The sequence below is a fragment of the Carcharhinus amblyrhynchos genome, unplaced genomic scaffold, assembly GCF_965287045.1.
Source record: "Carcharhinus amblyrhynchos unplaced genomic scaffold, sCarAmb.v2.hapA scaffold_39, whole genome shotgun sequence".
In the NCBI taxonomy this organism is placed as follows: domain Eukaryota; kingdom Metazoa; phylum Chordata; class Chondrichthyes; order Carcharhiniformes; family Carcharhinidae; genus Carcharhinus; species Carcharhinus amblyrhynchos.
The window spans coordinates 2,247,804-2,299,687 of NW_027649780.1; the positions used below are offsets into that span (position 1 = coordinate 2,247,804).

At 42.5% G+C, this 51,884-nt stretch overlaps 1 pseudogene across 1 annotated transcript; it reads right to left on the minus strand.

Annotated features, from left to right (window-relative positions):
• Nucleotides 1-30,522: 30,522 nt before the first annotated feature.
• On the minus strand, nt 30,523-51,352 carry LOC145363470 (Ig heavy chain C region-like; annotated as a pseudogene). Its single transcript, XR_013890016.1, has 8 exons — nt 51,310-51,352; nt 50,889-51,168; nt 49,063-49,145; nt 42,514-42,825; nt 40,681-40,980; nt 40,275-40,592; nt 31,359-31,679; nt 30,523-30,926 (listed from the first exon to the last, which is right to left on the minus strand). The product of XR_013890016.1 is annotated as an Ig heavy chain C region-like (transcript).
• Between the last annotated feature and the right edge of the window lie 532 nt (nt 51,353-51,884).

The window sequence follows — 51,884 nt, forward strand, 5'->3', positions numbered from 1 at the left end:
AAATGTTGAAAACCTTCACTGTCAGATAATTAATGAAAGTTTTCCAAGAAAGATCGAGAGAGAGGGACAAACAACATTGTATGTCTCAGTAGTGCAACAAACATCGAATTCAGGACTTCGTGAAGAAATTTCCCCCACAACTTTACCCTATACTCCAGCAGTATTGCCACACTAATGTCGCAGCCAGCTCTCTTGCTGTGATCCTGATTCGATCAGAAAACTACCATATAAATTTCTTCCAGCGAGTACTCCTGTTCCAACTAATAATGAAACTCAATTTCCTGGCCTGGAGCTCTCGCCGTTTTTCATGTAAAGAGAACAGCTAACGTGAATTCAAAATAAATTCTTCATTTCATGCAGTTTGGATCAAAGTGGTGATGGCCAACTTGAGATTCATTCCTCATGCACAGAAACCATATGCCTTGCAAAGGAGAAAGGCTGAAATACCACAAATGTTGGTTCTTAATGACCGCGGAAATCAGCAAAATATTGAGCAAACCTCATATTCACTTATGAGAAAGATCAAATGTTAATTTAAAAAAAACTCAACAAATGATTTCAAGTAATGGAAAGACTCACACCAAGGATGTAAAATGACACTTCAGTGAAAAATTGGAGCTGGTTCTTGCAACCATGATATGGAAAATGAAAACGATACTCATGCTCAGTGATATTCGCAGGAACTCGCTGCCGGCAATATATTCCCAAGCGAATGAAGAAATAACGGGGGTCACAAATTCACAATCAAGGCAAAATAAATCTGAAAACATTTGAATTGTGTTACACTCCCTATTATATTAATGATGGTATTAGATTATCAACAATATTGATTTTTTTGGTTTGTGGTTTATTTTCTAAGGACAGAGAACAGCACCAGAATGACCTGTGACGGCATCGATGTCTCCATGGTTAACTGTTGTATACAAAAGAATAAAACTCAGGAAACGGATACTCGCACAAGCAGCATCAGCACTCCGACACTGCATCTGAGCCATTGCTGTGACTTCGCACCGTGAGCTTTTTCTTGTGGACGTGGGGAAGGAAAGTGCTGAGATTGAAAATCAGACGAATAGTCCCGAAGGTGATTTTTTTAAATATTTTATTGCTCTTTCAATTCTCTTGGATTTAGGGTCATTGTTTCCTGGTCATGAAGTAACGTTCATAAATTTGCCTTGATGGACAGTTCCCTGGCGCCCGCAGGGGAATAGGAGAATCATCCAGTGACATTATCTGTCATCAACGTCAGGCATTTAACTCAAAAGGATTATAGTGAGGGACGTGAGCTGGAACTGATAGTAGCAACATGTGATGACAAATTTTACCTTACGGATATTTAAAGTACACAGTGAGTAATCACTTCCATATTCACGGTCAAGGATGAAAAGAAAAAAAGATGCAAACAAAAGCAATGAAGTTGAAAGACGGTGGCAGAGAGAGATTTGATGTGATGACCGAAATCCACCAAGTACAGAAAGAAGTGGACAAACCAGAGGTGAGATGTCTTGTTTTATTTGAGACAGAAGGGTGCACAGGTGGCCGAGGCAAGGGGACGCCGCGGGCTTGCTGCAAATCTCTGGCGCGCCATCCTTTCGGCAGCCGCGTAGATAGAAAATATATTGCAGCCCCCTGACTGAATGGACAACGTCCTGTGTGAGGGAGGACGCTCAGCTAATTATTATGGTTCGCACTGGAGATTGAGAAGTAGTGGAGAAGGATTGAGAAATTGGGCAGACTGTGACAATTACAGACCAAGGTGGGAAATGCTAATAACATTCATTATCGAATGGAGAAAGATATATTCGAACAGGTTCTGAAAGCCAGCATACAAGAGATAATCTAGACGTAGATAATCTTAAACAGAAATTAACGAATTGTGGGGAAGTGGTGGTCATGGGGTAGGTTATACAAACAAAAACGATTAGAAAGCTAAATAAAACGTTTCCGTTCCACTGAAGGCTGCTGCTATATTCAGGAAGTAAGGTTTCACTGTACAGAGTGTTGCACAGCAGGAATTGGAGTGCATTCATTTCTCATCAGCCTAAGTCTCTGCCTCGCAGGTTTGCCATTAAAACTTAACGAAACAAAATCAACAGAGCTTTACGTGTTGAATTATTGTTTCACTATATTTGAAGGGTGGGCAGTGATCAAATTGTAAATGTTAAATCTTATATATTCGCTACAATCAGAAGAAGGCCATGGGAGCCATAGAATATGCACCAAATCTAACAGAATTAATTTCCCAGGCCCAACACGCCAAACTATCCACGTAACCCCACAGATTTTCCATGGCGAATACATGTATTCTTCCCCTCCTTGGGGAACTAAGGGACGAGTTAAAGGTCAATCCAGCGGACATATCCATCTTTGGAGTGTGAGAGGAAAGCGGAGCACCCAGAGGAAACCCATGATGATACGGGGAGAACGTGCAAACTCCACCCAGCCACCCGTGCTCGGAATTGATTCCGCGTCCCGGGCAATGTACGAGAGCAGCGCGAGCTCGTGCAAAAAATCGAATACAGAGGATATGTTGAGCCTATTTTCTCGGCCTAGATAAAATCTCACAAGGTAACACAATTATACATTTGTACTATTCAGGCGTGCACGTAGAAAGAACTACTTCACAACTATATTCATGGACGACTAGATCACACAGTCACTCTCTCTCTCTCACCCACTTTCTCTTCCTTCATCTCTCTCCGACTGCATAAGACAGATTCCAGGATGGAATTCGGCTTGATAGATCCTGAATTTGATTGCTTGTTTGGATACGTGGCAGAAGGCTACTGAACAGTCACGGGATTGATTTTGCCAAAATAATAAAACCTTTGTTAAACTCTGAAAGATGCACCAGAACATATCACCGCTTCATCCCAGTGATACTTTCAGAATTATATACAGATCTGGAAGGCAAGCACAATTTACAGATTCATTCTTATACATGAATTTTCGTCATAATTTCACAGTCCGTGTAAATCAATAGTCAAAGCCGTGCATCCTGTGAAACCAAATGGTAGATGCCACTCAATTCTACCTCTGATTTGTCCATCAATTCTCCCAAACGCCTATAACACTGCAGAACGAGCTGACCTTGCTGAAGCTACGTCCTTCACACCAGAGTTTCCGGTCTTCACTCTGGAAGAAAACACTTCGGAACATTCTCCCAAATGAAATTTTCCCTCCGATGTGGTCACTAACGTTGCTCCCGCAGGGTTGTATCATTTACGACTGAGGTTCCTTTCCTGCGGATGGCCACGTTCATTCAAGTTCCACAATCTGTCATATACCCAGACAGACCAAAGGAACTCCAATAGCCTGGAAGACAAAAATAATGTTTCTCCCACCTTTTCCGTGGACTTGGTATTCCGTGTTTCCTCAAAGGAAAGTTCTTGTACTCCTGTTTCCTGCAGCTCAGAATTTTTGGAGTATTCTATTGCTCCTCACACTGAACCACATGCAACAGGACCTGCTTCCTGTTCCTGTTGATCTTGATCCTTTGAAAGGTCTTCTTGGAACCTTATATTGCGCACCCCCCGACCCCACTGGTTTTGGGAACTTTCTGTTAATCAGTTTGTGTCCTTTCTCTGCAGTCTCCCTACTTATCTATTCCACAGACTATGTGAATACATGCTTGATTATAGGCCACTTTCTTTCAACTAAGGTAAATTACTTTCTGTTTCCTTTCGGAATCAATGTTATTATACATAAGCTAGATTTAAACTTTTTGTTTTTTGTATAAAGTTGGAAAAGCTCAATAACAATGCAGGCATTTTTTTTAAAAAACCTAAAATTTAGTTTCCTAAAGAATTAACTGCAGTAATATCAATTACGCTTAAACTGAAAGACACAACTAATGCAAACAAAAACACAAATCCTAACCTAATAAGGTCGGCAAAGTGCTACCGTGATTAGCACTGCTGCCTCACACCGCCAAGGACCTGGGTTCGAATCCCGGCTTGCCTCACGATCTGTGTGGAGACTGCAAATCCCCTCTCCCCCAACAATACCATCACACCCACCCCCCACCCCGCCAATACTCCTCTCTGCGTGGGTTTCCTCTGGTTGCTCCGGTGTCTTCGCACAGTCCAAAAATGTGCAGACTAGGTGGATTGGCTGGGCAAAATTCTCGCTAAGTGTACCGGACCCAGAATAAGGAGAATAAAAGATTTTCACAGTAAACTTAATTGCAGTGTTGATGTAAGCCTAACACTGAAGAGAGCTTTAATTTAATCAAAATATCTTTGCTCACAAGTTAAAAATAAAATCTCACTGTGATGTCTGGATAATAATTTCCTTAGCTTACCAAGGCATTCAAATCTGAGTTGTGTAAGTACAGACGAAATATAAAACAGACATGATCTGTATTGAATAGCATAACCCTGTATTCCTTTATCGGTGACCTAGCAGTATTTGGTCTCTAGGTGGCCCCAAATGCTGTAATATGTAAGTAAACATCTTGCTTTAAGCACATCAAGAACAAGTGGGCGCAAACAACACATCATCGCTTATCTTGATCCTTTAGTTTATTTGATTTAGTTTCGTTCTTCACCGCAATGCCATGTATCATGATTGTGTTTTAGGAAAACAGCAAAGTGCATTCTCCTGAATTCAGTTTCTGTGATGCTATGTTCTGTGTTAATCCTTCCATTTTAAACCGGTGCTTTTAGCCAGCACGCATGTTGGTGTGCATTGGGAAATTGTTCCATGGTATTTAGGATCATGTGAAAGGCTTGATGCAAGTTGTTTAACAGCAACACTTTAATAGATTCCGAAGATAACATCAGACAACTTTTGAGCCGTTTATTCCTGTACAACTGGACTTCGAATTCATTACCTTCAAATGTTCAAGCTTAAACGCTTTTTGTTTTCAGGAACTTTATTAACTACATAGGATGTGAACAAATGGCTGTTTCTTTTAACATACTTCAACTTTACATTGCACATCATAGAATCCCTACAGTGCAGAAAGAGGCCATTTGGCCCGTCGAGTCTGCATCCCACCCAGGCTCTACCCCATATCCATAGATATTTAACGCCAATCCATCTCACATACGCATCTCAGGACTCTAAGGGACAATTTTTAGCGTTGCCAATCAACCTAACCCGCATATCTTTGGACTGAGAGAAGAAACCGAAGGAAACACGCGCCGACACGAGGAGAATGTGCAAACTCCATTCAGGCAGTAACCCAAGCCGGGAATCGGACCCAGGTCCCTGGAGCTGTGAAGCAGCAGAGATAACCACTATGCTACCTACGTGCCGGCAACATGAATCTAGTCATTTTCAACTACGCAGCGTTTCTGTCAACATAGCAGACAAACATTGTGTTCATTGATTTTTAATGGAAACAATCATGCTCAAAAAATATGGACACTGTTTGCAGTAAATTGCATTGAAACATCATTTGCATTAATTGGAGTGGCATTAGACTTTCGGTCGAATTTACACGAGTAAAACGGAAGAAGCTCCAAGCAAGTTACTGTTTGGGGATTTTTCCTTTTGCCTTGGAATCGGCGTGGCATGGTTGTTGTTTTGTGGAATGACTGCCGTCATGCTCTTGGATCTACGTAATACTTAATTAATAATGGCAATTCAAACCTGGTTATAGAGTGACCAAATATATCTTAGCCATTTTCCCAACCTCTCTCTCTCTTCTGTGTTTCTTGTATTTTTCTCCTCTCTCACTCTCTATTTCTCTCTATTTCTATTTCTCTCCCTCTCTTCCACTCTCTCGCTCTCTCTGTTCCCCTGTCTCTGTCTCTCTGTATCTATGTCCCAGTCTCTGTGTCTCTGTTTCTGTATGTCTGTCTGCGCTGTCTTCTTGCCTCTGTTTGTCTCTTTCTACCTCCGAGTGGACAAGACGAATTCTTAGTGGAAAACTGGCTTGACACACCCTCACTGAATGAAGAAAAGACTGTGAGACCTGCGTGATTTTTTCATCACCCTGTATTGGTATAACATTGATGTGGCAGTAATTGGTCGCAGAGTAGCCCATAATGCTAAAATATATAAAGTAGCATCTTAACACATGCACATCCAAAACAAGAGTTCGCAAATAGTGTCCTGGCAATACACAGCATCCATTCTATTGGCTCATCCGTTTTTTTGTTCATATTTCAAAATTCCATGGATTAAGATTGTGTTGTAGGGCAATAACTCAAGGCATTCTCTTGGTTTCAATTTCTGTGATGCGTTCGTCCTTAATCTCTTTAATTTGAAACTGGCGCATTTAACCAGTACAGGCTTTGCACATATGGAATTTTTCAAAATTTAAAATCGGGTGAAGGTTAGAAGCAAATTGGTGAACGGCAATACATTAAGAAATTACGGGTAGATCATTGATGATTTTTCAGCTCTGTCTATTCGTCTCCAATTTGATTTTTTCTTTCTTTCCTGAATGTTTATTAACTGTGATAACATGAAATAACGGATATTTTCTCAGCATCCTTCAAAGTACATTGTTGAATCACAAGGTATCTTGTAACTTGCACGTATTCAGTACTTGTACCAATCCTGGACCAGACATAAATTCATTCCAAATAGGGAAAACAATAGTTGCAAGAAATTTCATTGCAGCAGCATCAAGACTGATATTGGTGGCATTCAACTTTGGGCCAAAGATACTCGAGAAAAACCGGGAAAAGTTCCAAGCAAGCTCATGTGCTGGCATTGACTTCCATGGCACTGAATTCTGCCTCAGCATGGTTCTTAGTTCTTGGAAAGACTGCAGACATACAGACATACAATTTCATCCTTAATTATTAGTACTATTTCATAACTGTTCACAGTGTACAAAACTATCTGTTGTGCACCTCCTGCATCCTCCATCTCTCTCTCTCTCTTTATTCATTTCTCTCGCCGAACAGACGATTAGCTTTTCTCGATGGTGCATCATTAACCTACTCATTTACTTACATTTTCACTGTTTGAATGTTATATAATCCAGTTCTAACATAGTTGCAAATTAAACTGTAATCGACATATGGCTTAAGTTTTAATCTCGCTTAGATGACTTGCTGTTAGATACTTGAAAGGACAGTTGTGCAGCATGTTACAAGTTTTTGCAATGGTTGCACGCGAGTTGAAAATTGCTGGTGAGGCCAGAAAGGCATTCTTTACTATTCTTTTGCAGATTGTGGTCAAAGTTAGGCCACCATTCATTATCAATTCTTAGGTACCGCTGAGAAGCAGGTCATGAGGTGCAATCTTGAACCGCTGCAGTCCCTGAGATATAGTTACACAGTCGTGCCCTGAGGGGTGGAATTTCAGGACTTTGAATCAGCAACAGTGAGGGAACGATAATGGTGACTGACTCAGAGGGGAACCTTGTGTTTGTGTTCCCGAGTAACTTGGAAAACCTACAATGCAAAATGAAGCCATTCGGCCCATTGACCATGCACCGACAACAATCCCATCCTAACCCTTTCCACTTAAACCCATGTATTCAACCTGCTAATCACCCTCACACCACGGGACAACTTAGCATGGCCAATTCACAGGACCTGCACACCTTTGAACTGTTGGAAACGGGACACCCAGATGAAATGCACACAGACACAGGGAAAATGTGCAAACTCCATCCAAATGTGCAAAGTTGCCCAAGCCGAGAATTGAACACATGTCCCTGACACTGTGAGGAAGCAGTGCTAACCACTGTGCCACCGTGCCACCCTGCTGTTCATACCCTTCCAGATGGTATTCGTCACGGGTTTGCAAGGTTCTGCTGATCAAACCTAGGTGACTTTCTGCAGTGCAACTTACAGATGGTGTCTACCTTTGGCACGATTCGGCAGTGATGAAGAGGTTCAATTTTTGTGGGTGGGGTGTCAGGAGAGCTGGTTCTCCCTGACTAATGTCATTTCATTTACTCTTGTTGGGAGTGCACTCATCCAAGCAACTGGAGAGTATCCTATTACAATTCGATCTTGTACATTGTGGATGGTGGATTGAGTTTGGGGATTCAGGATGTGAGATACTCACCATAGAATTCATAGCCCTTTACCTGCTCTGTTAGCAACAAATTTTATATGGTTAATCCTATTCAGTTTCTGTTTAATGGTAAGCAAAAGAACATAAGAACATAAGAAATAGGAGCACGAGTAGGCCATCTAGCCCTCCGAGACTGCCCCGCCATTCAATAAGATCATGGCTGATCTGTCGTGGCTCAGTTCCACATTCCCGCCCTCTCCCCATAACCCTTAATCCCCTCTCTTATCAAAAACCCATCAACCCACGTCTTAAAAATATTTAGCGAGGTAGCCTCCACCACTTCAACGGGCAGAGAATTCCAGAGATTCACCACCCTTTGAGTGAAGAAGTTCCTCCTCAACTCCGTTCTAAACCGCACCCCCCCAGCCCCCTTTATCTTGAGGCTGTGCCCCCTAGTCCTACTGTCCTTTCTGAGCGGCAAGAGTCTCTCCACCTCTATCCTATCCATCCCATTCATCATCTTATATGTCTCAATGAGATCTCCCCTCATTCTTCTAAACTCTAACGAGTATCAGCCTAGTTTATTCAGCCTCTCCTCACAGTTCAACCCCCTCAACTCCGGCATCAGCCGAGTAAACCTCCTCTGCACTCCCTCCAAGGCCAAAATATTCTTGCGGAAGTACGGCGCCCAAAACTGCACACAGTACTCCAGCTGCCGCCTCGCCAATGCCCTATATAGCCGCAGCAAGACCTCCCTACTTTTATATTCAGTACCCCTCGCTATGAAGGCCAGCATCCCATTAGCCTTCCTGACCACCTGCTGCACCTGCAGGCTGGGTTTTTGCGACTCATGCACAAGGACCCCGAGGTCCCTCTGCACCGTCGCCTGCTGCAGTTTTTCGCCACGTAAGTAATAATCCTTCCTACCATTATTCCTACCAAAGTGGACCACCTCGCACTTGCCGACATTAAATTCCATTTGCCAGTTCCTGGACCATTCGCCCAGCCTATCTAGATCCTTCTGCAGACTCTCCACACCTTCCGCGCAATTTTCCGTTCCACCAATCTTGGTGTCATCAGCAAATTTCGACACCATACACTCGGTTCCCTCCTCCAGATCATCTATATAAATGGTAAATAGCTGAGGCCCCAGCACCGACCCCTGGGGCACTCCACTAGTCACCGACCGTCAATCCGAAAAGGATTTTGATAATGGGGAATTCAGCAATGGTAATGGAACTGAGTACCAAAAGTTAATGTTTAGGTCTCCCATGTTGGACATTTTTATCGCCTGACATTTGAATAGTGTGAATATTGCGACTTGTCGCCCATGCCTGGATATTAGCATGCTTTGCTATTTTTGGACATAGTCTGCTTCAGTATCTGAGAAACCACGGATAATACTGAACGTTGTGCAATTATCAGCGAACACCCACTCTTCTGACCTCATGATGGAAAGTCGGTCATTGATGAAGCAGCTGAAGATAGCTTGGCCTGAGACAATAACCTGAACAATGCTATGATGATGACTTGGAGCTGAGATAATTGACTGTCAGTCACCACAATCATGTCACTTGATTCCAGGAGGACTTGAACCAACAGAGCAACCCCCCTGGTGCTGGTTAATTGGCCGGGTTAGATTTCTCCTGTTTGGCTTTAGAGAACAATTAGAACACTTAGCTGGGCCTCATTTGGAATATCGTGATCAATCCTGGTTGCCACACTACCAGAAGGATGTGGGGGCTTTGGAGAGGGTACAGAAAAGATTTACCATGTTGTTGCCTGGTATGGAGGGCATTAGCTATGAGGAGAGTTTGGAGAAACTTGATTTGTTCTCACTGGAATGTCGGAGGTTGAGGGGCGACTTGATAGAAGTCTACAAGATGATGAGAGGCATGGGCGGAATGGATAGTCAGAAACTTTTTTCCCAGGTTGTAAGAGTCAATTACTAGGGGGCATGGTTTTAAGGTGCGAGGAGCAATGTTTAAAGGAGATGTACAGGGCAGATTTTTACACAGAGTACTGGCGCCGAGAACTCGTTGCTGGAGAAGGTAGTGGAAGCGGATACAGTCGTGACTTTGAAGGGGCATCTTGAAAAGCACATGAATAGGATGGGAATAGAGGGATATGGTCCCTGGAAGGGTCGGGGGTTTCAGTTAAGTCGGGCAACATGGTTGGCGCAGGCTTGGAGAGCCGAAGGGCCCGTTCTTGTGCTGTAATTTTATTTGTTATTGCTCTTTGTTCTTTGCGGGGCAACTCATCGTCTGAAACTGTGTTTCAATCTTAGGCTTCTGCAGGGAGCTGATCAGTCACACAAAGCTTGCAACTGCCAATTTTGCTTTCAAGATAGGTTGAGGCAGCTGGTGAATGTGACAGAGACTTTAAAGTCAAATAAAAATCTAGACTAGCACGCAGATTTGAAGATTCGTTCCAAAGAGTGAATGGCAATCTAGAACATAGCATGAAAAGAAACTTAATAGTGAAACTGCTCATATGTGACACTTGCCATCATGGAAGATCTCGCTGCTAAAAAAAAACTGGGCAACCATCAGGCGCTGTTGGAAATCAGAAAATCTTTTGAGTCTTGCCAATATAGCAGCTGATCCAATATTGAACTTTTCATTTTCCTGTTCTGGAAGGTGTGTACAATAGGGAGCAAGGCGGCACGGCGTCACAGTGGTTGGTACTGCTGCCTCACCGCGCCAGGGACACAGGTTCAATCCGGCCTCGAGTTACTGTCTGTGTGGATTTTACACTTTCCCTCCGAGTCTGCGTGGGTTTCCTCGGTGTGCTCCGGTTTCCTTCACAGCCCAAAGATGTGTGGTTATATTGATCGGCCATGCTCATTTGACCCGAGTGTCAGGGGAATTAGCAGTGAAACTGAATAGGGCCTGGGTGGGGTTGTGGTTCGTGCAGACTCGATGGGCAGAATGGCCTCTTTCTGTGCTGAAGTGATTCTATGATAACATGATATCCAGGTTTGGATTGATAATTGGCAAGTAATATTCGTTCCATACAAGTGTCAGTCAATAGTCATTTCCAACATTTCCAGACCTGTCAGTCACATTTGTCATGCTAAAATTTTCCTCATTGGACGCCAGCCGGCACCAGAGTGTGCAGATTCGGGGATTTTCAGAGTAACTTCATTGCAGTGCTAATTCAAGTCTACGTGTGACAATAAATACATAAACCTATTTACTTCAATAATTAGCTAAATAATAGAAAATGGAACCACCTCCGCCCACAATTGCATGGCATAAATATCGCAAATACCCACCATCAACATTATGGGGATTACTACAGTTGAGAGACTGAACTGAGCCAGCCAATTGGATCTTATCAGAAAAATCAGGTCACAGGCTGTGCACTGTGCTGTCAGCAAATCAATTTAGGGCCCCCGATCATCTCCAAGTGCAGTTCAGGAGTATGATGGACGACTTGTCAATAACCTGGGTGATTGCAGCGCCAACAATATTCAATAAACCCAACATCATCCAGAGAATCGTGGCCACTGGATTGGCACTCTCTGCACCACTGAATTCATTCTCTCCCTCAATCGGCGACAGGCAGTGTCAGCAGTGTGCACCATGACAAGATGCACACTGCAATAACGTACCAGGATCGCTATGACAGCATCTTCCGTTCCGAAACTCACACATTTCTGTCTGTCAAATAATTTGGCTTTCATTCGTTGTTCCTGGACAAAACTCTTCTGATTGCCTTCCGAATATCAATTAGGTTATGCCTGAAACACACGGACCAAGCAGTTCAATGAACTGGACCGCCATCATTGTTTAAAGGGTATTTAGACCTGGTCAATAAATGATGATCTACGTGGCAACATCCCGTGAACAAATTAATGTTTCCCAACTGCACTGATATTCGAACTTCATTCCCATTCCTGTTCCAAATTGGCGCATTCGTCTCATGTTGTGCTCCTGCAAAACATACTTAATTATTTGAACTCTTCGGAACTCGAAGGAAAACACAGGCTATGTCCATTGGCCCTGCCAAATTACCCCTCAGTGTCACGGGAATTAGCAAGCTAAATACGTAGGATTATGGTGTTAAGGCTTGTGTGTGATTGTTGTCGCTGCATGCTCGATGGACTGGTGGTTTTTGTTTTGCACCGTAAGGCTTATATAAAGTGCAAGCGGACGATAGTAAATCAGATTGTGAATTTATCAAAATAATTATCAGAGCCGAGCTTGTGAGTTTGATGTCGAAGTCATGAAGTGTGTTTTAATAAATATTATACTTCCTAATCGATGTGTTCAATATTCAGGATTATTTCCAACGTGCTGTGCTGGTCCATTAAATGGCTCCTGCAAATGAACGGGGCTTACAAAGTTCATTGTTGTCTGAAACTTTATGTGTTGGCGCATTATTTGCTTTTTCATGTTTCAGCATTAAAAATGTTTACGCATGAGATTCATTGAGTAAATCACCGAAGCACACAAAATCCTCAACTATGTTTAACAGAAAAGCATGTGTTCGATATAAACTGGTATATTCAATCGAACGAAACACGGAATCGAGATCGAAACACACACTTTTTTACATTTTCCGTCATTTACCAATTGAGAGTCTAGAAATTGCTTCTACACAAAAATACTACATCAAAATTCAAAACAACGGTTAGTACAAAATCTATTGAAGAGAATATGCAATACCCACACGTCCATCAATTGGGCAAAAATTTCCAATATTTCCGTCATTTCACTTAGACAAGTCAGTGCAAATATTACATTTCAGGTAAAATCAACAAATGATCATTCGCCGCAAAGTGAAGGTTCATGTCACACATTGTGGAATATAAAGGCCAATTGTTGGACAGAATACACAAAATTCGCACTGCAAAAACAAAATATTCCTTATTTATAACGTTCATTCATTTTACATGACATTGATAAGAACATGAAAAGTTAGGAATTGTGCCTAAAATTATATACAGGAGAGAATCTATTTTCTCGCTTTGTGCATATGCTTCACAGGATAAGCTGCAGGTTCTACCTTATGTTATTGAGAACAGTTCCTCTTATAATGCGTTATAATTTTGCTCAGTCCCAGACAAATTAGCCTGGAAGTACTCTTGATCATAAAATAGCAAGGTTGCTGAAGAATTCGGAAGCATGCCTTGAATCAAGAATCAGCTTTTGAATTGCTGTTCCTTCAGAAATTTGAGTAGCTAGTTAGGAGGCATTTCAGCCTTTCGGTTCGATTTGGTGTCTGCAAGGGTGGAGCATTGTCAGTATGTCAGGAACAGTTGTGGAAACTAAGCATGTGCCCATGGTAAGCTATGATGCAATTTTGTGCTCCTCTGGGTTCTGCATGTGAGCTGTGTGCACACAATTCTTCAAAATGTCTCAGTCTCTATTTCAATCATGCTATTTTCAGCTACGATAGGTTAACTATTATGATAAAAAAAAGCCAAACAAAGACAACATTTCCTTGCATAACAGGATTGTAAAGTAGGGTTGGACTATAGAAAAACGTATTCCTCTCGTTCATCCTGTCTCCAATCTGCTCAACGAATGTCATTGGTTGATTACTCCAACGTGTTTTTATTGACAGAGAATGCTTCGACCTTCGGTTGCAGCTGACGAGCATAAACTCATCCAAGGTCAAGTGCTACAACAACAGCGGTTTGTCGATGTGATCAGGATGTGGTAAGGACATTAATCATTTCACAGTTTTCAATTCAATTTGACTGGAAAAGTTGAACATACAAATGAGCTAAGCAAGGCAACTTCTATTTCAAAAGCAAAATCAACTTAGCGCATCACTCAGTGACGTATTTACAATTAATTTCAATTGGCTTAATGGGATTTTACCGAAACACTGCTTTGTTTAACCAATAATGCTTAACCGAACATTATGAGCCAATTAAAGAAAATAAAGCAAACAAGTTGACATGGATTGGATGAGAATTGATAGGAACAGATGATGAGGGGTCGCTGTGGAGCAGCGGTACTTCTGATAGGGTGAGACAATTTGAAACAAGCAGGGTTCCGAATTCGAGAGAAGTTCCCTTTGAATGTGTGCCAGAAGTCTCTTCAAGCCAAGCAGCCGCTATTTCACCTGCAGTGGAGGAAAAAATAATGCATTTAAACCACGTGAGTTATTTAAGGAGACAGTTGATATACAATCCAAGGGAACAATCCAGAAAGTTCAGGCACAGTAATAAATATATCAGATATTATGATTGTGAAAGATGAAGAAGATTCTGGATTCGGGCACCTATCATCCTCAATCAACAATCGTAATCCGAAGGAGAGAAAATCTCACTCAGTCATGTGCCTTCTTAACCTTATAAATGAGAATTGAGTTGTATGATTTCACTTTTATAAATACAACACTAATTTAGAATGTTTTGGGGGGGAAATGTGATGATTTTTCGAATAAGTGATTGCTTGTTAGCACACCTGGTGCTGTCTATCTGGATTTGATATGATCTGAACATGCAATTTCAAATTTCATGTGATTCACCATTTTCTGCTCACTGAATATCTGTTGGTCTGAAAAAAAAACTCAACCGCTTTCCTTTGTTTGGTCAACTGCTGGATTTGAAGCAGTCTGCTATCTGGCTATCTGCACGTAATATTGCCGTGTCTGTGTTATTCTGACTTACTCTTCTGACCCGCAGAACAATGTATCCTCAAAATTGTTTCCATTCACAGAACGTGTCTTTCCTTGATGTATAAGCTGAATGTGTCTGCATTATTGAAATGTTTTTCATGGTCTTTTGACAAATAATGCAACACCATATTTACTTTTGCCAGTGACCGTTTATACTCTCCCACTCCATGACCCTCTCGCCCTTCCCTCTCTCCGAGAAAAAGGATGGATTCTCCTTTGCTTTTGAATTTTACCGCACCAGCCTGCACATGCAAAGCATAATCCTCGGCCATTTCCGCCACCGAACATATCATCCCTTCACTCCCTCTGTCAGCATTCCGGAGAGACCTCTTCTTCCGGGATAACCTTGTCCACTTCTCCACTATGCCCAGCATCACTCCCGTTGCTCATGTCACATTGCCATACAATCGCAGAAGGTGTAACATGTGCCCCTTTACTTCTTCCATGCTTACCGTCCAGGGTCATAGAATGATAGAAACCCTACAGTACAGAAAGAGGCCCTTCGGCCCATCAAGTTTGCACCGACCGCAATCCCACCCAGGCCCGACCCCCAATCCGGACATATTTTACCCACTAATCCTCTCTAATCTGTGCATCTACGGTCAATTCAGCGTGGCCAATCAACGTAACCCGCACGTCTTTGGACTGTGGGAGGAATCCGGAGCATCCGGAGGAAACCCACGCAGACACGAGGAGAAGGTCCAAACTCCACACAGACAGAGACCCAAGCCGGGAATTGAACCTGGGCCCCTGAAGTTGTGAAGCAGCAGTGCTAACCACTGTGCTACTGTGCTGCCCAACACTATTTCCAGGTTAAGCAGCATTTCACTAACAGTTTTTTCAATTTCCTGCATTGCATTCACTGCTCCCAATGTAGTCTCCTCTATTTCGGAGAGGCCAAGCATAGACTGGGTGATCTCTTTGCTGTGCACCTTCAGTCTGTGTTAAATCGCAACCCTGACCATCTGGTTGCTTGCCATTTTAACACACCATCTGGTTCCCATGCTCACATGTTTATCCTTGGTTTGCTGCAATGTTCCAATGAAGCTCCAGTGAAGCTCAGTATCCAAACTGCATATTTAGATCTCTTTGCAGAGCTTGGCCTGGTGCTGCCGAGTGCTCGTGCATGGCACTTTGAGGAACTTATTTAAAAAACGATGAAATCGGAATGTGTAAAAATGAAATGGCTGAGGGAAGTTGGGCGTCAAATTGACTGGTGTTTCTGCAACAAGAAACACGAGTCTCTCATGGTAGTTTGTCTCAGTGGTGTGAAGTAACATCACTGCATACTGAACATAACATTGTAAAGGAAAAAAAAATCACAGCCCATTTTTCAGACAATCATATAATGGGAAGTACCGGCGAACGTACTTTGAAATAGCATTGGTATCTACAGGAAAACATGGAAGAAAGCAATCTCTTGATGACTCCAGCTGTTAAGGGACAGTCAGTGCAGCGGCAGCGAAGTAAAATATTTTAATATGGGAGCTGTGAATATTTTGAACAGATGTGTCACATTACAAGGGCATTGTCATCAGTTTGGGGTCGGTTGAAACATGGCACACCGACAGGGTTACATCGAATTTACCTGCCAGAATGTTCAGGAATGCCGTGGCAGAGAGTTTCAGCTAATATGGAAGAGGAAGGCGAACACGACACACCAAATGAAGAATTAGATGACAAGTGTAAGATGGAAGAATTTAGCTTCCGGAGGCATTGGAACTGATTCTCGAGAAGGTGCGACATGTACAAGCGGCATGGGCTGCACTCCAGCAGAAAAAACAGCAATTAGTATCCTCGATTAGTTATTTGCTAGTAATTCTGGGAATGGGAACCTCTGCGTGGAGACAGGAGAGTGGCAATAAAAGAGAATTGAAATAGCTAAAATAAAGCAAAGACAGAAAGTAGAGGAAGCAAAAATAAGTAGCAAATGAGGCCATTGTAGAAAATATCGTGTGTAAAATGTTAAAAGGGCTTGTCTAAAAGCACTACATCTGATTGCACTGATCATTCACGGTAATGAAGATGAATTAACAGGCAAACAGATATAAACGGGTATGATATCATTGTAATCACAGTTAGCTGCAGAATGGCCAATGTTTGGAACTGAATGACCAAGTGTTCTCGATGTTTAGGAAAGATAGACATAAAGGGAAAGAGATGACAGGTGTTGTTACTTATGGATTAAATCAGTGCATTGTGCGAGAGGGTATTAGGTCATAAAATCTGAAAGTTGATTCAGTCTGGGTGGAGATAAGCAACAAGGAGTAGATAAATAGTGTGAGTTTTTTTACAAGCTTCCAGATTGTAATGACAAAGTTGAATGTGGCATTTAAACAAGGAACCAGAGGTACACATAACAATGGGTGCTACAGTAATCATGGGTGACTTTAATCTGCATACAGATTGAGCTAATACAATTAGCAGCATTACGGTGGCAGATGAATTCCTGGAGAGTGTACGATTTTCCTTTTTCCCAGAAAAGGGGAAAATTAAATTACGCACCTTCGTCTGTCCTCCGCCAGTAGTGGAGGAAGTTTCAAATACCATTACTCAGTGTTGTCACCAATGTTGAGTTGTATCATTCAGGATGTTTAGGTTTCGGTAGAACAGCAGTAATATTTACTGGAATACTACCAGGAATGAAAGAAGGCAGTTATGGGGAAACAGTGAAGAATAATTGGACAGGGGCGTTTCTGAGGAATTTTAAGTTATTAATGGAAACAACTTCTATTGAATTGACACCAGCATGGAGGGGACGTCTGAATTGTGCCAGACAGTCTCCAACATATTTATCAATGAGTTATGATGAAGGAGAACCATAAACAAAAATTGCTGACAATGTAGCATTAAACAGCTGCAAAGTGGATATAATCTTTGCAAATGTGAGAATGTGGTCAGAGGGTGCACAATGGTATATGAAATCCCATATAGAAACGTGATGACATCTAATTTGAAACAAAAAAATTGAAATCCTAGTTATGTTACAAACAATTAGATGATTGGAACTGTAGAGTTTGGCATTCCTTTCACGTGAATCTACAAAGCCAAATGGCAATGGTTACAACAGCTAAAAGACAAATTGAGCACTTGTTTTGACGCCAGGTGGGCGAAGTCTGGTACAAGGAGGTAGAAGTTTTGCTTCAGTTGTATTAATCACTGGTTATCGAGTTCAATTCTGGGGACGAACAACCCAGGAAGGACTTAGAGGGGTACAACAAAAGTTCTCCACCATGACACCGGAATGTAAGGAAGTCGACATTATGCCATATTCGGCTTCTTTTGCCAAGCAAGTTACAGGCCGGCCTCCTAGAATCCCGTAAGAAGTCTGGCAACACCAGGTTTAAGTCCAACCGATTTGTTTGATAGTAATTTGTGAGTTTACAAACTGATGTGGCTTGGCCAGATTCGTTTGAAAACTGAGTTTTACAGACTTTTTTTCAGTAAGCATATTAATAAAGCTGGTGACGATGCGTTGTTAATCAGTTAAAAGACTGAACAACCCATTATAAATGGGGCGGATAGGTAGCACAGTGGTGGGGTGGCATGGTCGCACAGTGGTTAGCACTGCTGCTTCACCGCTCCAGGGACCTCGGTTCAATTCCCAGCTCAGGTCACTGTCAGTGTGGAGTTTGTATATTCTCCTCGTATCTGCGTGGGCTTCCTCCGGGTCCTGCGGTTTCCTCCCATAGTCCAAAGATGTGCGGGTTAGGTTGATTGGCCATGCTGAAAGAGTCCCTTAGTGTCCTGAGATGTGTATATCAGACAGATTAGCGGGTAAAATACGTAGGGATGTGGGGGTAGGGTCTGGGTGGGATTGTGGTCGGTGCAACCTCGATGGGCTGAAGGGCCTCTCTCTGCACTGTAGGATTCTATGATTATAACTGTGTGGTGGACCAGGTAAAACAGCTCATTTTCAAAATTCCCATTATCCTCGTCTGTCAATGTTTGTTTAATTCCAATTACTTAGCTTTGATCTGAGAACGATAATATCTGTTTGATTGCTTGTAGTTTTCCTGTCCACAGTTTGCCGTCTTGTACTCGTTGTCTATGTTTTTTGACAACTGTCAACAATTTTCTCATCTCCCATCCTTCCATAAGAAATGTTTACCTCGTCTATCCACCATGCCCCAAGCTTTTTTCGGTAAAACTTTCGTCATCTTTTCAAAATGATTCATCTCACATCTTGTCAGTCACTGTTTTCCTCAACCATACACAATACCCCAAATTCCATCCTTCCATTATCAATAATTTTCACATTGATTCATCCCCTCTCAAGTTGGAGTCAATGCTTTCTTCATCTCTGCACAAAGATCCACATCGCCATGTGAAGCATTTTTTGCAGATTCCCCTCCCAATAGACTAGACTGCTGACATATCATTCTCAACGCTACTAGCTTTTTTCACGAGAATACTATTTGGACCATTTCTCAAAAACAACATTTCTTTTTCCGTATCTAATGATGTCCAATCTGGATTCAATGTATTTATTCATTATTTACTGATTTCCCATTTTTCTTCTAACGTCCATGTGCATTCAATCTTCTCTTTAATCTTCGTGTTCTGGAGGTTTATGAATTATTCGGAGGCGGGGAGGGATAGTGAGGAAAGGGGGTGAAAGTGAGGGGGGCATAGTTGGGGAATGCAGGGCACGGCATAGTGGGGGTGGGGCGGAGCAGGGTTTGAAATGCGTGTACTTTAATGCGAGGAGTATTCGCAATAAAGTGGATGAACTTGCAGCGTGGATCAGTACCTGGGACTTTGATGTTGTGGCCATTTCTGAGACATGGATAGAGCAGGGTCAGGAATGGATGTTGCAGGTTCCGGGGTACAAATGCTTTAGTCGGAGTAGAGAAGAAGGTAGAAGGGGGGGTGGGGTAGCATTGCTAGTCAAGGACTGTATCACAGTGTCGGAGAGAAAGTTTGATGAGGACTTGTCAGTTGAGGTAGTATGGGCGGAGATTAGAAATAGGAGAGGAGAGGTCACGCTGTTGGGAGTCTTTTATAGACCTCCTAAAAGTTCTAGAGAGGTTGAGGAAAGGATTGCGGAGACAATCCTGGTTAGGAGTGAAAGTAATAGGGTAATTGTTATGGGGGACTTTAACTTTACGAATATTGATTGGAGTTGCTATAGTTCTAGCTCGCTAGAGGGGTCAGTGTTTGTACAAAGCGTGCAGGAAGGTTTTTTGTCTCAGTATGTAGACAGGCCAACTAGAGGTGAGGCTATATTGGATTTGGTGCTGGGAAATGAGCCAGACCAGGTGCTAGACTTGGAAGTTGGTGTGCATTTTGGTGATAGTGACCACAATTCGGTTACGTTCACCTTAGTGATGGGAAGAGATAGGCATGAACCTCGGGTCAGCAATTTTAGCTGGGGTAAGGGCGATTATGAGGCTATCAGGAGTGAATTAGGACGCATGGATTGGATTAGGGGATTACAGGGACTGGGAACGTCTGAAATGTGGAGTTTTTTCAAGGAGCAGCTACTGCGAGTCCTTGATAGGTATGTCCCTGTCAGGCATGGTGGATTTGGTAGATCTAGGGAACCGTGGTGCACTAAAAGAGTTGAGTCGATGGTTAAAAAGAAAAAGGAGGCTTATGTTCGGATGAGATTGGAGGGCTCAGATAGTGCACTAGAAAGCTTTAGATTGGCTAGGAGGGAGTTGAAGAGTGAGTTGAGAAGGGCTAAAAGAGGACATGAGAAGACTTTGGCTGATAGGATTAAGGAGAATCCTAAGGCGTTCTATAAGTATGTCAAGAACAGAAGGTTGGTCAGGGCAAGATTAGGGCCAGTTACAGACAGCAGGGGGAAGTTGTGTGTGGAACCGGAGGAGATTGGAGAAGTATTGAACCAATATTTCTCTTCGGTGTTCACGCAGGGGGACATGAATATAGCTGAGGAGGACATTGGGTTGCAGGGGTGTAAAATAGACAGTATTACGGTTGATAAAGAGGATGTGCTGGAAATTCTTGAGGGGCTGAAAATAGATAAGTCCCCTGGTCCGGATGGGATCTACCCTAGGATTCTCTGGGAGGCTAGAGAGGTGATTGCAGAGCCTCTGGCTCAGATCTTCAGGTCGTCATTGGTCTCTGGTGTAGTCCCGGAGGATTGGAGGATAGCGAATGTTGTCCCATTGTTTAAGAAGGGGAACAGAGACTTTGCCGGGAATTATAGACCGGTGAGTCTTACTTCTGTTGTGGGCAAGGTTTTAGAAAAAATTATTAGGGATAGGATTTATAGTTATTTGGAGTGTAATGAATTGATTAGAAATAGTCAGCATGGTTTTGTAGCAGGTAGGTCGTGCCTTACTAACCTTATTGAGTTTTTTGAGAAGGTGACCAAAGAGGTGGATAGGGGTAAGGCAGTTGACGTGGTATACATGGATTTTAGTAAGGCGTTCGATAAGGTTCACCATGGTAGGCTTCTGCAGAAAATGCAGATGTATGGGATTGTGGGTAATCTAGGAAGTTGGATCAGGAATTGGCTATCAGATAGGAGACAGAGGGTGGTGGTGGATGGTAAATATTCATCATGGAGTGCAGTTACGAGTGGTGTGCCTCAGGGATCTGTTTTGGGGCCACTGTTGTTTGTAATTTTTATTAATGATCTGGATGAGGGTATAGTTGGGTGGATTAGTAAATTTGCTGATGACACCAAAGTTGGAGGTGTGGTAGATTGTGAGGAAGGGTGTCATAGTCTGCAGGGAGACTTAGATAGGTTGCAGAGCTGGGCCGAGAGGTGGCGGATGGAATTTAATGCGGAGAAGTGTGAGGTAATTCACTTTGGTAGGAGCAACAGATGTGTCGAGTATAGGGCTAACGGGAGGACTTTGAATAGTGTGGATGAACAGAGGGATCTAGGTGTGTGTGTACATAGATCCCTGAAAGTTGGGAATCAAGTAGATAAGGTTGTCAAGAAGGCGTACGGTGTCTTGGCGTTTATTGGTAGGGGGATTGAATTTAGGAGTCGCAGTGTAATGTTGCAACTGTACACTACTCTAGTGCGGCCGCACTTGGAGTACTGTGTGCAGTTCTGGTCCCCACATTACAAGAAGGATGTGGAGGCGTTGGAGAGGGTGCAGAGGAGGTTTACTAGGATGTTGCCTGGTATGGTGGGGAGGTCCTATGAGGAGAGACTGAGGGATCTAGGGTTGTTTTCGTTGGAAAGAAGGCGGCTAAGAGGGGATCTTATTGAAACATATAAGATGATTAGAGGTTTAGATAGGGTGGATAGTGATAGCCTTTTTCCTCGGATGGAGAAAGCTAGCACGAGGGGGCATGGCTTTAAATTAAGGGGGGGTAGCTACAGGACGGATGTCAGGGGTAGGTTCTTTACCCAGCGGGTGGTGAGGGATTGGAATGCCCTGCCTGCTGCAGTTGTAAATGCGTCTAGTTTGGGGGCGTTTAAGAGATCTCTGGATAGGTTTATGGACGAAAAGGGATTGGTATAGGCTAGTGGGTCATTGTTTTTGTAACTGGTCGGCGCAACATCGTGGGCCGAAGGGCCTGTTCTGCGCTGTAATGTTCTATGTTAAAACATACATAGAACATAGAACACTACAGCACAAACAGGCCCTTCGGCCCACAAGTTGCGCCGACCACATCACCTACCAACCTACAGACATATCTATAACCCTCAATCTCATTAAACCCCATATACTCATCCAGAAGTCTTTTAAAAGACCCCAGCGAGTTCGCCTCCACCACCACTGACGGCAGCCGATTCCATTCACTCACCACCCTCTGAGTGAAAAACTTACCCCTAACATCACTTCTGAACCTCCCTCCCCGCACCTTAAATCTGTGTCCTCTCGTAGCGACCATTTCAAACCGGGGAAATAGCCTCTGAGAGTCCACCCTATCTATTCCTCTCAACATTTTGTAAACTTCTATCAGGTCGCCTCTCAACCTTCGTCTCTCCAGGGAAAAGAGTCCCAGCTCCCTCAACCTAACTTCATAAGGCATGCCTCCCAGTCCAGGCAACATCCTTGTAAATCTCCTCTGCACCCTTTCAATAGCTTCTACATCTTTCCTATAGTGAGGCGACCAGAACTGCGCACAATACTCCAAATGAGGCCTGACAAGGGTCTTATAAAGTTCCAGCATTACCTCCCGACTCCTAAACTCAATCCCTCGATTAATGAAGGCCAGTACACCATACGCCTTCTTGACCACCTCCTCCACCTGCGAGGCCGATTTAAGAGTCCTGTGGACCCGGACCCCAAGATCCTTCTGCTCCTCAACACTACTCAGACTTCTGCCCTTAATAGTGTACTCGTTCATCCCGTTGGTTCTGCCAAAATGGACGACAACACATTTATCCGCGTTGAAGTCCATCTGCCACTTCTCCGCCCAGTCCTGCATCCTATCTATGTCCTGCTGCAACTTTTGCCATCCTTCCAGATCATCCACAACACCACCGACCTTCGTGTCATCAGCGAACTTACTTACCCATCCCTCCACTTCCTCATCCAGGTCATTTATGAAAATGACAAACAACAAGGGTCCCATGTTCTATGTTCTATGTTCTATTTCTATGCATCACATGGGAACGAACATTAAATTCAATTGAGAGAGTGTTAACAGTACAAATTGTGTGTATGTTGGAATATTTAGTTAATCATTTGTGCTGCAGCAATATATGTGGGTGACCTTCAATGTATGAACATATATTTACAATGTTACCGTACAATTGTGAGCCATTATTACCTTGATAGCTGTCACATATGCGCAGTACATCATACTGAGAACGAATAAAGTGACGAAAGCAACTACTGTTGATGAAGTGCTGAGATTTTCATCGAAGTTTTCCAATCCATCTTCCACTACCACTTCGTTATCCACTAAGTCCGTTATTGGAGGCGTTTCTATAATCAACAGATGAATGTTTTTGTCAATTGAGTTCTGTTGAAAATAGACTAGATATATTGCATTGTTGTATTGTACACTGAAATAATAGAACTTGAAAAGGCCCAAAAACGATCGAGATAAATTTCAGAGGACATGGAGATACGTGCTGGTCGGCAATAATTGAAGGCTAATCGGGGACAGAGGGCAGGTGATTTTTTTTAAATCATACATGCATGTATCCTTCCCATATTCCCGTGAACAGAGCCAATCACACGTGTTGCATTTTACTTTCTAATTTTTTCAACCGTCATAATCAAAATCTATCTATAAGCTGAACTCGGTTCCATTTTGAACAGAAGGGTTGAGTGGGGCTCAAATCTTTTGCATGTTAACATGCTAAATTAACACAAGAACTGAATATTAGAACTGGGGATGAGTCATCTTTCAGTTTAAGATTTGAGGGTTTCTAATTTGTGCAGATTGTATTCGCATCTGTTAAATCATTGACATTTTACGGCAAAAGTCACTCATAGGATGAACTCTTTCACGCAACTGCAAACCGGCAAACTATGTCTAATTCTGCACAATGGTGTTCAACAATGCCCATTGTCATTGGAATTATTTGTTACTCATAATATCACAATTGCCATACGGCCAGACGTTGTAAGACTGTTCTGTCAAATTACAGTTACAGTTATCTGCTTACTAGGTTAGTGGGCTCTTATGGGATCCTTATGCTTCTCTATAGTAGCTCTTGTCTTCGGTCATTGAAAAATTCGCAGGTGTGGACACACTTTTTTTTATGGCTTAGAAAGGACATCAACAATTCTCTCAATCTCCTGAAGGCATCACTACGATCAAAGTCGATTTTTTTCAAACTGTTGCTTCGGATAATGCTGGTCGATATTTTGCGGAGGGTGTAATGGTTTAATGCTTGCATTAACGTTTACAGTTATTTGTAAAGCATCATCATCTTGGCATGAACTGCCCTACGGCAGGTTTTCTTTTGTCATTTCGTTTGAAATTTATTATATAATTTAATATCTTCTGGTACATGAAAGTTTATTGAACTGGCATGCCACATGTTCTAAACAACTGTGTCAGGAAGGGTAAATGCCACCTCAAAACAAGACCTTCCAATAATACAAGATGAACGTGACTGTTGCTCCTACTAGACATACTCGACACTGAGCCAGACATGCCCTTCAATAGTGTTGGCAAATGAAACAGAGTAAAGTCCAGCGACCTGGTGATGGATCAGTAATAGAGTGAAACAGCTGTGTATCCTGTTCAGCCACATATAAATCAACGTTAAGTACATAGATACAAAATGTATTCATTATATTTGATTAGTTGAACTTTTGTCAAGTCGGAGTTTGTCACCGTGTAAACTACACTGCTGGTTACTTCACCCAAACAATGTGGCATGGATAGATGGGCCAAATATCCTTACTCTGTGCTGGATAATTTCCACTCAATGAAATTTCAGCACGTAAAGCTGCCAAACCCATTAGACACAGCCTGACATCCCCCAGCATGGAGACACACCACAGCACAAACAGCAACAGCAGCAGTTACTGGAGGCACAGTGCCTCAGCAATGTCTGTTTAACTCTGCGTCAGTTAAGGCAGGTAGTCACAACTCGTCACTTCCACACGTTCTTCAACCTGATCGCAAACGCATTCTTCTGTAATCTAGCTAACATTGTTGAATTAATGGACCCTGCACTGTTAAGTTACAACTGATTAAGTTACATCAGGATACACACTCCAGTAGGGAGCAATGCAATGATCCCTGATTTGCATAATTTCTTGTCTGCAAAGTTTTATCCGTATCACAAGAAGGCGAGAAGCACTCATGCATTGGCTGGTAAAGAGATCTACTGACATATGAAATTGGTGTCAGTGCATTTTCCAACATCACGAAACCAATAATGGCCTGATGCACCAAGGGAATGGGAAGCAGCTCTACTGTTTGCGGCAAGGAGTCAAGCAGCTGATTCCCTTGAAATATTCAGCAATTGATGTCTCCCTTGCCATTGCATAAACTGACAGATTCCGTACCCTGTTTTACATCATGTCGGTTTAGCCAGATTGACGATAATGGCAACATATAAATATATTGCTTCATAGGTCGTCATTCACTAGTTGCCGGAGGTTTTTAAGCAAACGATTTCATTTGAAAATGTTTCAGTTAAATCCGTACAGCAAATTTACCCGTCATAAGATATGTCAATAAGGTCGGGAGGGGGGGTGGGCGGTGCAGTTTAGAACGGAGTTGAGGAGAAATTTCTTCCCTCAAAGGGTGGTGAATCTCTGGAATTCTCTGAACATAAGAACATAAGAACATAAGAAATAGGAGCAGGAGTAGGCCATCTAGCCCTTCGAGCCTGCCCCGCCATTCAATAAGATCATGGCTGATCTGTTGTGGCTCAGTTCCACTTTCCCGCCCTCTCCCCATAACCCTTAATCCCCTCTCTTATCAAGAACCCATCAACCCGCTTCTTAAAAATATTTAGCGAGGCAGCCTCCACCACTTCAACGGGCAGAGAATTCCAGAGATTCACCACCCTTTGAGTGAAGAAGTTCCTCCTCAACTCCGTTCTAAACCGCCTCCCCTTTATCTTGAGGCTGTGCCCCCTAGTCCTACTGTCTTTTTTGAGCGGGAAGAGTCTCTCCACCTCTATCCTATCCATCCCATTCATCATCTTATACGTCTCAATGAGATCTCCCCTCATTCTTCTAAACTCTAACGAGTACAAGCCTAGTTTATTCAGCCTCTCCTCATAGCTCAATCCCCTCAACTCCGGTAACAGCCTAGTAAACCTCCTCTGCACTCCCTCCAGGGCCAAAATATCCTTGCGCAGGTGCGGCGCCCAAAACTGCACACAGTACTCCAGCTGCGGCCTCACCAATGCCCTATACAGCTGCAGCAAGACCTCCCTACTTTTATATTCAATCCCCCTCGCTATGAAGGCCAGCATCCCATTGATGCTGCCCGTTGAAGTGGTGGAGGCTACCTCGCTAAATGTATTTAAGACACGGGTAGATAGGTTTTTGATGGGCAAGGGGATTAAGGGTTATGGGAGGAAAGCGGGAAAGTGGAACTGAGCCACTTCAGATCAGCCATGATCTTATTGAATGGCGGGGCAGGCTCGAAGGGCTAGACGGCCTACTCATGCTCCTATTTCTTATGTTCTTATGTTCAAAAATAAAGCCGTGTTGCAATTAATGGGATGCCAGTGTATACAGTGCTGCTTTTGGCCACACACTGGGAGGGATCGCTGCTCCAGCAATTCACCAAAAGAATATTCGACATACATCTGAACAATCGGTTCAGGCCAGGAAGAAATATTTCGATTGAAACGCTGCATTATTATGGCTGTAGCAACACAAAGAGCTGCATTAATAGCCTTGATGAAAGAGCAAAATGTTGGATATGATCTTGAATGAAACAACTTCTAAGTGAGAAACTATCTCAATATCCACGATAGAATCTGGGCCTTTAACGACAGGACGATACATTCAAAGTCAATGCATTGTTCCGAATTGGAGTTGCGTTCAATGTGCAACAACATCAAGTTCCAGTTCTACAGCATTTTAAGAGTTGTAAAAGGCTCCAAATTGCTGTTTGCGGCCATCACCTCACAAGCTTTGTTGCCTCATCATATAAGCGGACCAGAGCTTAAGTGAATGAATACTTTGCAAAATAATGGTGATTTATGGATCTTGTTAAATTAAGAGATTAGACTGGAGGACGTACAGCAACACTATTCTATTCTATTCCGTCGGACTTGGGCAACTGAAATCAGAAAACCTAATCTACACGCGCACATGGAAAGATAGTAATAATATAGAAACATAAAATAGAAGCAGGAGTAAGCCATTAATCTCTTAAAGCCTGCTCCACCATTCATTTTCGTCATTGCTGATCATCAAATTCAATAATCTGATCCCCCTACCCACCCACCCCCATAACGCTTGATACCGTTTGCCCAAAGAGATATATTTAATTTATTTTTGAAAGCATATAATTTCAAACACTTACTGTGGTAATAAATTCCACAGAAACATCACTCGCTGTGTGAAGAAATTTCTCCTCACCTCAATCTCATTAGGCCCTTATCCTCAAACTAGGAAACTTAACTTGAACACACCCACCAATGGGAATATTCTTCCTGAAACCACTCTGTTAGAATTTTATAATTAACTATGAGATCCCCTCTCACACTTCTAAACTCCAAGTTATATAATTCTCATAGACATAGTCACTCCTCATATGACAGATATATCATCTCAGGAATCAGCCCGCTAAACCTTCAGTGCACTGCCTCGAAAGAAAGAACATTCTTCCTCAGATAAGGGCACCATCACTGTAAAGTTCGTCAGGTGCGGCTTGAGCAACGCCCTATACATTTGCAGTAAACATCACTATTCCTATTCTCAGATCCTCTCGCTGTGTAAACACAGCATTTGGTTTCTTTACTGACTGCTGCACCTGTGCGCTTATTTTCACTGACTGATACATGAGGACACCAAGGTTTCGCTGAGTATTTACCTCCCCCAGTTTATATCCATTCAGAGAATAGCCTGCGTTCCTTCAATTGGATATACGGAAAGCCTCACATTTACTCACACTATTTTATAATGCATCGGCCATGCATATGCCCATTCACTCAGTCTGTCCAACTGACGCTGAAGCTTTACTGCACCCTCCTCACAGTTCAACACCACCCCCCACCCCATAACACCAAATTTTATCATACGAACATTTGGAGATTCATTGTTCTCTTCCAAATCATTAATGTAAAATATGAACAGTTTCGGTCCTCGCATTGATGCCTACATAATTATACTTGTCACATCCTGTCGATCCGAAAAAAAAACAATTTATGTCAGCACGTTTCTCCCTGTCTGCTAATCAACTTTCGATCCAGCTCAAGACAATACCCACAATCTCATGCACATGAACTTTACATAGTAGTCCATTATGTTAGATTTTGTTGAGGGCCTTCTGAAATTACAAATAGATCACATCCATCAGTTCTCCTTGACCACCTTTTCTAGTTATATCCTCCAACCATTCCATAAATTCATCAAGCACGATTTCCCGTTAGTAAATCCATGCTCACTTTGTCTGATCCCCCCACTGTTTTTAAATTTTGTGCTATGAAGTCCTTGGTAATGAACTCGAGCAACTTCCTCTGTCCTGACGTCAGGCTGCCCGGTCTATAGTTCCCTATTTTCTCTCTCCTTCCCTTTCAAACTAGTTACTTGGTAAAACGGAGGTTTTAGCAAAGGTGAGCCATTAGAACATTCATGAATTTTTGAAAAAGAATCATCATTAATAGCCTAAGGTAAGGAAATCTGCCATCCTTACATGTGTCCTCCAAGTGATTTCAGACTCACAGCAATTTTTGACTCACAACTGCCCTCTGCCATGGTCCAGAGAATGATATGCAAGGGCAGCTTGTGGAGGGCAACCGATAATGGCCTTCCCAGCGACTTTCCATAAAATAATAAATAGAAAAAAAGGAGGATCAATCCAAGTTCTGAATTGGACGCATATGGAGTTCGGAAAGGAGTGATGAACTCAAGAATGGAATTTAAAAATCCTCCTTGATTGACAATGCGTTCACATTTCCAAACAATTTCTTTCCCCTCACTCTGATGCACAGTGTGGACGTTCGACAGCAAACACTGCAACCACTCCCCACGGATCCTCAGATGGCCGCTTCCAAACCGGAGATCTCTAACGCATAATGGACAACAGCGGCATGGGACAATCACCACTACCAAATCGCCCTCAATGTTACACGTCTGTATTTGACAGCAAATTTCCATTTCCTTCATTATTTCTGGATCAATATACTGTAATGCCTTACAGCGAAGTGCGCACGCATACACGATATGTGTACACCAAATGGCTCGCCACTATCATCTCAAGGGAAATTATGGATGAGAAGCAGATTTTGGCCTTTCCAGCAGCATTAACAAATCCAGAAGGAATACAATAAACTGTTGACAGAGCATTGAAGCAATGGACATATTTGAAAACAGAAGTAAGAATTGTCAAGTCATGTTGCTATTGGACCTGGCAGCCACAAGAGGTGAACAGGCACAGGCTGGTGGGTTAATAACGATATGCAATGAATTAGGAAGGGGGTGAAAACTTTTGGATCGTTCTGGTTGGAATCGGTAACATGAGAATGAAACTGAGTGAGTACAAAGATTATAATTTTGATGCACTCAAAATTAAACGCAAGATTTGTCAGTCTCTGTCCATCTAATGCTGCATCAGATATGCAACGTCAAAAATGAGGAGCAGTGCAGCGTGTAGACAAAACGCAATGGGATTCTGCTGGCTAGTATCTGCACGCAAGTGCAATGGAAAAAGGTGTCTTTGAATTTTGTGATCGAGAAGCAGCATCCAGTTATAGAATATGAGAGGGTTAATGTTGCGGAAAGCGAAGGCATTTCACTGAAACAGGTTGCCTTTCTAGAACTGGATTAAACAGAGTTAAACCAGACAAACAGTGTTGGTGAATGAATGTGGCTCTATAGGTTGAACAGATGCTCCTTCACCTTCATTCATTCCATTCTATGGGTAAAGACTTCATGGTCAAGGAATAAATCACAAGATCACTTGTCAGTAAAGTTGCCAAGACCGCTTATAAGTTAGTTTGATCGAGTGATGAAAGCACATTTGGAACCTTACAGCATAGACATAATTTATCTTTTACTGAAAATATAAATCATCCCCTCAAATATGTCATACACATAAACCAGGAATAGGCAAGTACAAAAGTTTTCATTTTGTATTTATTGCGTCTCGTCAGGCCTATACATATCGAAAAAAGGCACTGAAGCCTCCAAGAGGTCTTGGACAAAATGACAACTTGTATCAAATATTACTATGCTTATTTGAGGATCTCAGATTCTAAACACAAATATCCTTCATTGAATGATAGAGTTTTATGTGTTAGCAAAATGACAAAGCAAGTATTTGCTGCTCTAAAGCGTGATTGTGCCTTCATACGATTGGGAGATTTGCTGGTTCCAATTACCAAAAAAAAGGAACCGAAAGAGGTGACACTTTTACAGAAAAGAACAATTGAATCGTGGCGGGCTATACACAAGATTTCAAACTGTCAGTTAGGGCAAGCGAAACATTAACTAAAGTAGGTTTACCATAAGTGTTATTTATACTTCGGATTAAATTCCTTTCAAGGGACGGGTGTCCCACTAAACAGGAATAAGTTGTGCCAGTGTTCCACTCCGCCGCTGTGAGCCTCAATCTGCTGGCAATGAAGCTGGAACCATTTCCTTTCTCGCTCACTGCTTGACCGGGGAAACCCGAATCTAAAAGCGTGTCATTGGCCAACCAAGCGATATAAATTTCAGCAGGATAAAAGCCAGTGGCTATGCACATCAAAGTTGCCATCTTCTCTGAGTCAATTTCGGCCGCTGATGGTGGCAGAACGTACACTTTAGGACTATTCATCGCACCAACTAGAAAAAGAGAAAAATGCATACATTTCGTAAACCAAATCTTTATATTCCCTCATTTTCTTCTATCCAGTTACCTCTCTTTGAAATATCATATACTGCAAATTTGTAATGCTTCCTATCCCTCAGAGTTTTAAGGCATGATTTCCATGTTCATGAGCATCATTAATATTCATTAATTCGTTGTGGTTTGATGTTATTTTGAACAGATTCGAGAAATACCTTTTCAGGTGCGGACACGTTTTGGGTTTGCAGCTCAGTGGATTCTCATATGTTGCATTTTTCATGATAGTTTTTATCCATGTGGCGACTGCTGGGTTCCAGGACTGTGTGAAGTGTATTTTACGAGCATTTCATGATAGAATCAGATTTTTGTTTTCGTTTAACAACATTGATCATTGAACCAGTCTCTGAACGAGTTTTATCTACTCTTACCCTTTATTTTCCGAGTGGATCGTTTCTTCGGTGTTGGTAATTCACTTCCTTCTGCGAGGCAGACATATTCCACCCCAGTGTCCCACTCTGCTGCTGTGACTTTCAGTTTACTCATGATCGTTGTTTTACTTCCACTCCATTCAGGAGTTTGGGTCTCAACTCCTTCCGTTCTCATTATCCCATCCACTTGCCAGGAGACACTGACGTTTTCTAACACAGTGTAACGGATTTCACAAACAATTGTTGCTGTCTTTTGGACCCAAATCTCCTCAAATGAAGGGTTCAATAGATTTATGGAAATGTCTTCCTCGTAGCAATCAACTAGGAAGAATGTGAAGGGTTATTTTAAGATTTCACGTTGAAATCACTATTGGCAACAACTACTACATGCTAACAAAAAACAAACGTGGAAAATACTTACTGCAATATGCTTTGAGATTATATTATCTTGTTGCAGCTGAGCTGATGAGCTTCTATGTGCTCCTTGCTGCATTAATTTCCTCCTTATGACTCATTTCAATCATTTCCAAATGAATATATATGTGCAATCAAATGCTCAAATAAAGTAAAAAAAAGTTCCCTGCATTTCAGCTGAGATTATACCCCTAAAAAAATTTGCCCTCCATCCGATTTTGCAGATATGCCTCAACATTTGACACGAAAGTCCCTCTCACGTAGAATTTGGCAAATTTCAAGAGGAAAGCAAATGCCAGTTATCATAGAATCATAGAAACCTGCAGTGCAGAAAGAGGCCCTTTGGCCCATCGAGTCTGCACCGACCACAATCCCACCCAGGCCCACCCCCGATATCCCTGCATATTGTACCCACTTATCCCTCTAACCTACACATCCCTGGACACTAAGGGGCAATTTCTAAGCATGATCAATCTAACCCGCACCTCTTTGGACTGTGGGAGGAAACCGGAGTACCTGGAGGAAACCCACGCCGACACGAGTAGAACGTGCAAACTCCACACATGCTGTTAAGCATTGCTGGATTTTTAAAGTAAATCAAACGTATTTGTTTTCAAATGCAGAGTGGTCACATATATATTATAATGATGATATATCTGACCCTGAGGTTCACAACATTTATGTGTCTGAAAATGGGCAGGCCTTCTGTATTACATTCCATACCACTGGTTCATTGACACCGAGGCAGCAATACTAACCAAAATGGGAAATAAGCCATTTAAACTTTGGTTAAAGACATATCTCTGGCCAGAGAATAAGAACATCAGGTGTTTTTAGCACTGCTGCCTCACAGCGCCAGAAAGACATGTACAATTCTGGCCTCAGTTCGCTGTCTCTCTTGAGTTTGCACATTCTTGCCGTGTCTGCGTGTGTTTCCTCCGGGTGCTCCGGTTTCCTCCCACACTCAAAAGAAGCGTGGGTTGGGTTCATTGGCCGTGGTAAATTGACCCTGGTGTCAGGGGATTAGCAGGGTAAATGTGTAGGGTTACGGGAATAGAGCATTGTTGGGTCGGTGGTTGGTGCAGACTTAATAGGCCGAATGGCATCCTTCTGTGCTATAGGGATTCTATGATTCTATGAGCAGGAGAAGGCCATTCGGTATTTCAATTCAATTCAACCATTCAATATGACAAGGATCCTTGTTGTGGACTACATCTCCCTGCCCACAAACACAGGCCGCTTGATTGCCTGAGAGACCAACACTTCGTCTATGTGAACGTAAGATCTGGTGGACGACGAAGCATCCACAAACCTCTGCGATAGGGAATTACAAAAAAGTTAGAACCCTTTATCTGATGAAATATTCTTCAACTCAGATCAAACGAACAGCCCCTGTTATATTAAATTGTGCGCCCACATTCTGGAGAGCCCGACCAAGGAAAGGACCCTCTCAGTGTCTTTTTTTTTCAGGATCGAGTATGGCGTTATAATTTGACATTCTACTAAACTATTCAATCTTACTCAATCTCTCATCATTCATACACACTCTGACTCTATGAAACCAGCTTGTGAACTTTCAAAATAACATACACATTCTAAGTCTGTCCTTCTTGAAATGGGAAAAGTAAAACACAGCAAAAGAGGCGAAATGTTAACAAAGCCCATAGAATTGCAGTAAAATTTGATTATATTCTCCACTCCAGTGTCATCGAAATAAAGGACGGCAGAAATTCACTGCTAATTCAAACTGGCAGTATTCTCCGGTCCCTCCAGAAGCGCAACCCTACCCACAGGTTTCCTCCTGACCAATGGGATTTCCCATTCACAGCAGTGAGATATGAAAATCCCACCACTCGCAAACAATGTGCCAACTCTCGCTTTAAAAAGTCTGACAACACCAGGTTTAAGTCCAACCGATTTATTTGATAGTACACTCACTAGCTTTCGGGGTTAGTCCCTTCGTCAGGTGAATGGAGAGTTCTGGCCTCTGACAGAGCATATAAAGCACAGACAGTTTGCAGATTACTGTTTAGAATGCGAATCTTTACACCTAACATGCTGTTCAAGTCTTAAAGTGGCTGACAATGTGGGTGGAAGGAGCACTGATCACAGGTTGAAGAGATGTGTATTGTCTCCAGACAGTACAGTAAGTGAGGTTTTGCAAACCCAGGCAAGTCACGGGGTCAAAACCTCACTTACTGTACTGTCTGGAGACAATACACATCTCTTTAACCTGTGATCAGTGCTCTTTCTACTCACATTGTCAGCCACTTTAAGACTTGAACAGCAGGTTAGGTGTAAAGATTTGCATTCTAATCAGTAATCTGTGAACTGTCTGTGCTTTATATGCTCTGTCTGAGGCCAGAACTCTCCAGTCACCTGACGAAGGGACTAACCCCGAAAGCTTGTGAGCTTACTATCAAATAAATCGGTTGGACTTAAACCTGGTGTTGTCAGACTTTTTACTGTGTTTACCCCAGTCCAACGCCGGCATATCCACATCATGACCACCTCTCGCTGCCAGGACCACATGGTGGGAGGCGGGAAAATTTCGTTTTCCGTTCTAATTGCTTCCTCGATCTGAATGATAATTGTCTGAATTCGTGGCAAGGATGCACCTCAGTCAATATAGAAACCCATATTAGCTAATTATGTGACTTAATAAAAAGCTTAATTTTTTCTTGTCCTTGTCAAAATTAATTTCTCCACAATTCCTCACATTACTCACCTTCACCCAATTGTTGTTCAGTTCCTATGTACCTCATTGCAGTCCATGTGTGTCCTCAGCATAGTTTACACTTCCACCTAGCTCTGTATTATATGTTGAGATGGATTCCTCTCTGACTTGGATATATGGAGGTTAAAACCCCTCCCCCACGCCCACCACAACAACTACACCCACAATAATTATATTGCATTTGTTAGAAACTAGTGTTGCATATTGCTTAATGGTATGTCCAAGAGTTTCACTCTATAGGAAACGAGTCCAGAAAGAACTCCAAAGCAAAAGCTTTTATTTCGCTTTTGCGATTCTTAATTTCCATCAATTCAAATTTAACCTCCAAGTATTTGCATCCTTTCTGCTCATTTACTCTGATTGTCACTTCTGCCACTCCTGCAAACATTTTACCTTTGTGGATTCGTGTTTGCCTTATAATATTAATATCAATTGTTATCATCTTCCAACATGCTTCTCTTAATACATTTACATCTAAACCACAAATTTTAAGTCACTGTTCATTCTTCCCATTTTCTGCCACCGTGAAACATACAGCACCTCTCTGAAACTAATAAGAAAATCACATTCAAAATACGGTCCGAAGTGGTAATCTCCGAATTTACTAACATGCCTATAGTGGAACGGATTTGCTGCCGAGAATTAGGCACCCTATTCAAATTAGTTCAAAGCTGTATTGAAGAAACTTTGAACACCGCGTCCCTGATCAAGAGCGAAGTATTTCTGTTTGAACAGCCCTAGATCTTGTCATAGAACATAGAACACGACAGCACAAACAGGCTGTTCGGCCCACAAGTTGCGCCAATCACATCTATACGTACCAAGCCACACAACTATGTGTAACGTACAATGCCATTAGACCCCGCATACTCATCCAGAAGTCTTTTAAAAGACCCCAGTGAGTTCGCCTCTACCACCACCGATGGCAGCCGATTCCACTCACTCACCACCCTCTGAGTGAAAAACTTACCCCAAACTTCTCTTCTTGCTTCCCAGCACCTTAAACCTGTGTCCTCTCGTAGCGACCATTTCAGCCCTGGGAAATAGCCTGCGAGAATCCACCCTAGCTATTCCTCTCAACATTTTATAAACCTCCATCAGGTCGCCTCTCAACCTTCGTTTCTCCAGGGAGAGGAAACCTAGCTCCCTCAGCCTATCTTTATAAGGCATGCCTCCCAATCCAGGCAACATCCTTGTAAATCTCCTCTGCACCCTCTCAATAGCTTCCACGTCCTTCCTGTAGTGAGGCGACCAGAACTGCGCACAGACTCCAAGTGGGGTCTGACAAGGGTCCTATAAGGTTGCAGCATTACCTCCCGACTCCGAAACTCGATCCTTCGATTAATGAAGGCTAGTACACCATACTCCTTCTTGACCACAGGCTTCACCTGCGAGGCCGATTTAAGAGCCCTATGGACCCGGACGCCAAGATCCTTCTGCTCTTCAACCCAGCTAAGACTCCTACCTTTGATATTGTACTCCTGCATCCCATTGGTCTTGCCTAAATGGACCACTACACATTTATCGTTGAAGTCCATCTGCCACTTCTCCGCCCAGTCTTGCGTCCTATCTGTGTCTCGCTGAATCTCCTGACATCCCTCCAGACTATCCACAACACCACCAACCTTCGTATCGTGAGCGAACTTACTAACCCATCCCTCCACTTCCTCATCAAGGTCATTTTGAAAATGACAAATAGCAAGGGTCCTAGAACAGATCCCTGGGGCACTCCACTGGTGACCGACCTCCATGCCAGAAAAGACCCATCCACAACCACTCTCTGCCTTCTGCAGGCAAGCCAGTTCTGGATCCACAAGGCCGAAGCCCCTTGGATCCCATGCGCTCTCACCTTCTCAAGAAGTCTTGCATGGGGGGCCTTATCAAACGCCTTGCTGAAGTCCATGTAAACCACGTCCACCACTCTTCCTTCGTCAATGTGTTCAGTCACATTTTCAAAGAACTCAGCTAGGCTCGTAAGGCACGTCCTGCCCCTGACTAAGCCGTGCTGACTATTCCTGATCATTCTAACCTTTGTGAAATGCTCATAAATCTTGTCCCTCAGATCCTCTCCATCAACTTACCAACCACTGAGGTCAGACTTACCGGTCGGTAATTTCCAGGGCTATCCCTGTTCCCTTTCTTGAAAATAGGAACCACATCCGCAATCCTGCAATCCTCCGGAACCGCTCCTGTCTCCATCGACGGTGCAAAGATCATTGCTAGGGGCTCTGCAATCACCTCCCTCCCCTCCCACAATAACCTGGGCTACATCCCATCCAGTCCTAGCGACTTATCTACCTTGATAGAATTTAAAAGTTCCAACACATCCACTCTCTTAATATCCACATACTCAATCTTTTCAGTCTGCCGCAAACCTGTAGTACAACCTCACAGATCACTTTCCACCGTGACTGCCGAGGCAAAGTACTCATTAAGCGCCTCTGCCATGTCTTCCGGTTCCACACAGACCTTTCCCCCTTCACTTTTTATAGGCCCTACCCCTTCTTTTCTCATCCCTTTACTCTTTACATATTTGTAGAACGCCTTGGGATTCTGTCATATTAACAATTTTTTCAACCTTCCCGGCACTCCTCACTGATTTGCACAAGTGCATCGCTAACTCTGCCTGTTCCTGAAAATACTTTTGGAACAGCAACCTTTTTCGTTATATCAGTTTTCCTTAATTGGCATCAACATAAAACATTAGACGGGGAAAATTCCATGAAAAGTTTGGAAGTTTGACTGAAATATAATGACCCATCGAGTTAATTTGAAACAACAGAGCATCAACGTGAATGCATTTTGCAACAAAATAGCAAACAATAAAATCCCCGTGCATGAAACGGATTGGGTTCACCATACGGAACCTTCAGGGATTCCTCCGACTCGTTCTCCTGAGATGCATTTGGTTTATTTCCCGACAGTAAACTTGGAACTACGTTAGGAAGCGTGAAACCTTTAACAGTATCATTTAAACATTGTTTTCTGTTATTACATCTAACAAGGAAGGTCACTTTGCCTATCTCTGCCAAATGCCCTTTTAAATCTGTGAATCCGCAAAGACAAGCACCCATGCCCAATTGCATTTCAGAAGATAATAGTGAGTCCCTTTCCTGAAATGCTGCCATCAATGTGGTGTTGGTACGTCCACAGTGCAGTTGTGTTGGGGTTTACATGATTTTGCCTTAGAGAAAATGAAGGAAAGGACCTATATATTTCCAAGTCACGATGTATTGTGTATTGGAAATATATTGCCTCCTTTTAATACAGCTGGGTCAAAATCCTGGATGTCCCTCTCCAACACAACTGTGGGTGTACTTCAACTAAGTGGACTGCAGTCGTTCAAGGAGGCGGCTCACCCCTATCTTCTCAAGGCGATGAGAAATAAATGTTCGCCGAGCCAACGACGCCCACAGATTCTTCTTGAATAAGTGTGAGGTGATTCATTTTGGGAGGACAATCTTGATTGCGGATTACAGGATCAACGGCAGGGTTCAGAGGAATGTGGAGGTGCAGAGAGATATTGGGATTCATACCCAAAGATCTCTGAAGATTGCCACTCAAGTGGATAAAGCCATGAAGAAGGTGTTAGCCTTCATTAACAGGGGGTTTGACTTTTAGAGCCCTGGAGTTATGCTGCAACGATACCGAACTTTGGTGAGACTAATTTTGGAATATTGTGTGCAGTTCTGGTCACCTCACTATAAGAAGGATTTGGAAGCCTTGGAGAGTGTGCAGAGGAGATTTAGCAAAGGAGATGCTGCCTGGTTTGGAGGGGAGGTCTTATTGGGAAAGGCTGCGTGAGCTGGGACTTTTCTCTTTAGAGTGGAGGAGGATGAGAGGCGACTTAATAGAGGTTTATAAGATGTTGAGGGGAATAGATAGAGTGGACGTGCAGAGCCTACTTCCTCAAGTGGATGTAGTTGTTACTAGCGGGCATAACTATAAGGTTCATGATGGGAGGTATAGGACGGATGCCCGAGGTAGATTCTTTACTCAGAGAGTGGTTGGGATGTGAAATGGACTGCCTGTTGTGATAGTGGAGTCGGACACTTTAGGAACTTTCAAGTGGTTATTGGATGGGCACATGAAGCACACCAGAATGACAGGGAGTGGGATAGCTTGTTCTTGGGTTTGGACATACCTCAGCGCAACATCGAGGGCCGAAGTGCCTGTACAGTGCTGTACTGTTCTATGTTCTATCAGTGTGAAGTCAGGATATCAACCGCCTAATTTAACACAAATGCATCAGGGCCATGTGAAGACTTTACGTCATCAGAAGTGGAAACATGCCGGCTCCAAAATGGCCCTTTTGGTCGTAGGATGATGAAAGAATGGCTCCCTCGATATTTCCTGGATTTGATGAGACTACTGTAACTTTCAACAGCCACTGTTTTAATGTGGATAACCTGGTGAAGCACAGCAGCCGAACTCGGGCGCTATTACATTGCATACGATGGTGTTACAACCCAATGATGCTTCCCAAATGTATGTACTCCATCTTCCGAGCTTGGAATATATTAGTCACGGTTTTGTTCGTGTAGTTGTAATACTTGTTATTGCATGACTGCGGGTAGATGCCTCAGTTACTGTAGCCAAAGGATTTTCCTCATGTGTCAACATACGCAGCAAAGATCAGTATTGACTGTACAATGAGCCCATCACAGGTTAATTGGATTTTCACTTGATTGGAACTCATACATGGCAAGCTGTACTAAATAGAGAATTGAACTATTATTTATTGCTACTGTACAAATAAATGGTGGCTCGAGACGGGATGGAGAACAGACAAGATCAATTAAATTATCAAATGCCAGGGCATAACCTGATATTCTGGGAAGTTTTAAATTTCCCTGTGCTATTGTAGAGATGCCTGTGCAATTACTGCAGAGACAATGTTTGCGTACTGAAAAAAATCCAATCATAAATTACAAGTAAATCACGAGAGGTTATTTCTTTGATCAAAAGCACTGGGCACTTGATTAGTTTTAGGGCATGAAAACTGTATTTGATTAGACCCTGTGATATCTCTCCCACTTGTGACTGTACTTTTAAGACTAGACATGCGCTCATTTCTTTCCATTATTGGTTGAATGCCTTAACGGTTGGTTGTTTTTGACTTTCAGTTGGCTGAATCGGAGCGCACAGTATTGTGCTGCGTTAAAACAGTAAGCTAAGTGTGGAAGAGAGAGGTTAGGGTTATGTCTCCTCCTTCATCGTGCGGTGCCTTCATTGTCTTAATGCACTGTTCGGCACTGTGTCAAAGCATGTTCTCATCAGCAGACAACTGCACAATTAACTAACAGGCGTTTTCATCATCATAGAGTCATCATCATCATCGTAAAAACCCTACAGTGCAAAAAGAGGCCATTTGGCCCATCGAGTCTGCAACAACCACAATCCCACCCAGGCACTACCTCCATATCCCTACATATTTTACCCGGTAATCCCTCTAACCTACGCATCTAAGGACACTAAGAGGCAATTTTAGCATGGCCAATAAACCTAACCTGCACATTTTTGGACATCCTCCATCTGTTCATTTCACTGGATTCTCAGGTAGCTTGCATGGGCCTACCAATTGAGTGTTGACTATCATCTCCTTTCCGAGGAGAAGACACATTAATTGGAGTCCAAACATTTTGGATTTGCTGGACCCGACTTGAATCTGCTCGTTAGTGTATTCTCTTTTGGATATTGTGGACGGATTAAGTGAAAAGTCTTACTTTTGAAAAAAAAACATTTTTGCAACAAACAGTGCTTACGTTTCGTACTGTTGATCGTCTTCTTTCCGGTGAATTTTGTAGCTGGATGTGAAACGGTACAGGTGTATCTTGCTCCTGTCTTCCATTCCCCTGCCGGTAAAATGAGGAGGCTGCTTGTGCTGAAGGTCTGGTCCTGTTCCAGAGCAGTGGGGAAGCGAGTGATGTTCGAGCTCAAAACAGCTCCGTTCTTCTCCCAGGAAATGGATATTTTCTCCGGGTAGAATCCTCTTATCAAACAAGTGAGAGTCGCGACGCTGGAACTTTGAAGCTCCTCTGCTGATGGAGGCAGGAGTTGGAGATTGGGCTTCGATGGGTCAACTGCAACAGAATAACAACCAGTGATTTCCATCCCTCCATTGTCATTCAGAAAAAAACGATTGCGTTTGCTCATCGTGCTATAACTCACCTTTTAACTTTTGTGTTCGTTTTGAGACCGGAGTCGATGATTCGCTCTGTTGTGCTGAACAGGTGTATTCAGCCCCACGATCCCACTCCTCCACACTGCTGGTCAAGCGGCTGATGGTCAGATACTGCTTTCTTTCTTGAGGTCTTTCAATTTGAACACCTTCGGTCCTTTTCTTACCATCCACTGTCCAAGAGATCCTAACCACACTGGGAGCTGTGGATACCACTTCACAAATGAGTGTGACAATTTTCTTTATCCAGATTTCTTCAAGTGAGGGCTCTCTGAGAAACACTGTGATTTCTGTCACTGGAAAATAACATAAATCCTGAATCAATGGCAGGCATTAATGGTAATGATTTCTGTAGGAATTTCGGTAGGAATAACAGATGTGTTGAGTATAGGGCTAACGGGAGGACTTTGAATAGAGTGGAGGAGCAGAGGGATCTAGGTGTATGTGTACATAGATCCCTGAAAGTTGGGAATCAAGTAGATAAGGTTGTTAAGAAGGCATACGGTGTCTTGGCGTTTATTGGTAGGGGGATTGAATTTAGGAGTCGCAGCGTCATGTTGCAACTGTACACAACTCTGGTGCGGCCGCACTTGGAGTACTGTGTGCAGTTCTGGTCCCCACATTACAGGAAGGATGTGGAGGCTTTGGAGAGGGTGCAGAGGAGGTTTACCAGGATGTTGCCTGGTATGCAGGGGAGGTCCTATGAGGAGAGACTGAGGGATTTGGGGTTGTTTTCACTGGAAAGAAGGCGGCTAAGAGGGGATCTTATAGAAACATATAAGATGATTAGAGGTTTAGATAGGGTGGATGGTGATAGCCTGTTTCCTCGGATGGAGAAATCTAGCACGAGGGGGCATGGCTTTAAATTAAGGGGGGGTAGTTATAGGACGGATGTCAGGGGCAGGTTCTTTACCCAGAGGGTGGTGAGGGACTGGAATGCCCTGCCTGCTGCAGTTGTAAATGCGCCTAGTTTGGGGGCGTTTAAGAGATTGGTGGATAGGTTTATGGACGAAAAAGGAGTGGTTTAGATTAGTGGGTCAATGTTTGTTTTTTAAAAATAAGACTGGTCGGCGCAACATTGTGGGCCGAAGGGCCTGTTCCGCGCTGTAATGTTCTATGTTCTATGTTCTATGTTCTATGTTATAACGAGAATTTTAATCTCAATGAGAACCGTTCCCGTGGCAATTTTTGAAGGGCATGCGCAGAGTGGATAAGAAAATTTGTGCCCTTAGTTAAAGGATCAGAAAGTAGGTGTTAGAAGTTCAAGCTGAAGGGTCGGCATGTTACGGTGATTTGAGAAAAGACGATTTACTCCCAGATTGCAATGACGGTCTGGTCTGCACTTCCTAAGAGGATGGTAGAGGCAGTTTGTCTCACATCCTTTTAAAACATGTCTCCATGTGCACTTGTCACGTCATTACATTCAAGGCTATGGGGACAACTGCTGGTGAATGGGATTAAGCGGGAGTTCATGCTTCTTTGGTGTCCTTGCAGATTCCAGAGGCCGAATGAATGTGCTATGAATAAATGATTCAATTGGCCTGCTCCAGGATCTCCAACAACAAAATATGTGAAATTCTGTGAATCTGAAATTGAAAAAAAAACGGAAATTGCTAAAGATGAGTCAAACAGTTTCCGAAGTCCTTCTGCTTCTCTCGCCAAACATACTGCTGAGTTTTCATAAAATTTTCTGGATTTTTCTTTCCAGGATTTTTAATGTTTATTGAATAATTTATGTTCCAGCTTCCCAATGAATTGAATCCTGAAAATAAAATAAGATTGCATGTCATCTGGAAGTTTGCGAGTTGGTTCCATTTCCTTACCTGATGTTGATCTAATTTCTTTCCGTTTCTTGCTGTTGGTAGCAGAATGGGTCACTTGGCAGCTGTACGTGGAACCGCTGTTCCATTCCTGAAGCGGCAGCTTAAGGATGCTGCTGGATTGGAATTTTCCATCTGCTGTTGCACATGGGGATGTAGTGGTGAAGCCAGACTGTAGGGCGTTTCCATTCTTCTCCCAGCTCACTCCAATGCTTTCTGGTTTGTATTCACTGATCAAACAAATCAGCTGCACAAACCCCTTTGCTCTCGACTCATCAGTTTCAGAGAAGAGACTGATGATTGGGGGAGTTGCTCCTAAAATTACAAAACAGTTCTTAGTCTCCTGTCTGTCTAAAATTAAATCGTTTTCAACATGCTCAGCCAAAATTTATTTCTGAACCAATATCGAGATCGAAATGAAATAATCCTGGCAGTATCAAATTGCTGTATGTGGGAGCACATTAACGGCATCATCTATCTGAATGAATCAGTGCCGAGATTCGAAAGGTACAGATTTAACTCAGAGTTCGTTTAGCAGGGCATTGGCAATCTGAATTTGAAATTTATATTAAGACGTATCTCAATTTTCTCTGGCAAATTTCAACGGGGCATTGAGCGTTTCACAAGGTGTTGGATAAGATGTTCAATTTTATTTTAAAAAAAAGCTGTAACAGGTATGACAATTTCTGGAATGTTACTGTGTACATGTATCTCATGGTGAATGGCTGTGAGGGAACAGATAAGGAGCTGGTCCCCGTACTGTAAAGCTATGTTTTGATAACCTCTTGATAACTACTGACAATCTGGTTAGTAATAGAGTCAACATTAGGACAGTCAGCTCCACATCTACCGCCAGCCATCAATTATGAGCAGAATATTCGGGTATGGACATTGTGTTGAAGGGATTGAGACCATAATGAACGTTTACATTTGCTTGTCGTTACTTAAATTGGTGACCAAATGCTTGTGAATTCAATGTGTCAAACATTTCATTCCTTTTGACATGGCGCAAAAAGGTTGCCTAAAATTCTATATACATTGAATTCATTTTTTCCTCTCATATATGTTTTTATTTTCAATATCAATGTGCGCCTCGTTGACATCATTTGACACCAAAATGAGACTGTGCACCTGTGCACTGTTGTATACTGACAACCTACACCGCCACAAATAGCAATTGGTCAAATGTCACTGAATTAACCAATTGTTAGTCCAACATCCAGCACTGCAATGCAACGGTTCCCTTGAAATAAACTTTTGGAATGCGATGGTCATCAGATCCCAGTATAGATCCCACTTCCCATCTGAGGCGGACTAGACTGATGATAACAATGGAATATTGTTTTGACCACAAGACAAGATTCTGACCAAGTGTTCATTTCATTTCTCAAGGCCATTACGTATCACAACAGATACAGCGTCCAGCTTCGCTTCCACATGAGCACAAGCGCTGCTGAAATCATGATTTTTTAATTTCCTTTCTCTGTTCAAATCCATTCTAAATCATCACTCTTCATTCTCCCTTCTGTGAATTTAAAGCCACCAAAGCCACTATTGACCGATTTTTAACCATGCTAAGTATCTTTGTCATGATGTGGAGATGCCGGCGTTGGACTGGGGTAAACACAGTAAGAAGTCTCACAACAGCAGTCCAACAGGTTTTTTTGGGAGCAAAAGCCATTCGCTTTTGCAGCGCTGCTCCTTCGTCAGGCAAGTGGAAGTTCTGTTCACAAACGGGGCATATAAAGACATAAGCTCACTTTACAAAATATTGGTTGGAATGACGTCTTTACAGGCAATCAGGTCTGAAAGGTACAGACAATGTCAATCGAGAGAGGGTTAAGTACGGGTTAAAGAGGTGTGAAATGTCTCCAGCCAGGTCAGTTAGTGAGATTTTGCAAACCCAGGCAAGTCATGGGGGTTACAGGTAGTGTGACATATACCCAAAATCCCGCTTGAGGCCGCCCTCATCTGTGCAGAACCTGGCTATCAGTTTCTGCTCAGCGACTGTGCCCTGTGGTGTGTCATGATACACATCTCTTTAACCTGTTCTTAGCCCTATCTCCAATCACATTGTCTGTACCTCTAAGGCCTGTAAAGGCTCGGATTCCAATCATTATTTTGTAAATTGAGTTTGTGTCTTTTTATGCCCTGTTTGTGAACAGAACTCCCACTTACCTGACGAAGGGGCAGTACTCCGAAATAAATCTGTTGGACTTTAATCTGGTGTTGTGAGACTTCTTAAAGTATCTTTGCCCCGTGAGTTCGATGCTCGATAACCTACACAGTTCACAGGTCAATCAACATACTTATCTTAAAATTCTCTGCCAACTTTCCATGATATCCTCCTCCTAGATCACAGAACATAACTGGATGTTCCACCAAGTACAAAGCACTTATGCATGCTTATTTGTGTCCAATTTCAATTGCTCCAACATTGGTCGCCTTCCAATTAGCGGCCGTTCTTCATGTTCTGTAATTCTCTGCCAAAGCCTCACCACCCTTCCAGCTGGCATCTTTCCTTTATGATATTCATTAAATGAAACACAATAAAGTAAAATATAAGCAAACAAGCCTACCCCTCTAATCAAAGTTTTGCCAATCGGCAATAACATCACCTTCAGTGGCTTTTGTTAGACTTCAGTGTTTGACAATCCCATGAACTGCTTTGGGGTTGCATTTTTACGCTAAAACTACGATGCGAGTTCACGTTGTCACTGTTCTTAACACTGCCAACATCTTTAATAATAATTGAGCTCGTTGCTTTCTTAAAGAAGGGTTCCTACATTAATACAAGAGTGCAATAATGCGTGTGTATGGTAGATGTTATGAAACAGCGATGCATTAAGTGTTAAGGAAATGACTGATAGAATAATCACAATGCCAACACAGAAGAATGAAGATGAAAATTATTCAGATGGCATGACTGCTTCTTGCAGGGCATTCATTACTCACAAAAACTTTTGCTTAATGCATCTATTTATCTTCATAAAATTATTTTACAATCGTGCCTTTTCTTTACCGAACGATACAAATATTGTTTCTGTCCAATTCGGTATTGAGAACTCTTCTTGATTATTAAGAATGTAAAATTTTATTCTAATTGACTGAGATCAAAGCTAATTTGTCAAATAGCTGAATTCACTCTCTACCCTGGCCATTGCTTGAGGCATAGACTGTCTGCAACGTTGACCTTGCACATTAGACTTGCCTATAAGACTGTAAGACATGGGAACAGAATTAGGCCACACGGCGCATCGAGTCTGCTCCGCCATTCAATCATGGCTGCTGTTTTTCTCATCCTGATTCTCCTGCCTTTTCCCCATCACCACTGATCCCCTTATTAATCAAGAACATATCTATCTCTGTCTTAAAGACAGTCAGTGACTTGGCCTCCACAGCCTTCTGTGACAGAGTTCCACCGATTCACCACTCTCCGGTTGAAGAAATTCCTCCTCATCTCGGTTTTCAAAGATTGTTCCTTTCGTCTGAGATTGTACCACCTGGCTCTAGTTTTTCCTATAGTGGAAACATCCTCTCCATGCCCACTAAATCCAGACATCGCAGTATCCTGTAAGGTACAATAACATCCCCCCAGCCCCCTCTCATTCTTCTAGACTCCAACGTGTACAGACACAGAGTCTTCAACCGTTCAACATACGACAAACTCTTCACTCACCCTTGTGAACCTCCTCTGGTCCCTTTCCAAGGCCAGCACATCCTTCCTTAGATACGAAGCTCAAAACTGCTCACGATGCTCCAAATGGGGCCTGCCCAGAGCTGTGGACAGCCTCAGAACCACATCCCTGCTTTTGTGTTTTAGCCCTCGCGACATGAAAGCTAACACTGCATTTGCCTTCCTAACTGCCGACTGAACCTTCACGTTAACCTGAAGAGAATGTCGAACAAGGACGCCCAAGTCTCTTTGTTCTTCTGATTCCCTAACCATTTCTCAATTTAGATAATAGGCTATGCCTCTATTCTTGTTTCTGAAGTGCAGAACCTCACACTTTTCCACATTGTATTCTATCTGACACTTCTTTGCCCATTCTCCTAGCCTGTCCAACTCCTTCTGCAGCCCTGCCCCTGCTTCGTCTATGCTACCTGTGCCTCTACATATCTTTGTATCATCTGCCAACTTAGCAACAGTCCCTTCAGTTCCTTCTTCCAAATCGTTAACATATATTCTGAAAAGTTCTTGTCCCAGCACCACCCCTGAGGCACAACACAAGTCACTGGCTGCCATAATGAAAAAGAACCCTTCCTCCCACTCTGTCTTCACATTCAGCCAATCCTCTCTCCATGCCAGTATCTTACCCTTAACAACATGAACTCTTAACTGATTTCACATTCTCCTATGTGGCACCTTGTCAAAGACCTTCTGGAAATCTAAGTATATCACGTCCACCGTCTTCCTTTTTCTAACTTCCTTGTTAACTTCTCAAAGAACTCCAAAGGATTTGTCAGACATGCCTTCCCCTTGCCTGAACTTCAACTTGATATGCTCGACATCCCTAAGACCATCCATTCCTTTCACCAAATGATCTCATGCCTCCGCTCCTGAGATTCCAAGATAAAAATATGCCCAAACCCAACCCGGCAAAACCTTGCTAATTACAACTGTTCTGCGATTTGCGGCCATCGAAGAGGCATTGTAAAATAAACAGCACCAAAAACCGTACAATCATTTCATGGTAGAGAACAAAATGAGGCAAATCTGTGATTCGGCCTGTGCAAAGGGTCTTATTGAAATCCATATATTGAGTCTGACTGTCTCATTTTCAAATAAAACTTGTTTGCATTCTGCCTGGACATTCTTGTAAAAATTATCTTTAGAAATTAATTTAGATCCACTTCTATCAGGCCTCTTGGCAGTTCACTTCTTATCGTAACAAATCAAGTCATCAAGCAATTCTTCAACCCGCATATGATGCGTTACTACATTTATCTACATCAAGTCAAAGGCTTAATTACTCGGCCAAAGCCGCCTTTGTTAACATCCCTGCTACACCTTGGCTAACATGCCCTGCTATAACCAGAACAATTCAAATTAATCTTAACTAATATGCCGTAGCACACATACTATTTTAGCATTTTGTTACACACTGTTGAAGCGGCAAAACTCAATTTCTCGCCCCGTAGCTTCCCTTGATGTTTCGAACGACGGCTCCACCGCTGCAGTGAAACAATACACGAGTGACGTTTCTGATCCAACCTGCACCTCACCGTTTGCTTTGAAAGTTATAAGATAAAATATTCATCTGTGCTAATGGAGCCAAACGGGCGTAATAGTACTGGCCAGCTGTCAGACAAACATTCATTGCAATCATTGGAAGATAACATGCGGAACCCATGCCCAAGTTTTGCACTGTCACGCAAGGACAGTTTTCCCGATCTCAGACTCCAAATTAACAAATTGTTTCTTCAAATAAAGTAAGGAAGCAGACAACATAACATCTGAAGTGTAAGAAAACACTATTCACAATGAGACTTAAAACAAATCTTAATGCATTTCAGTATATAAAATGACAAAGAGAAAGCTTTTGAATATTGTGTTCAATTTCAGTGTCTACTTTTTAGTTCAATCAGTTAGTTTTACACACAGAGAGCCCTTATTAGCTGAAGGAGACAAGTTTCGATGTAAACAGGATTCTCACAGAATTACACAACGCATGGTTAAATCTGTCTCATTCGCTGTGCCACACCAGCAGATGGCGAAGCGAGAGTCAGATTTCCTCAATGATTGATCTACTGTCCATCTGCTTTCCACTGGTATTCACAAAACTGAGACTCAACTGGTCTGCTGTCGCTTACTCTTGGTCTGAAATTAAATCCACATTCCAAGTCAATGGGAGACAGGGTAGGAGCTGGGGATGTTGAGGCAGGGGACGGTGGAATAAACTTGACAGATAGGTTGCTGAATAGCGAGCGCATTCCTGGCACAACTGGAAGAGAATAACACCATGACCAGTCAGTCCCTTACTAGGTCAGTTGCTTTGAACGAATTCTGAAATGTACAGAAATTATTGGCCAACATATTTTTGGGGCCCGATCAGACGTTAACGTGACTTTCCATGTCATGGTTAACGAGAAGTGTTTAATGCCTCATATAAATCTGTAGCCAGCATTTTATGAAACAATACATTGCATGTATTACGTGATTGTAGAAATTACTACTCATCGCAATAATGCATAGATTTGTTTTGGGTTAGAAATAATATCTATTCATTTTACAAGTTACCAGGTCGGTCAGGGTAAAAATTGTATGATTGGTTCCGTTTTAACTCTAAAAACCAGTATCACCTTCCCAATCAAGCCTTTAAAATGTTTGTTGACAGCTAAGTTACCATTAGAAATCTAATATTTTCAGTCACTATGTTCTAAATTGTTCTAAATGCCAGTCAAACCAAATGAGACGGACTATTGAGTCAGGATCTGAAAAAGAGCTATGAATGTTATTTCACTTCTTCAGGCAATATTAATGAAAACGTTAGTTCTTCTTAACCTTTATGCACAAAAAAACTTGTTGAAGTAGCAAGAAACGTCACTTACCAGAATTCACAGTCAACACGGTGCCATCCCCGTCATACCAGGGATACACAGTCAGTGAGTATCCATTCAGGCCATGTCATAAACTGCCAATGAAGCAAAACCCGCTATTCAGTGCCCTGAAGCAACATCGTTACAAAGATCTTTTGTAAATGTTGCATTTATCAACGCATCTAAATTCTTGATCTGTCTCCACCCGCGGATAAATTTTCCATGAGCTACATGTACACTTGTAAGACCTTAAAAGAAAGACAATCCAGTGATTCAATATTAAGGACCAGAATGCGGCGTTCCAAAAATAAAGTTCCATCGGGAACAGATTTCCAACGCTGTGCAGTTAGAGGTGTAAGGAACAGTACTATACAGCCTGATTCGCCAGTACTAAAGGAAATAACTGCAGTGCAGGTTTTTGTTGTGGCCCACATCATCGTGTGACCCGAACACACATCACTTCACTCCAGCACAATAAATCCGTTATTCAAACCTTCACGGAAAATGCTTCAATCATTCCAAAATACCCATTGGAAATTGGCGCAAATTGTTCCCTTCATATTGGAATCCGAGCAGCTGTCTCTCGCTCCTTGGGACTTGTCCAAATCATGCAGAAACCTCCGCGCTATGTTATAAATGCGATTCAAATATTTATAAATATAATTTCAAAAAAACCAGAGAAAATGTTTCAATGCATCAATCGGTGTTTGAGGAGGGCAGCAGTTGTTTAACCATGAGCGACCGTAGCCACTCACAAAGTAAAATCTGTTTGTTTTGTCTTCAGGAGTAGAGGACAAGTTTTTGTATAAAGAGAATCTATGATTCATTAATGTGACCCACACACCCACACAGCCGCAGATATCGGTGCAAAAACTTGTCATGTATAGTCATCCAAGCCTCTCAGTTCGAGACGTCAACTCCGATTTGACTTCACATCACAATGTCCTTCTTTTCATCGTTTTCATTCCAATACATATGCTATCCTTCCAAAATATACATTAATAGCTTCTCGCAAAACCAGCTGAGGAACACTTAACTTGTTCCAGTGTTAAAGAAAATAAATCTGAAGATAGTTTGTGTGCGACAGGAACCGTCTTCTCCACTGCTGTGGTCGCTCCCGCACAGTGGTCTAGCCCCGTTCAAAAACAGCTTCTCTGTTTGTCTGTGTGTTGAATGCATTTGCTGCGCATCCACATTTCAAATGCTGGCATTTATGATCCTGGAACTGTCACCAGATGTTTAGAAATGTCCCCATTTCAGAATAGTATCCACAAATAAAATACAGTTTCAGACTGAAGAGCGTAAAATATTGTCTTGTCTTTACTGGGAGATCGGAAGATACTTTTGCAGAGCCGGAAGTTCAATCTTATTGTTCTGAGCCATCTCGAGCTTTGCAGAACATCGCAATGTTCCTTTGTTCATTGTTTTCTTTCGACTAAACGTGCTAAACCTCCTGATTATTCATTAATAAATTCCTGCAAGACCAGTTGAGAAACAATTAAAATGTTCTACAGTAAAAGAAAACAAATCTGACGATAGTTTTTGTATGACGGGAACTGTCTTCTCGATTGCTGTGGTGTTGCACGCACAGTGGTCTCGCCCCGTTCAGAAACTGATTCTCTGTTTGTCTGTGTGTTCAATGCATTTGCTGCGCATCCACATTTCAAATTCTGGGGTTTATGATCCTGGAACTGTCATCAGATATTTACAAATGCCCCCGTTTCAGAATAGTTTCCAAAGCTAAAATGCAGTTTCAGCCAGAAGAGCAAACAAAGTTGTATTATCTTCATTGGAGATCAGAAGATATTTTTGGATGACTGAAAGTTCAATCTTATTACTGTGGGTCATCTTGAACTTTACAGTAAAATGTGGCGCTGTCTTCAACTGCTAAATCCTTGATTTGCAGAGAAAACGACTTTTTTCCCTTGTTGACTTTTTCAACATATCGGCCGCCAATAGTAATGCGTTCCCAATCTGTTGAACCAGGATTGTCCCGAAACCACCTTGTTTCATACAAGCCATAGTCAGCATCAATTAGGACGCAGTTGATTGTCAGAGAATCGCCTGTTACTTTAGTTGCCGTCCGCGGTGTTTGATCGATATATGTACTGAAGGCATCTGTATGGAGAAAAGATACGAAATGAACTATTTGCCTGAAACAATACAAGAACTCGAAGGCAAAGAATTTTCCACTATGTATGCGCAGCCACCCAATTTTATCCAGTTAACACATATTTTTTTCTTCTGAAAGAAACTTACTCGATAACCACGTTAAAAGAAGCGCAGCCCGGAAAATATGCATTGTTTCTGCACAAGCACTGAAAACCTCAGCAGGGCGATCACTCGACCTCAACACTGAGTGCTCTGTGTAACGGTGAGCAGCTGAACACCGACTTTATAAACCTCAAGAGACAGGGTGAATTTGCATAGGGCGGAGTGATCGAACATGATCAATCTGCATTGCTCAGTCTGTGCCACAGCTTAAAATATGACGATAATATCCATAGTCACGCTATTGGAATTTATATCCAATGAATTTGGACAATCCGTTAGAGTTACAGGGAATACTGCCAACATGTTGACTTTGATTCCATTCACACTGTTTTTTTTATTTAAAACAATATTATTCCCTGAGGTGTGGCAGTTGCTAGCAGGAAAAGCATATCTCATGAATGTGAAAGTGGTCGTGATTCGCCTATTTAAACGTGTACAGTTCAACCGATGCAGGTGCACATAATCTGCTAGGAGGAACGGAGTTCTTATTGATCCGATTAGTAACATTATGTGTATTCAATCACTGTGAGAGAGCAGTGACATGGTTCCAAGTCAGGGTG